This window comes from Trachurus trachurus (assembly GCF_905171665.1).
Source record: "Trachurus trachurus genome assembly, chromosome: 3".
NCBI classification, from domain to species: Eukaryota; Metazoa; Chordata; class Actinopteri; order Carangiformes; family Carangidae; genus Trachurus; species Trachurus trachurus.
Window position 1 is genome coordinate 908,588 of NC_139893.1, and position 63,578 is coordinate 972,165.

At 40.2% G+C, this 63,578-nt stretch overlaps 2 protein-coding genes across 2 annotated transcripts; one reads left to right on the top strand and one right to left on the bottom strand.

The window, feature by feature from the left end:
* Positions 1-4,955: 4,955 nt before the first annotated feature.
* On the bottom strand, positions 4,956-11,691 carry dut (deoxyuridine triphosphatase). Its single transcript, XM_083997409.1, has 6 exons — positions 11,434-11,691; positions 9,962-10,053; positions 9,797-9,841; positions 8,693-8,767; positions 6,364-6,434; positions 4,956-5,097 (listed from the first exon to the last, which is right to left on the bottom strand). The coding sequence occupies exons 1-6, from the start codon at positions 11,604-11,606 to the stop codon at positions 5,041-5,043; spliced, it is 513 nt and encodes a 170-aa protein (XP_083853535.1). The 5' UTR covers positions 11,607-11,691; the 3' UTR covers positions 4,956-5,040.
* A 15,153-nt stretch (positions 11,692-26,844) lies between these two features.
* Positions 26,845-60,266, top strand: slc12a1 (solute carrier family 12 member 1; the record flags this gene model as incomplete). Its single annotated transcript, XM_083996777.1, has 26 exons — positions 26,845-27,102; positions 28,545-28,685; positions 30,053-30,128; positions 30,790-30,885; positions 30,975-31,114; positions 31,804-31,914; positions 32,574-32,685; positions 33,115-33,242; positions 33,345-33,429; positions 34,106-34,266; positions 34,381-34,488; positions 35,566-35,689; positions 36,182-36,283; positions 37,604-37,759; positions 38,351-38,450; positions 39,360-39,471; positions 40,493-40,633; positions 48,655-48,761; positions 49,650-49,732; positions 51,470-51,589; positions 52,172-52,300; positions 54,068-54,179; positions 55,041-55,127; positions 55,882-56,017; positions 59,042-59,109; positions 60,015-60,266. The coding sequence occupies 26 exons, from the start codon at positions 26,845-26,847 to the stop codon at positions 60,148-60,150; spliced, it is 3,129 nt and encodes a 1,042-aa protein (XP_083852903.1). The 3' UTR covers positions 60,151-60,266.
* Positions 60,267-63,578: the final 3,312 nt, after the last annotated feature.

Sequence of the window (63,578 nt, forward strand, 5' to 3'; positions counted from 1 at the left end):
GACTGCCTTAAAGATATCCAAACTTGGATGGAAGTTAACTTTCTGTCTTTGAACAAAAACAAAACTGAAATAATTTTATTTGGTCAACAAAATGTGCTTGATGGATGTGACAGTGCTATTGGTTCCCTTAAGTCTTACTGTCATCCTTTTGCGAGGAACCTTGGTGTTATTTTAGAGAACGACTTTAGGTTTGACACGCAGATATCCTCCATAGTCAAGACAAGCTTCTTCCAACTAAGGCTCTTGGCAAAAGCAAAGGTTTATCTCCCAAGAAATGTATTTGAGAGATTAATTCACACCTTTATTACATCACGTTTAGATTATTGCAATTCATTGTTTGTTGGCCTTGACCAGAAAGCACTGCGCCGCTTGCAGGTCGTTCAAAACGCAGCTGCCCGCTTGCTGACTGGAAAGAAAAACCGCGAGCACATTACTCCTGTCCTTGCATCTTTGCACTGGCTGCCTAGTAATTTTAGGATTCAGTTTAAAATGTTATTAATTGCTTTTAAATGTATGAATGGTCTAGCACCACCTTATTTAGAATGCATCTTGCGGCAACCGGCAGCTGTTTTATTTCTCACTGTAGCGCCGTTATTACGTCTTTTTGTTAAGTTTTAATATTTTTTCATGTGAGAAAGTAGCTGTTTAGATCTAAATGTGCGGTCGGTTTATCCACATGAGGCTGTTTAGACGTTTGCTCTGATGTTTCTGGGAGAAGTGAAGCTCCACGGTGGAGCCTCCACCTGTGGAGCAGATCAACGGCTCGTCACGGAGACACCACCCGTCCAGAGAGCTGGTCAGCCGGCCAACCTCCGTCGTCATCCCGGGGGACAAAACCATCGCTAATTAACTTACCCACAGGTTTTTAAAGGTTTACCACCGGGTAGTTTCATTCTTTTTAGGAGATAAATGTTGGTCTCATTGATGAAATGTAACAATTGTCGCATTAATTTGTTTGAATTAAAAGTGAAGCTTCATGTGTTTTGGACACAGGAGCAGCACTGCCTGGGGGATCTGTAGCCTATACAGAAATCACCACATTTACATCAATAAATAAATGTTTTACAATGAACCGATCATTCTTCATTACATTTTATTTTATTTCATCAAGTTAACGTGGTTTTGAATACAGGATTTGTGGCAATAGCTCGTCACGTCTGCTTATGTGAAAGCCAGCAGAGACGACTGATGACGTATGTGATTGTTGAAGGGGTGACCCAGTTCGTAGGGGTTGACTTTCAACCTCTACCGCTTGTAGCTCCGTTTCAAGGGGCAAGGGTTAAGGGGTAGGGATGGAAAATAGAATTGGAATTGGGCACATGACTTTCTGCACTGCCCACGGAACCGAAGCGCAGCGCCCTGGAGCGGAGGCAGTTTCTGATCGGCGCCCATGTTAACCTATGTGACTGGACGCACATCCCACGTTGCGGGGCGGCTTGCCCGCGGAGGCTCGCGCGCTGCAGCGCTTCAGTTCGCCGTCTGTTCTATTTTTCACGTGAGCACCGTTGTCAAGCTGGATAGATAGATAGATAGATATTTTCAAAATAAAATAATTAAATGATGATTATTAAGTTGTTGCACGCTGCGCAGTAGCCTGTGTGTGTGTAGGTGTAGGTGTATGTGTGTGTGCGCGCGCGTGCTTAAAACAATTTTAGAAAAGTGAAAAGATTCTAGTAAAAAGTGGTAAAATGTCCAGATAAAGTAGTGGAGCCCCTTGAACCCTGTCAACCCTCCCACTTTGAGAACCATTGACATTTACTTTAGTTAGATAGTTTTGTTGTACTGGCTATACTGAAGTATGTACCGTAAAACACCAAATAAAGGCCCGGGCGTTTATTTGCTTAAATCGCTCAAATCAACCGGCGTTTATTAGGGACCTGCGTTTATTTGGGACCTGCGTTTATTAATAGTGTTCAACCTGGACCTCCTTCTGGGGAAAGAGGCTTCACTCCGTGGCGGCAGGCGGCGGTGGAATGATACGTGCGTTTCTCAAGGCATTACTGTAAATACGGCCGGGGCGGACTTGTTCTCTCTCTCGCTGACCTCCGCGGTCCTGGCCCGCACAGGTACCAGGAGACCCCCGTCATGTCGGTCCTCCGCCCTTCTTGATCCGCCGCAAGTTGCAAAAACCCTGCGGACGCCCAGTCTCTCCACTCCTCTCCCTCACTTCAGCACCTGTGTTGGCTCGCTCCACCGTCCTTTTTTTTATTATTATTATTTAAAACGAGGAGCGAGCCGAGCTGAGCCGAGCCGACACTGTGCAGCCCAGGACAGGTGCTGAAGTGCGGATGAGAGGAGTGGACAGACCGGGCAGGAGCAACCAGCTGACGTCTCGTCGGTCCTCGGCCGTCTTTAACGTCACGAGACACCCGCTATATTTGCATAGAATATTTTTTGACAACCAGAAAAACAATGTTTGACCCGGCGTTTATTTGGGATGGGCGTTTAATATAAAAAATATTTTGCTACACCCGGCGGTTAATTGGGACCGGCGGCAATTTGGGACTCGGCCCTTATTTGAAGTTTTACGGTATGTATTTTCAGTGAGTATACTGAGTAAACCTGAGTATCACATAGACTACACCACTGTATTTTATATATAGAGTATACTGTATATTATCGCTGCTGAGCTGAGCGGCTGCAGCAGGACAACAACAGGACAACATGAGCTGTGAGTGTTTTAGCTGCAGAGTTTCATGTTTCACCAGAGGAATTAGTTGTGGAGCTCCGTGTGTTCACAGCGTCTCTCTGGTCCTGCAGCGCCGCCCACTGGAGGAGAAAACTACTACAACAACTACAACTACAGCATCGTCATCATCGTCATCGTCAGGGCTCTGCAGTCTCGTACAGAAGGTTCAATTCTCATCAGGTTCTGGATCATGGATCAGATCAAATCTTGAAAACAGATTCCTAAATCACGTGATCCAGTTTTAGTTTTAATCCGGATCAAACCCTCAGTTTCTGTTGTTCAGAACTTTTTAGTAGAATCAGGAAAACTTTGGTCCAGAACATCTAAATGGGATTTAAATTCAATTAAAACTGGTCAAATAACCAACATTTATCACATTTATTATTTAATAGTTTGCACCTGATTTTTAAACCATTATAGTTATAAATTACATTAACTTTTGATCATTCAACAAATTAAGAACTCAGGAAAAACATGGGATTTAAATTAAAGTCAAACTGGTCAAATAAACAGTTATCACATTTATTTGATATATAATAGTATAGCATAATAGTTTGCACCTGATTTTTAAACCATTAGAGTTATAAATTACATTAACTCTTGATCATTCAACAAATTAAGAACTCTTTATGTGTTTTTTCTCCAACTACTGGACATTTAATGAAGTTTAATCCAATTTTGCTTTGAACAACGGTTGAAAAGGTTTAATTCTTATCAGGTCCTGGATAATGGATTGAAAACAGATTCTGAAATCGGATTAGATCACGTGATCCGAGTCTTAATTTTAATCTCCCTCAGTTTGTGTTTTTGAGTAGGATCAGGAAAACTCAACAAATTAAAAACCCTAAATGTGCACTACAATCCAGGATCATGTAAATCATCTTTACTTTTATCCAAGTTGTTCAATCAAAGTTGGATTGGACCAGTCTGATCCAGATACAAACATTTCAAGATTATCCAGTTTTAGTTTTAATCTGGATCAAACCCTCAGTTTGTGTTGTTCAGAACTTTTTAGTAGAATCAGGAAAACTTTGATCCAGAACATCTAAATGGAATTTAAATTCAATTAAAACTGGTCAAATAACCAACATTTATCACATTTATTTTTTAATAGTTTGCACCTGATTTTTAAACCATTAGAGTTAAAGTGACATTAACTGATCTTTCAACAAATTAAGAACTCTTAATGTGTTTTTTCCCAACTAATGGACATTTAAATTCAATTTAATCTAATTTTGCTTTGAACAAAGGTTGAAAAGGTTTAATTCTTATCAGGTTCTGGTTAATGGATTGAAAACAGATTCTGAAATCGGATCAGATCACGTGATCCGAGTCTTAATTTTAATCTCCCTCAGTTTGTGTTGTTCAGAACTTTTGAGTAGGATCAGGAAAACTCAACAAATTAAAAACCCTAAATGTGTTCCCCCCCCCCCCCCCCCCCCAACTACTAATGGACATTTAATCCAATTTTGCTTTGAACGGTTCAAAAGGTTTAATGGATCAAAATTAGATTTTGAAATCCCTTCTTCTACATCCAGGATCATGTAAATCATCTTTACTTTTATCCCATTAAATCAGTCTGATCCAGATACAAACTTTTCTAGATTATCAGATCTCGATCCTGAGTGTTTTATATGTGACTGTATCAGACTGAAAAACTGTAAAAACTGTAAACAACAGGTAGAACAGTCAGTCAGACCTGATCAAATTAACGAAAAAGCAAATAGTCAAATACATTTACAAGTGTTTCAAATTCAAAATTAGAATTTCAGATTTCATTTAAATGTCCGGTAGACAGGAAAAACATCTAGGGTTCTTAACTTTTTAAATGATCAAAAGTAATTTGATCATTGATAAATGTTATAATTTGTTAACTGTAATGATTTAAAAAAACAGGTGTAAAATATAAATCAATCAATAAATGATGATAAATGTTTATTTTTAATCTAAATCCCATGTTGTTCCTGAATTCACCAAACATCTGGGATCAGAATAATCCTGATGTTTTCCTGATCCGACTAAAAAGTTCTGAACAACACAAACTGAGGGTTTAATCCAGATTTAAACCAAGACTGGCCGATCTATTGTCCAAAATCCGATCAGATTAAACCTTTGAACGACTGTGGTCAAAGTCAAGATGGATTCCATGATCCTGGAGGGGAAAATAAGGGATTTTCCAAATTCCAGATCATTTTGATAAAGTTTAACATTAACATTTTCTCAGTCTCTTCCTGTAAATAAATAAATAAAAACCCAGACTCCAACGTACAAAACAATATTTTATTATTATTAGCACCTAATTTATGTAACATAACAACATTTACAGTTTATTTGGAGTTGTTGTTTTTATTCTAGTTGCGTCCGGTCGATCCGAAGCCTCCGGCGCCGCGCTCCGTCTCATCCAGAGTCTGAAACACAACGGGACAGAGGAGGAGGTTCAGGTTAACTGTGACATCATCACCGTGGTTACCAGGGTTAAGGGCCCATTCACATGGAGCGTCTTTTACACGCGCGTTTCCATTGTTTTCAATGTAACCGCGCAAAATCCGAAGCGACGCCAACGCGCCTTTTTTCCGTGCGCGTCCGAGGCGCACCGAGATGAAAATATCTAAACTTTTTTCGAATGCCGCACGCGCACCGCTTGTCCGCATTCAGCAGCTCAGTTCTCCCCCGGTCCAGCCCGGATCTCTACTCCATAGCGGCCGTAGCAGCAGTGTGATACCAGGACATTTAACCGCATTTTTAACTTTTATTAGACACGAGGTAGGGAGTTCACGCCTGGCCTGCCTCCCTCCTCTCCACACGGCCGTGAGTCCTCCGTTCAAACTGACAGACAGGTCGAGCAGTGAAGCTGCTGCAGGGTTCCTACAGCTTAAGCCAAGTTAAATTTAAGACTTTTTAAGATGTTTTTAAAGCCACTTGAAATAAAATTTAAGACCGGCTTCGAAATAAACACAAATGCAAAAAAAAAAAAAACCCGTCATCACATCTATTAGGCTACATAGGGTTAGGGACAGTTTTACACACTACTTATTCACTGCACTTTATTTAATGGAGAGGGAACAATACCTGATGTTCTCAGCTGTAAACGGTAGCTAAATAGAACCATAAAAGGCTGAAAACCACAGACCATTTGTCCTAAAGGTCAAGCATGTGGTAGCTTTCTTTCATACCTAATTGGTCTTAATTATAAGAATAAAAAGTCCAAGTCTACTTTATATAATTGTGGGTCATTTTTTTTTATAAGTGTGACATATCTGCAAGAAAGTAAGAAAACCCCCACTGCCACTAACTTCTCTATGTCGGAATGTTACCAATTATTTTGACATTTGAGACGAATTATAATCATAAAACCCCAAATAGACGTTAACATTATTGATTGAAGACATTTTAATGCCAATTAAGGCCTTGTTTTTAGATGAATGAATTCAATGCCTTTTAAGACTTTTTAAGGATCCGTAAGAACCCTGTGCTGAGAGGGATTCACGGTGCTTGAAATCTGACCAGCTCTGTGTTTCCTGGTTAAATGACAGAAGCGTCACCACTAAATGTAAGAATGTGACGGCGCTTTTGGTTGCTAAGTAACGGCAGACACAACCATGGACGCGAGCTCAGAAGCGCTTTGAAAAACGCGTGCAAAATGCTCTAGCTGGTTACTGTAGTAGGTCTCTCACCTCCTGCTCCACCAGGTCGGGGTAACAGATCCTCTCACACACCAGCTGAGCGATCCGGTCGCCCTTCTTCACTGGAGAGACGGAGAGAAAACAGAGAAACGAAGGAGTGAAACATCTGTGTACTGTAGTTGTTCTCTCTCTGTGTTTTGCTCTTTAGCGTGAACACAGATTAAACAGCCAGCCAAACTCCTTATTCAAGAGCCAGGAAGTGAGCGGCTTGCTCCTTTAATATCTTCTTACACAGCATTTCGTCAGCATTTCTGACTGAACTGAATTTGGTGTAAAACTAGAAAATAAAGATTAAAAAAAGTGTCTTAATAAACAGCCATGTAAGTATCAGTATCAGCGCATCAACTGCTTCATATTAACTCAACAGGTATTAGCTCAGCAGGCTAGAGAACAAGGCAAACTAGCAGGTAAGTAAACACACTGCTGTCACACAAGCTACGGCATTATACTGTTACTTTTATACACAAAATACCCATAAAGATATTAACACATCATATCAAACCTGTAAACTATGTGTAACATTTACAACCATCGCTTTCTTAGAGATAACTGCATTGAGTGTCTTTTAAACATATTAAACATATTCAGGGCAGAACAATCTGCAGCAACAGACTCAGGACGTGTTCAACTCTCTGGAGGTCGACTCCTTCATCTGTGACAATAAAAACCTTTAATAAACCGTTGTTATCGACAGCAGCGTCTGATGTGAGTTCACCCGCCTCAACACTGACCTGAGATCATTTACACTTAAACAGACTCCACAGTTCTCAGGTAAATACGACCAACGGGATTCCTCCTTTGTGTTTTGTGAAGATGTTAAATTGCTGATATGCAGCGCTGGAAATGATTAAGAGACCACTTCAAAAAGATCAGTTCCTCTGGTTTTACTATTATTCATAGCATCAGTTCATGAACACTTGTGTTTCATTCTATAACCTACTGATAACATTCCTCCCATATTGGAAATAAAAATATTGTCATTTATTTGCAGAAAATGGCAACAGGTCAAAATAACAAAAACATTCTGGTGTTTTCAGACCTTAGGCTACCGTATAATGCAAAGAAAACAAGCTCATATTCATTTTAAAACAACACAACACTACTTTTTAAACGTAGAAGAGTTTAGAAATCAACATTGGTGGAATAATCCCAATTTTTAATCGCAGCAGTGTTTTTTATTTATTTATTTATAATCTTTCTTCCTCATTAAATCTGATTTGGTTCAGTAGAGTGAGGTGCTGGTGTTGGAGTTCAACATACACTGGAATCAATGGCTGCCATCAATACATGTAGAGAAGCTGATTTATTAACAACATTATGGAGTAGTGGTCTCTTTATTTTTTCCAGAGCTGTATATTATTTCAAAGTCATTTACTTATCGTTCATCTACATGAAAACAAACAGAAAACTCTAACGCAGACGTGATGGTGAGCTGAAACAACCTGCTGAGTCGACCTCAGGTCTCAGAGACTCAGTGAAACACCGACGCCCCCTGGTGGGTGGAGGTGCAGGAATAACAATGAAACATGTGGAACTAGGGATGTCACAATGAATTGTGGTATTAAACACCACAATTAATTAATTAATCCTAAAGATTCCTAAATACCGTCACTTTCCAAAAAAAAAGATGAAACATGTGGTGAAGAGTGAAACATTGGGAGGTTTAGTCTCATAAAAAGGATTTTTTAAAGCAAAAAAAACAGTCAGCATGTGTCCCAGTGCAAAATCATTAACTTTGATTAAAGGACAAGGTTAATTTACCTCTTTATTTTGCTGTTCCCATATGTTACGGTAGGAAAAGATGTTTCAGTCGTGCATTTTATTTTGTTGTTAATCAATTAACACGTTTATTCTAACAGGATTATTGCTTATTTATCAACTTGCCATCATGTAGCCGTTGCGATTTATGCAGCTAAAGGCTACGACAGGCTAACAGTTAGTCTGCAGAGGCTTTATGAACATAACACACCTTGTCATTAATAACATGTAAAGACCTAATTTAATTCAGTTCTCAGATCAGATCTAAATCCTTCCAGCACATTTATTCTGTGTCTTCCTCCTCCTCCTTCAGCCTCTAGCAAACTATCAACCAGCTTCACATTAATAATATTACTTCTGGCTGCTTGCTAATGAAATTTAATCTTGTAGATTAGTTTTATTCTCTGCAATTATATGATTATTTCATGGGGTTATATTGGCAGGATTTGATGTGTGTGCACTGATGCAGGTGAAACTTGAGGCCACTGATGAGTTGAAGTGTAGAATAACGTCGGTCTTTAATGGTTTTAGTGTCTGTTACTGCAGATGATCATTCACTCACCATCAAACGTTTCTTTGCCAAAGTTGAACAGCACAACTCCCACATTTCCTCTGTAGTCTTCATCCACCACTCCGGCTGAGAGGAGGCAACATGGAGGACAAGAGAAGGAAACGATGAAGACGATGAAGACGAGGAGGAGGGGTTGAAGCCATAGATATAGAAACGTAGATGCTGCGTTCCATACTGCCGAACAGCGCCACCATGCGTCTGCTGGCCGCCATGTTGCGCAGGACTGAAATTCTAAAGGACTGCCGTTCTAAACGCTGTAACCATGGTTGTAACCCCAGATTCTGATTAAATCTATTCACAGGTGTCATTTACGTTGGGGACGTTAACTACATTATCCTAGAAGCAGCTGAAACAGCGAGCACGGCGCAGAGCTTCCTGTACGCCGGAGCCAACTCGCAACAATGTAGCTTCAATTAAGTAGTTCTGACTCTTTCTGTCATCTCCCGCTTTGGACAAAGAGGGATTTCAAGACGCACCCATAGACTGTATAAAAAAGACGCACCACGGTGATATGGGTGCAACAAAGTCCCTGTTAACAAAATCAACATCTAATCTGTCCCTTCAAATTAAAGTTAGTGACTGTTTGGAGCAGCAGCTGACAGATGTGCAGCTGCAGTGACAGTTTCCTCATCACTAAACCTGAGCCATCAGATCCACTGATCACTCGCTCACTCTTGATCCGCATAGAAATGAATATATATAAATATAAAAAAGGAAAACACACAGACGCGCAAATTGAAATGACCTAGTTTAGTTTGGAATCTAACAATTCAGTTACCTAGAGCTGTAGACCTGTAGATATCCCCAAAGAAATTTAAATCAAACGCAACTGGACTTAGTTATTTGTCTAGGAAGATGTTTTTCACCTCTCATCCAAGAGGCTTCATCAGTTCATGTAGCAGCTGATGAAGCCTCTTGGACCTGGACAAATGAGAATATTCACAGGCTTAGACGTTCTGTGTCCTGCACAATATGGCGACCCCGCTGACGTATCGACAGATATAGAACGCGGCATCTACGTTTCTATATCTTTGTTTGAAACTGTTCATGCACTTCACACTTTCATTTCCTGAAAACTAGAAATAACTCACTCACCTCCAACATCGATGAAGTTTTTAGCTGCCAGTCCAGACCTGGGAGCTGAGGAGGAGAAACAGAAACCAGTCAGATAAAAACATTAAACAACTTTATTAACAACAGACAAAGAAACAGAGGAGGAAGAGGAGGAGGAGGAAGTAAAGAGAGTTCATCATCACTCACCCACTCTCCCGTAGCAGCCGTGAGGAACCGCGATCTGGATGTCGGTCTTCACCACGGCCTTGTCCATGGGGGCGATGGAGTAATCATACGCACTGTTGGCAAGATAAGAAATTGAGAAATATCTTTGAAAAAATCTTTTAAAAGCATGCATCAGATCTGTTAAAATATACGTTTTGTATTCATGTTGGTTTTATGACATTTGAACCTTTTGTTTTTTTTAACATTAGTAAGAAAGCCCTGAAAATATCAAATGGTGTAACCACAAAAGAATGAGAAGTATTAATTATTTTATCCACCGACAGTGGATTTAAGTGTAGGTCTACTATTTAAAAAAAACTTTCTTCACCGAACTTTAAATTGAAGTAGATTTTTGCTGTATTCCTAATGTATTTGACAACACTGGAAGGAAAGCGATGTTTTTAGGTTTATGTCCTGCTCAAATAATGTGACAAATTATGTAGAAACTGTCAAGAAACATTGCAAAAATGAAATTACATTTATTCCACATTTGAGTCTAAATTTATTTTCCTGTATATAGTCAGATTCTTTCTTGAAAAAATACTGGTTAACTTAGACCACTTGACATTGGGTTGCATCCCGTCATCGACCCTAATATTAATCTAGGTCATTAAGGCGAGACACTACAGGCAAAAACACTGTTTTTTCATGCACTGATAGATTTTGAGCTAGAAATCTCCACTTCAGCAGCACTTCCAGACACCAAACCTTCCACTTTGATCCCTTTCTATATTCTGAAGGTTTTTACAGAGGGGATTGTTGATATATCATTCACAGCCTCATTTATACAACATTTTATTACTAAAAACATGGAGACATTAGATGTTTTAGGGCTGGTGACAGTATTTTCTCATTTACAGAGTGATAAAAAGAGATATCCACAATCCTCCTCTGGAAAAACTAAAGACTATAATATGTCAACAAAGTAAAACAAGAATCTTGAAAGCAGCTTTATCTATTGTTCAGATTTCTGTTCTGGAAATGTAGGCTATGCAAATTAGTGCATATTTCATTAGATATAGCCTCATTTACATAAAATTTGACAAAACTTGTAATACAAAACATATTTGTCTTAATGCGAGTGATAAACTTGGATAGTTTCATGATATCTGCTAATGTTTTACCCTATTCACCTGTAGTGTCTCCCCTTATGAGGAAGTGTAGAAGACAGGACTATAACACCTATTAGTGCATATTTAATCAGATATTGACTCATTTACATATTTAAACGTACAATTAGACAACTTGTAATATAGTTATAAGTTTCATGGTGATATCTGCTAAAAAATTTTACCCTATTCACCACCTGTAGTGTCTCCCCTTTCAATAATGAGGAAGTGTAGAAGACAGGACTATAACACCTTATATCGCCCGCTTTCATTGCAGTTTTGCATTTTATCTTTCGTTCCTTTATTAATCATATATATATATATGAATTAAATGCACAACAATACCTGTACAGGTCGTATCCTGCAGCTCTGGATGAACCTCTGGTCGGAGCAGTAGCGTGCTCAGACAGCTTAGCGAACCGCAGAACAGGCGTCTCCTCCGGGGCTTGGACCTGCTGCAGCCGCTGCCTCTTGGACGGAGACACCGCAGCGGCGTCGGTCACCTCTAGGACAGGCATGGTACAGTTAAAACACGGAGGAGAGGAAGGTAAAAAAGAGTCTGAAGGGAGAAAGAAGCGACGAGTTTCTTAGCAGTGAGTCTGGACCAGAGATTCTGCTGTTTTGCCGCGGACTATTCGCGCCTCTGTATTTAGAAGAACTGAAATTCCCGCGCTCGGTTAGCCCCTCCTCTCACAGATTTTAGATGCCGCCTTCTGCTTCTCAGCGTACGTCAACACGGCCGCCATCTTGGGTCGGGGTTTCTGACCATAGACAAGCAGTCAGACCCGGTCGGACCCTTGTAGAACACATTTCAGTGTATTTATGTATGTGGGTGTGTGTCTGAGTATGTAAGTGTAGGGTTTAATACATAAAATATATATATACACATTTTTCAAAAAACAGTTTTTGTTGCCGTATCATAAATATATGCCTGACATTTATAATAAACCAAACGGCTTGAAAATCAGTTGAATATTCAGCGAGTTATGGCGATTTTAGACACCTGCCTCTATTGACTAATGCAGTAAGTAGACACGGCTTACCCCGTACCAAGATGGCGGCCGCGTTGACGCATTCCACTCCCTCCTCTAATCATACGTTATCACAAAGGGGCCGTCTGTACCATATCTATGGTCTGTACTGTAGTTGTTTATTTCTGGTACATTAGCTGAGCCTGCGTGGCTAACAGCTAAGCTAACCGCTACATTAACATTACTAAAGTAATTTACAGAGAAGTGTTCAGCTTAATAAACTGTCAAGAAGGAGAAAAGTCAGTTAGTATGCACTGAAACTATGGCAACCGGTTCGTCGTCATTACGGTCTCGCGAGAGTTGCCGATGTAAACAGTAGCTTCCGCCTGATCATATAACGTTAGAAAATCATTTTTAAAGGAGGTTAAAGTCGCTCTTCGTTTCAATTTACACAGTATAGAATAAAACAGACGCAGAGGTGCAGTCGTTTCCCCACAAACATCGTCACAGCGGCCGGTAAACGTTACTGAACCCCTTAGCCTAGCCGAGCCTAGCCTAGCCCACGGCTAATGCTGCGTTCGAGAAAACTCGGAACTCTGAATCTCCCAGTTAGAACTCAGATTTCCGACTTTAACCATGATAATATAATACATCCATGACTTTAACGCGTTCGAGGCGTTACAGAGGGCACAAAAACTATTTAGAGACAACAATCATAATGAAAAAAGAACATTTTATGTATATATTTTTGGCATTTGGCATGTCTCTAACGCAGCATGAGGCTAAACTCAGATGTCAACAAGCAGCTGTGGTGTTTTCAGGTTGTCTGGTCTCTTACCTTTGTTCTGAATCTGGACGGTTCTTCTGACGGTTCTTCTCTGGTCCAGAGGTCCAGTTCTGTCCGAGCAGCTCAGCCTCAGAGCGGCCAGGGCGGAGTAGCACAGCGGCCGGAGGGGCAGCGGCCGAGCCAGCGGGCTGAGCATACTGGACCGGGTGCTAACTGCTAACTGCTAACTGCTGCTAACGGCTAACGGCTAACTCTGCAGCTGAGCGTGTGACGTCACCTGCGGCTCTGCACCTGCGGGTGTCAGCAGCGACTCAGGTGTGACTGTTGTATATTGTCTATGTATGGGACAGCAGCGACTCAGACAAAATCAACATTGAGGGGAAGAACATTATCACTTATTTTGATTTCAAAGAAAATAAACTACTAACTATACTAAACCTTTGGGGAAGTTTCATATCCATAAATGCAAATTTCAGAATTCTTCACCATCATTTAAGTTGTTTTTGATTGAAGTTGATTATTATTTTAAGTCTCTTGATGTATAGCCTATCAATAGTGAACATACATTCAGAAATATCGTCACGATTTGCCCAAGTTGGATTTACTAAGTTTCTTCGTTTTTCTTTGCTTCCCCACATTTTCTTTGCTCAAGACTATTCAATGTGGGTATATTTCTCCTTATTTGTTTGGTATGTCCTTATTGTCTATAAATATAGCCCTCTTTATTATTCGTTGATTATAGAATCTTTGATTTACATATATTCTTGATTATTATATTCTTTGGTTGATACGCACAATGTAATTGTTTACCTGTATTAATTTATCATCTATTGTTTTTTGATTAGCAGCCAGCCATTGGCCCACCCACAGAGTTTATTTAAGAGACTCCCACCTGTGACTCTGATCCTTGATCCACGCCCTGAAGAAGACCGTGTCGGTCGAAACCGGTCGGCGTTCTTTTGTATCCATGCCCTGATTAATTAAAGGCTTTTTACGCATCACCTTGTCTCCTGCGCGTGAGTGCCTGAAGTAAGCCTTGTGCTTTTTTCGTCTCTACAAATATTTTTAACTTCAAGAGCACCCCGCAACACCTGGAGTTACCTTTGTATCCACCACGAGCACTCGTATCCCTCCCCCCTCCCCCCGCCTTTGAATACATTCAGAAATGTTTAATGAATAATCTGTCACAATAACTATAATTATAATTTTCATGGGATACGAGGTCTGTCACCAAAATTTATTTTCCTTTATTGTTAACTTGATTGTTTTGTTTTTTTTTTGCTTAACCTTTGTTATACTGTCATAATTGTAACTTTATTGTTACTGTTGTAACGAATGTGAGCTGGAAAGACTGAAATGTTGTTGTTGCTACAACTTTAAATAAAGTTTGAAAACAAAATACACGCATCTACGTGTATATATCTATGCGGCTCTGCACAGCAGGTGTCAGCAGCGACTCAGGTGTGACTGTAGCATATATACTATGTCTATGGGACTGAACACACAGCTGATGATGATGATACACTTATTATATTTCAGACACACTGGGCTTTATGCACAGCTCCACTACTTAATGAAATAAGACAACTCCTTTATTTCCTTTCTTACTTTATCTTATTAATTTAAGACAGGAAATAAAGGAGCTGGTTTATTTCAGGAAGTAGTGGAGCTGTGCATAAAGACCATTAGGTCCATATAAAACTAAAATAATAATAATAAAACAGCTCAAACAGGCACTTCAATAGTATCAATAGTCTGTTTTAATTCTCCCACTGGCCGCAGAGTGTTTTCACCAATCAATAAGTGATACATGAGTGTTTATTTAATCAACAGTTTGAGGTTGTATTACTGTCACACACACACACACACACACAGCTGTCAGTATCTTCCGGGCAGCAGCCACAGTGCCGGGCTGTGAGTCTGTCTCATGTATTGATTAGAATCCAGAGCCAAGTTCATTCATCATGGCTGAAACTATTGATTGATGCTCTTTTACTTTACTGGAGGAATCATCTCATTTTCTTTAACACAATAAACTTTATTTACATTTCTATAGAGAATCTGCTCAGTGAGTCGGTGCAGACTGAACAAACAACTCATCTAACGTTGATTATAGAATCTAGTCGTTATATGTCTTTAAAACCCTCCTGTTCTCCTTCTGTTACCTTCCTCTATCCTTCCTTCTTTATTTCCTTTCTCTCTACCTTCTTTCCACAATCCCTTTTCCCCTTCCTTCCTTCCTTCCTTCCTTCCTTCCTTCCCTTCGTCCTTACTTCTTCTTCCTTCCTCTTTTGATCCAATTGACCCTCCATCTTTCTTTCCATCCTTTATCCCTTCCTTCTTCCTTCCTGAACAAATCTGTTCCCTCCCTCCATCTTTCTTTCCATAATCCTTTGTATATAGAAAACTTCCTTAATTCATAAGCTTCCATTTGAAACCAAGATGGCCTTTCTATCTCCAAAGCCCCACTTGCTGTGGCCAACGGTCTCCTCTATCTATCTGTTCACTTTGGGGAGACCAGAAATAGAATGTTTTCTGATACATGGAGTTTTTCACAATAGGTGTTGCATTGTTTGGAGACAGCCTGTAGCTTTCCAGTAGCTAGTAGAAAGGCTATCTGGGACTCAAATGGAAGCTTATGAATTAAGGACATCTTCTATATACATGTTAAGCATAGATATTCTCCATAAAGTGCTGAAAAATAATAATTTTCATGAGAATTTGTCAGGCGAACAGGACTTTTTTTTTGTCTTTTTGGGATGTTGAGGGTGATATCTTAAAACCGAGTTGCAACAAACCCCAGAATCTTTTTTTCCTGCCTCCCCCTATGTGTCAAGATACTCTCTGCCAAATGTTATAGTTGTATGACTATTTATGCCATTGTAGTACCTAAATATTTTCATTTACATCATTTCTCCAGCAGAATGACCCCAGAAAGGGGTTTTGGCCCCTGTAGCTTTCCAGCAGCTAGTTGACCGGGTTGTCCACCCAGGTTTTAATCCTTGAAGTTCCTAGAGATCATTTCTGCTGTCAAACCTTTTACAACGCTCCGTGTCCGTTTTTCAAAAAACTGGGATTTTGCCTCCTGGGTATAGGCTAAAAGTTTAAAACTGTTCCAAGCTTCACAAACAATTAGATCTCGTTTTTTTATTTGGATTTTGTCCTGTCAAAAAACCATAGTGTGGGTCCAGACTGTGCAGTTGCAATTTTACAGTCGACCACTAGGTGGCGTTAAGGGGTCTGTATACTGTTGCTCCAACCAGATGTAGTCTGAGTCTGTGATCCGGCTGCAGCTGGTTTCGGTTCAGACGCTGCAGCGGCTCCATCAGACGGAGAGAGATTGCAACAACTTTCAATTACCAGCAGCTGTCAGGTCGACCTGGAACATAGCAGGGAAGTTAACCTTTAACACGAACACGTATTCCTCTGTCAATGAAGAATCAGGTCAATAAACTGATAGATAGTACATTTCCTTCATGGACACTTGTTTTCCTGTGAGTTACATCCCACAGATAAAACGCTGCAGCTGCACACACACACAGGGAATACCTTTAAAGCAGAAGTAAGCGATATATTTGTGTTAATCTAAGTCTTAAATAGTTGTATCTTCCGACAGCAATCACTTCTATAGAGTGTTTGGTCTGAAACACGGGTCTGTCAGTCACTCTGCTCTGCTCTGAGCCCAGGAGAAAACTTTCCTTGTATCCTACAACCTTTATCCAATGAGGAGAGAGAACGGCATAAAGGGGCAGTCCTCTCTGTGTGTGCAGCCAAGGGATGCGCCTGAATGTGGTGACGTAGGGACGAGGACCAATAGATCCATGACGAGGGCGGGGGCTGCTAACTCCATCTGCTGACAAGACGTTATGGTGCGTTCAAGGCAACTCGTAACTCGTGTTTTTCCGACCTGTGAAGTGGTACCAGTTCGATCTGGTACGAGTTCACGGGTCAGAAGTTACGAGTGGCCGTTATAGTGACTTTCACAGGTAAAACAGGTCGGAGAAACACGAGTGGGTTGCCTGGAACGCTACAAAGTCGTAAGTTGTGACTTGAAGCTGTAATTTACGGTTTCAAAAGCCTGCCTGGAACGCAGCATTAGCCAAAACCACCGGATCGCTGACTTCTGCTTTAATAATAACCAATAATAACCAGTCAATGCAAGTCAGTATTGCAAATGCATCCTTTAACACAAATGTTATGTGTGCAGCTGCTCCAATGGATCAAAACTGTCAGTAAAAATGTGAAGTTTCTACATTTGTAGATTCAGATTTATCAGATAGATCTGATTTCAATATTTTATTATTATCAATATAATCAATACTGTCACTTTAACACTCGGTCATCTTTACAACAAACAGCTCGACCTCGGCCACGCCTCCTGACATTGTTACAGTCATTGTTAAAGTACACTGTAAAAAACAAAACAAAAAAACAACAACTTGGCCCTGAATCTGATATCTTTATCTTGATCTTTGATTCATCTGCAACCACAGCTTTATTTCTTTTATCGCCACCTTGGCATTAAGTCTTGATAACATAACAATCGTCATATATCCTTGATAACAACAGCACAGATTGGTGTATTTATTCTCTTTAGAGCAGAGGTGTCAAACTCATTTTAGTTCAAGGGCCAAATGAAGTGCAATGTGATCTCAAGTGGGCCAGACTGGTAAAATAACAGCATAATATCCTATAAATGATAAGAACTCTAAACTTTTCTCTTTGTTTTAGTGCAAAGAAGCGCATTATTAAGATGTTTACATTAAAGAACTATCCTATTACAAAACATATTATGACCAACCTGAAATTTCTTGAGAAAAATACATGCAATTTCAACAACGTAATGCCTCTTCTGTCTTCTATGTAATTTTAAAATCTGGTAAATTCATCCCGTGGGCCGGATTGGACCCTCTGGCGGGCCGGTTTTGGCCCGCGGGCCACATGTTTGAGACCCCTGCTTTAGAGGGAAACTGAAGGGAGTCTATGTGTATTTAATGAAGCCCTGAGCCCCAGAGAGTTGGTGATCGCTGCACTGAAGCTAATGGAGCTCTAATAACGTATTTAAAGTCCTACTGGTGATATCACTGCATCTGTCTTTGTCTCTACACTGCAAAAACTCAAAATCTTACCAAGAATATTTGTCTTATTTCTTGTCAAAATGTCTCATTTCTAGTCAAAACTAATCTCTTTCCACTTAAAATAAGACTCATTACCTAAAAATGAACTTGTTTTTAGATCATTTTCACTTGTTTCAAACTAATTTTCACTTGAAATAAGTAGAAAAATCTGCCAGTGACAGCAGGTTTTTTGTGCTTGTAATAAGAAAGAAAAACTTGCTCCACTATCAGATTATTTTAAGTGAAAATCTGCTTGAAAGAAGTAAAAAGTGTCTAAAAACAAGCTACTTTTTAATGTGATGAGTCTTAGTTTAATTAGAATGAGATTAGTTTAGACTAGAAATGACGTTTTGACAAAAAATAAGACAAATATTCTTGGTAAGATATTAGATTTTTTGCAGTGTGCCTGCTCTGGTCCAGATTGTATAATCAGAGCAGGGTGTGGTGCAGCAGAGGTCATTAACATTAAAGGGGGATACCGTAACGTAGCAGTACCGTAGTCCACAGAACCAGGTTTATAGTCCCAGTATCAGGTCTGTTCTGATAAAACTCTTGTCCCTTGGACACGGTGTCAGATTCTAATGATGTTAAATGTTAAATGAGCTTTATGCAACAGGTTTAAAACCCGTCCAAACCAGACGAGTCCACAGAGTCCACACACACACAGCAGCAGCTAACACCTCACTGGCTCATGATGGGATGGTTTCTGTTTCTGACAGGCAGGACTGGTGATGACGTACGATCTGACCCGACTCTCTCCTTCCTCACCTGGGTTAACCCTAGAACACAAACGTTAAAAATAGTAACATCATCACTAACGCCGGGTATTTTTTACCCGATATAATATACCCATAAAAAAATATTTCTCACCAAAGTATATTAAAATACAACAATACATGGCAAATTGAAGTACACTTCCTTCATTTTCCACTATACAATGTTTCACAAAATGAAAAAAAGGTGTCATGGTGACCCTATAAAAAAATGTCAAAAATTTGTGTTTTTTTTTTTTTTTTTTTAACAAAAACTTCCTTTAAAAAACAACTAATGGAGCTGGGACTTTGTCCTTCAGACCCATCTGTGGGACATTTGAGACGTATTTGGTGGAGTTAAAAGAAAAAAGAAAAATTTTCAGCATCACCAGAAATGGTCGCCAGATTTAGATACATAAACACTAACGTTGGGTGAAATCCCCCCGAACATGTGAATGCTGAAAACACTAGGGATGGGAGCAGGGTAACATGCCTATACCTTCAATGACGTCAGTGAGCAGTATGAAGCTACAGGGACCCATGAAACTCAGACAACAGCAACATCATGAAAATTATGAAACAATAATTTCATGGGTGAAAATCACCCGACGTTAGTGTTCTAGGGTTAAAGGGATAGTTCACCCAAAATTGATCCGTGGCTTCTCTGAGTTACAGGGGGTCTCGGCGTAGCAGTGCATGTCCATATGACGGTTGCAAATGGATACCAACTGTCTTCGTAACAAAAAGACACACCAAAAAACATCCAAATACCTCCATGCTGCTCGTATGTAATGTCCGTCTTGTATTGAAGCCCCGACATGAGAAATTGTTACGAAAAAAGTTAAATAAGTCTATATTTTAAGCTTGTTTTGTAGCGGAAGCTCCTCTTCCCAGTTCATCAAATTTGGACGAACCAGGAAGAGGAGCTTGGGTGCTTCAAGACAAGAGGGACATTACAGACGAGCAGCATGGAGGTATCTGGATGTTTTTTGGTGTGTCTTTTTGGATGAAGAAAAGTGAGCTCCGTTCTCAACCGTTATATGGACATGCAGTGCTGCACGGAGCCCCGCTGAAATTTCAATTTTGGGTGAACTATCCCTTTAAGTAGTGGACACTTTCCCTCACTCCCAAGCCGAACCACAGGACACGGGTTTAAAGGACCAATTCAGGGGTTTATTTACAAAAGAATGTGAGAGAATAATGTGCAGAAAGCAGGCGTAACTCAGCATGGACGTCAGACCAAACGGAAGGAAACCAGAACGCAGCGTCTGAGCTCAGAGAGGACGGAGAGAAGCTCAGCCGGCTGCGGCGTTCAGACTGAAAACAAACCGCGTTGGGAGTGGAGGAGGGTTGACACACAGTGGACCGCCCAGTGGACTGGCTGGTCCAATCCACAGCCGGTCCAATCAGACGCCTCACCTGCAAAACATCATCCACTCACACAAACACACACACACAGACCCAGACCCAGACCCCTCTGTGGGTCGGAGCTCCTGAACGGGTCTGAACTAAGGATGTCACGATTACTTGTTTTCACAATTAATTGCTGTATTAAACGCTACAATTATTTATGTAGCCCGGGAATTAGAAGCACACAGGACACACTTACTGGGGTTCTTGTAGCCTTCTTATTTATTTCACATCAGTTGCAAAAAGGCTTATTTGACTGAATTTCTAAACTCAAAGTCATTCGTTCTCATCTGAGACTTTAGAGAGAACCGAAACCAAAAGCATAAAAAGAAACAAAACAGCATAGGGGACAAAATACGGCAGTGGGCTATGAAGGTCTACAGAAACAACAAAATACACACGTCATTAAAATCATGACACGGTCATATTAACTCGGAAATGTGCATTCAAAATATTACCACAGTCACTTACACGCCACGCAGCGTGGAACACGGGAGCTGGAGCTTCCTGAAGCTAGTCGTTAGCCCCGGTCGACGGCTGGCATGCTACCCTCTGAAATAAATCACCAATATCTCTAAATGAGACTATATTGTCACATTCTGTTACGGCGTCTCTTACAATGTGTGCGTATTTTACCTACCAATTGAACAGAACAACAGTCTCCTCTGTTCGCCGAGACATTTCAGGCACTTGTGGCTCACATTCAGCAGAAAAGACAACAATAACCCACAATGCACCTGGCGGCTAAACCAAAATGCGCCCAACCGAACCCCAAAGTAGCTCAATGCTGCCACCTTGTGACCACTCATTTAACTCATTTACATTTTGTTTACATTTACATTTGAAATATGACATTTAAAAGAAAGAACAAAACAAAACAAAACACATTATAGTACATTAGAATACATTCACTCTTAAGTGGGAAATTACACTTATGATTAATTTACCACCCGGCTACATTTATTTAATCATTAAAGGACAATTCCAGGCAAATTCAATTGGGGGCTGTATGTTTCTATCATTTTAGGTCTAACAGAAGGAATCTGAAGATTTTCAGTTTAATGTCTCCTGTTTTGCGGTGGTTGTGTCTGCCCCCGCGTCGCCACGGCAGCGATGAATGGGAGCGGATGTAAGTTCTGCTGCTTAGGCTGTTTCCATCCCTCAAAGCCACAGACAGCATCAGATGGAGACTCAAACATGCACCCAGAAGTTTATTTACTTCAACAAGCCGACATGTTTGTAAAACTAGATCTAATTCAAAGTCTGGCGGAGTCGAGACCCAAGTTGACGCTCGGTGTGTTCAGGTGCAGTGGGAAGCTCCCGTTTGTGTCAGAAACACAGGAATATCAACTCTGGACTTGCTTCAAGTAAAAAAAACTTCTCGGCGCATGTTTGAGTCTCCATCTGACGCTGTCTGTGGAAAAAAATGTACACTTGAAGCAAGTAAAGAGTTGATATTCCTGTGTTTATGACACAAACGGGAGCTTCCCACTGCACCTGAACACACCGAGCGTCAACTTGGGTCTCGACTCCGCCAGACTTTGAATTAGATCTAGTTTTACAAACATGTCGGCTTGTTGAAGTAAATAAACTTCTGGGTGCATGTTTGAGTCTCCATCTGACGCTGTCTGTGGCTTTGACATAAATACGGTGTCTAGTATTTAAAGAGCAGGTTTATGAATGAGACGACAGTGGGCGGAGCCTCAACGCTTCATTAAAGCTGCGACAGCGACACATCATCAGGGTTTGTAGCAGCAGAAAGAGACACACTCAGGTTTCCTCTGACAGTCGGTGGAGATAAAGAAGATCCACACACACACACACACACACACACACACACACACACACACACACACACACACACACACACACCCCTCAACGCATCATTGGTCAGGAATGCAGATCATTACGGCTCCATTATCTCTGTCACCTGTGGGACTTCCTTATCGCACCTCTAGTTTCTCCTCTTCGGCCTAAAATCCCACTGACCTCAGATCAGACACACACACACACACACACACACACACACACACACACACACACACACACACACACACACACAGGCAGGAGGTGTGTGTGTGGTCCCACTTTCTCTTCGTCTTCATAATGAATAATGAGTTCCTCCAGTTGCAGCAACTCTGACTTCATGTTTCTAACGACGTTGAAAAAAGATAAGCAGTATAAATCACTGTCGGTAAGGTAACAAAGACTGGATGTTATTATGGGATGTACAGAACACACACTGCAAAAACTCAAACATCTTACCAAGAATATTTGTCTTATTTCTAGTCAAAACAAATCTAGAATCAGACTCATCACATTAAAAGCAGCTTGTTTTTAGACACTTTTTACTTCTTTCAAGCAGGCCTGTGGTTTTTAATCTGAATGGCCATGATGAAATAAAGGCTCAGTTCCTGCAACAACCTGACGTGACGACCAGAGAACTGTTGTTTTCTGTGTTGGATGATGATTTTGCACAGCAGCGTCCAATCAGACATTACACTGCAAAAACTCAAAATCTTACCAAGAATATTTGTCTTATTTCTAGTCAAAATAAATCTAATTATACTTAAAGGATCCATCACCTGAAAATCACTTTTTTTCAGGTTATTGCTGTATAACTCAATCTTCTCTGTCACTGACAATAGCTGACATGTTTTCCGGGCAAAGAACTTCACTCTCGCCTCCTCCCCCTTGAATTCACCAGGAGAGGAAAAAAAAACGCAACTTCTGATTGGTCTTCTCGTTGACGTCACCGAGAAGCCGAGGAGCAGGGGAGGGGGGGGACTACCCCCCCCGCACGCCGTACGCAGCAGCCTATGGCAGCAGCCGGCAGCGGTAGTGGTAGCTGTGAAACAGGCTAAAAGCTGTTTTATTTCCTGCTGTAGCGCTGTTATTACGTCACTTTATTAAGTTTTAATATTTTTTGATGCGAGAAAGTAACCGTTTAGATCCAGATAACGGCTGTTTAGAAGTTCGCTCTGATGTTTTTTGGAGAGAGTGAAGCTCCACCTGTGGAGCAACGACCGGGACATCACAGAGGCAGCAGCCGGTCTGCAGAGCTGCTCGGCCGGCCAGAACTACGTCGACACCGCGGCGGACAAAACGTTCGTTAATTAACTTACCCGCAGGCTTTTAGAGGTTTACCATCGGCTGGTTAACTTCTTTTAGGATGTAAATGCTTGTCTCATTGATGAAATCTAACAATTGTGGCAGTTTGTTTGAATGAAAAGTGGAGCTTCCTGTGTTTTGGACAGAGGAGTGGCGCTGCCTCGGGGCTCTGTACAGAAATCACCACATTTACATCAATAAATAGGCTACATGTTTTACAATGAACCGATCAGCCTGCATTACATTTTATTTATTTATATATCCACCTTTTTCTGAACGTCAAAAACATAAGCCGGTTTTGCTCTTCCGGTGGAATTTTATATTTACGTTTCTATGGTTTCAGTAGTCGCGGTAAATGCATGGAATTTTTTTTTTTTTCAATGACTGTAAAACAAGATCGCGTGTTCTTACCTAAAACCAATATAAATACCAGGTGATGGATCCTTTAAAATAAGACTCATCACATAAAAAGCAGTTTGTTTTTAGACACTTTTTACTTCTTTCAAGCAGATTTTCACTTGAAATAAGTAGAAAAATCTGATAGTGGAGCAAGTTTTTCTTTCTTATTACAAGCACAAAAAACTTGCTTTCACTGGCAGATTTTTCTACTTATTTCACATGAAAATTAGTTTGAAACAAGTGAAAATGATCTAAAAACAAGTTCATTTTTAGGTGAAGAGTCTTATTTCAAGTGGAAAGAGATTAGTTTGACTAGAAATGAGACATTTTGACAAGAAATAAGACAAATATTCTTGGAAAGATTTAGAGTTTTTGCAGCGGTGCAGTGAGTCAGCATGAACCTTAGCATCAGAGGATTATCAGTCATCAGGTTTATTAGCTCTGGTCTTCGGACCTCGCCGGCTCCCAGTGGCCTTGATTCACTGTGACCTGCAGATACAACAGCTGCTTTATTACTGAGCAGTGAGCTGGAGAACGGACTGGACACTGATATAGATTATTATTATTATTATTATTTAAAGACTTAATTTCAGAGTCTTTATGTCGCTTCATTCTCTCATGCAAATACAGTTTGTCAGTGCAGCAGCAGCACCCTCACACTGTAAAAACTCAAAATCTTTCCAAGAATATTTGTCTTATTTCTTGTAAAAATGTCTCATTTCTAGTCAAAACTCATCTCTTTCCTCTTAAAATAAGTTTAAGTTTTTACTTAAAGCAAGTTTTTGTGCTTATTAATGCGTAATAAGAAAGAAAAACTTGCTCCACTATCAGATTTTTCTACTTATTTCAAGTGAAAATCTGCTTGAAAGAAGTAAAAAGTGTCTAAAAACAAGCTGCTTTTAATGTGATGAGTCTTATTTTAAGTAGAATGAGATTTATTTTGACTAGAAATAAGACAAATATTCTTGGTAGGATTGTGAGTTTTTGCAGTGCAGCCCAGCTGGGCCGGGCTGCAGATAGATAATGTTATGAATGGATGAATGGATAATGGTTGAATGGATAATGATCGTCTGCTGTGACAGAAACTCGCTGCTCCTCCTATAAATTCCAGTGTTGGTGGATTTACATTAAGAACCAAGTCCCTGTGGTTGTAGACGCAGACTGAGCTGTGGAGCCGCGGAGCTCAGCCATCACCCGTCATGACGTGCATTAATGTTTTATTACAGTTATTTAATGATTAGAAAGCTATTACGTTTAATTATTGACTTTTACCATCCCCTCTTTACCTCTGCCGGTTATTTGCATGTAAATATGACTTCAGATCGTAGGATAAAGGATTTTACAATCAAACACTCTTAAAACATCAAATATTGAGATTGAAACTGAAGAGCACACACATTGAACGCATCGTGCAGGATTTGGAATGAGATCTTTGTGATTGGTGCATGAACACATGAGCATATAAAGGCTGTGACTGAGCTGCAGGATGAAGCCTCGATCCACCTGCTGCTGCGTTCAACAGAGCAGAGCTATGATAAGAAGCTGCAGAGGGATTTTTATTTATCTTTATTTTTTCAGCCTCTTGGAGCTCCTTTGGTTGGAGCAGCACATGCAGCTGATCTGAGAGCAGCTCAGAGGGAACCAGCTGGATTACACTGCAAAAACTCAAAATCTTACCAAGAATATTTGTCTTATCTCTAGTCAAAATGTCATTTCTAGTCAGTCTTTTTTTAAGTAGAAAAATCTGACAGTGGAGCAAGTTTTTCTTACAAGCGCAAAAAACTTACTTTCACTGGCAGATTTTTCTACTTATTTCAAGTGAAAATTAGTTTGAAACAAGTGAAAACTGTCTAAAAACAAGTTCATTTTTAGGTGATGAGTCTTATTTTAAGTGGAAAGAGATTAGTTTTGACTAGAAATGAGACATTTTGACAAGAAATAAGACAAATATTCTTGGAAAGATTTTGAGTTTTTGCAGTGTATCTCTGAGCATTAAAACCAACACGATCCGTCTAAACGAGTCTTTACAGTCGGATCGTGTTGCAACAGAGAGACGGATGCGAGTCATTACATCCCATTTGGAAAGTTTTCACTGTGTTCCATCCGTGTTGTTCTGGTAGAAATGAACTCATAAACATTGTGCAACTTTCAATCTGTACATTATAAACCCGTGCTGCAGTATTTATTTTCTCCTCTCAGGCTGCAAACACATCCAAGGTCAGAGCTGCAGTCATTAGCGGGCCGTTCAGCGAGCGCATAAATCACCGTGGTGTATCAGTAATAAGGAAGTTTACGTGTTAAGAGTCTTTTAAAGGCCCTTTAGAAGTCATGTGGCTGAGGAGAAGCGCCTGCGGCTGCTTCCTGTAATCCACGCTCTCATATTAACTCTCATTTTCCTCATGAACACGTCTGCTTCTCTTTCTGCACCGACCGGTGTTAGATAAAGTTTATCCAGTCATAGTTCAGCAGTCAGATCGCACTAATGGCTCCTTTATAAGACCGGTTTCCCTCCTTATCACAGGACTCCTATTAATTATATCCTATTGGTTATGAAACTCATATCATCTCATCTCATATTAACTGCATCTGTTTCTTGCTTCATCATAGAATCATAAAAATCTCTGCAACCTTGAAACTTTTCCTATACTGGGGTTTTATTTACCTGTATAGTGAGTGGAAGTTTCCCTGTGATTCATCCAAAGGCCCGTTGCATCGTCAGGTCTGAGGAAATACCAGCAGGGGCCCATAAAGTTCACCACACAGAACAACATGTGCTCTGGCCCTGCACTTCACACAATAATATTAGTAATCAATTCCTCTGAACTCCGGCAGCGAGCGGCCGTTATCTCTCCTCTGGCGTTTATGACTTGGTTAATCGTTAAGCAAGTGCCTTTGTGTCCTCTTGGGGATGGAGCAAGGACATATCTTGACACCCCGGCCTCCTCGTCCACCACCTCTCCTCCTCTCTCTGACTCTCTGAGGGTTGATCCAGACAAGCAGCCAATCGCTGACAGCTCGGCCTGCTGGGTATAAAGGTAGGTCCTCTGAGTCCAGCTGAGTTTACTTACCAGAAGCTCAGAGGAGATCTGAGGGTCTGAGGAGAAGCTGCTGCTGTGTTGAGCCACAGCTGGATAAGAGAGACAAACACAACAAACACAAATACAACAACCACAACCACTACAACTACAGCTACTGTTCTGTCTGAGAGGATGGAGAGGTTCAAGTCTAATGGAGGAGGAGGAGAACACATCAACAGCGCCTACGACCCCACGCTGGATGAACCTCCTCACTACCAGGAGCCCAACAACGGGGAGCGCCGCACCGTCCGGCCCTCGGTGGTCAGCGCCTTCGGCCACGACACCTTGGACCGAGTTCCCAACATCGACTTCTACCGCAACGCCGGCAGCGTGAGCGGCCACCGAGCCGTCCGGCCGTCGCTGCAGGAGCTGCACGACGTCTTCCAGAAGGTGAGAAGGACTTCAGGACTTCATCATCATCCGCTTCTTCTCCTGGTGGTGGTGGTGGTGGTTTCTGCTGCAGCTTCGTCCTTCACACGGCAAAAACTCAAGATCTTTCCAGGAATATTTGTCTTATTTCTTGTCAAAATGTCTCATTTCTAGTCAAAACTAAACTCTTTCCACTTAAAAATAAGACTCATCACCTAAAAATTAACTTGTTTTTAGATCATTTTCACTTGTTTCAAACTAATTTTCACTTGAAATAAGTAGAAAAATCTGCCAGTGAAAGCAAGTTTTTTTGTGCTTGTAATAAGAAAGAAAAACTTGCTCCACTTTCAGATTATTTCAAGTGAAAATCTGCTTGAAAGACAAAAAAAAGGGTCTAAAAACAAGCTGCTTTTTATGTCTTATTTTAAGTATAATGAGATTTGTTTTTGACTAGAAATAAGACACATATTCTTGGTAAGAGTTTGAGTTTTTGCAGTGCACTCTTGTGCAGGACGTCGCTCACTGACTCTGCACCTGAGTCTTTGTTCTGCTTCTGTCCAGCTCTCAGAAATAAGATGTTCTGCAGTTTTTTAGGTCACCCTTTAATTTACAGGACGTTAAGTAATATGTGATAATGTCAAGAAATAACAAATAGTTGTGTCATAATGTCTAGAAATAATTGATTGTAATTGACAATTTCACGGACTTGGTGGAGAAACATTCTGGCCTTTCCCCCAAAAAAGTTAAAACAAAAGCATTTGTAATCTTTTGCCTTTATGAAAAACATGACATTATTATGAAATGACTTGTTATTTCTTGACATTATCACGTAAGTGTAAATGAAAGGGTTAGTGTTTTTTAATGGTTCAGCAGTTCAGTGGTTTGTGACAGCGACTGTGATCAACAAACTTGACACACTTAGGAGTTTTAGTGCTTTTTATTGGACGGTCGTATACCCACGGCCCTGTGTTGCAAAAGAGTCGGGGTCAGAGGTCGTCTGGGTTTTATAGGCTGAAGTAGGTTGGGATTGTTTTCAACAGTCGACCGCAGCAGAAAGATGTGTCAGTCAAGAATAAATGTTTCACCATGAACCAGTGCCTATATAAAAACCCTCAGATTCATCAGAGAAAAGTGAATTTAGTCGACTCAAAGAATAAAATGAACTTCATGACTTGATTTAATCAACAGAAAATGACGGTGGTGCATTTAACACAGACACATTCAGTCATTTGTTATGAATGAAGCCTGAAAGACCCAATAACAACGGCTGTTTCTCTCAGTAGAAATGAAACTCACTGACTCAGACGTTTGGTTATTTAATATTTCTCTGTTCGTCTTCACACAGAAGTGGAAACAAAGTGTGTCTTCTTCTGTGTGTTTGATTCCCAGGGACTCACATTAAGCTCAATCATCCTTAACAAACAAACCGGCATGTTTCATGTTTGCTGTTCCTTCTCCAACAGAACGGAGCCATCTCGTCCCTGGACACGGTGGAGGACGATGGCGAGGGCAGCGACGGGACGCCGTCTGACGACCTGGAGTCCAACCCCGCCCCCGTCAAGAACCAAGGAGGCGTAAAGTTCGGCTGGATAAGAGGCGTCCTGGTGAGTTATAACGACTCCCTCGGCTTTATAGGAGCAGCTAGGGTCACTCACATAACTCACACTGGAGAGACAGAGGCCCCACCAGGACAACAGGGCCAACGGGGGCCAACGGGGGCCAATGGGGGCCAATGGAGGCCAATGGAGGCCAATGGGGCCCAATGGGGGCCAATGGAGGCCAACGGGGCTCATTGGAGGCCAAAGGGGCCAATTTTCTTTATTTATTTTATTAACCTTTACAAGAGAGACCTGTTCCGGGTCAGTAGCAGCAGCAAAACACAAAGTTACAGACTAACTGAACATACAGGAGACACAACACACAACACTAAAGTAGTTAGTGCAAACTACAAGGTGCAAGAAGGATAGGACTGGTTAAGTGCATGTGCAGACCTTCACAGACCGTCACATCAGTCAATGGGGGCCAATGGAGGCCAACGGGCACCAATGGGGTCCAATGGGGGCCAATGGAGGCCAATGGGGGCCAAAGGGGGCCAACGGGAGCCAATGGGGTCCAATGGGGGCCAATGGAGGCCAATGGGGGCCAATGGAGGCCAACGGGCGCCAATGGGGTCCAATGGGGACCAATGGAGGCCAATGGGGGCCAAAGGGGGCCAACGGGAGCCAATGTGTCCAATGGGCGCCAATGGAGGCCAATGGAGGCCAATGGGGGCCAATGGAGACCAACGGGGGCCAATGGAGACCAACAGGCACCAATGGGGGCCAATGGAGGCCAATGGGGGCCAATGGAGACCAACGGGGGCCAATGGAGACCAACAGGCACCAATGGAGGCCAATGGGGGCCAATGGGGGCCAACTGGGGCCAATGGGGGCCAATGGAGACCAACGGGGGCCAATGGAGACCAACAGGCGCCAATGGAGACCAACGGGGGCCAATGGGGGTCAACTGGGGCCAATGGTGGCCAACAGGGGCCAATGGGGGCCAACGGGAGCCAGTGGGGGCCAACGGGAGCCAATGGGGGCTAAGCTGTTGATGCTGCTGCGTTGATGATAATTAATGTTTCGTACTTTAACGTTCCAGTTTGCAGCGTTTGATGATATGGTGATGATTTTTTTTTTTCATGAGCACAAATGATATCTATATTTATAAATATGAATGAATAGATAAAAAGAGGAGAGGAGACAGGTAAATGAGTAGCAGCACAAATGAAATGAACCAAAGGACAGTCAGGCCTTCATCTTCCTGGGACAGATGTTACAGTTTCTGCAGCCGTTCCCAGATCCTCCAGAGTCTGTCCGGTTTGTGATTCAGGTTCATGAGTCGGCGTCTCAGGAGGAATAACAGCAGGAATCTGTGATGTGGACTGTAGAAAACCACGACGATGAACTCTAACGGTTCTTCTGCTCCACAGGTGAGATGCATGCTGAACATCTGGGGCGTCATGCTGTTCATCCGTCTGTCCTGGGTGTTCGGTCAGGCGGGCTGGGGTGAGTGCAGCACACAGACCTACAGGACCTGCATGAAACCGAAGGCCTGAGAGCTGAGGAGGGAGGGGCTGGAGCCTTGGTTCAGAGGTCCTAACTAAACGGGTTTAGAAGCAGAGCACTGCAAAAACTCAAAACCTTTCAGAGAATATTTGTCTCATTTCTTGTCAAAATGTCTAATTTCTAGTCAAAACGAATCTCTTTCCTCTTAAAATAAGACGCTTCACCTAAAAATTTACTTGTTTTTAGATCATTTTCACTTGTTTCAAACAAATATTCACGTGAAATAAGTAGAAAAATCTGCCAGTGAAAGCAAGTTTTTTGTCCACTATCAGACTTTTCTACTTATTTCAAGTGAACATTTGCTTGAAAGAAGTAAAAAGTGTCTAAAAGCTGCTTTTTAATGTGATGAGTCTTATTTTATGTATAATGAGATTGTTTTGACTAGAAATAAGACAAATTTATTTGAGTTTTTGCAGTGAGAAAACCACAGACCATTATGGACCTGGACCAGGACCTGGACTGTCTCTGTGTCTCAGTCATGATGTTTGGTGCCAGACACATTAACACCATCTCATTTTCCTTATTACCAACAAAAATACAAAAAAAAGACATGAGTGTAAAGTCCTGATGGTCTGTCGTGTCTCCGTGTCTTCGTCCTCAGGTCTGGGCATCGTGGTCATCGCTCTGAGCTGCGTGGTCACCACCATCACGGGTCTGTCCATGTCGGCCATCTGCACCAACGGCGTGGTCCGAGGAGGTGAGTTTACCATTACATCATCATTACATCATCGTGTGAAACCCCGATCTGACCCGGTCTGACCCGGTTCTCCTGCTGCGTCTCCTCAGGAGGAGCCTACTACCTCATATCTCGTAGTCTGGGTCCAGAGTTCGGTGGATCCATCGGCCTCATCTTCGCCTTCGCCAACGCCGTGGCCGTGGCCATGTACGTGGTGGGCTTCGCCGAGACGGTGGTGGAGCTGCTCGTGGTGCGTAACGTCCTAACGCTCTGATGATGCACTGCAAAAACTCCAAATCTTACCAAGAATATTTGTCTTATTTCTAGTCAAAATGTCATTTCTAGTCAAAACAAATCTCATTACACTTAAAAGGAGTATTTTTAGACAGTTTTCACTTGTTTCAAACTCATTTTCAATTGAAATAAAAATCTGCCAGTGAAAGCAAGTTTTTTGTGCTTGTAATAAGAAAGAAAAACTTGCTCCCCTATCAGATTTTTCTACTTATTTCAAGTGAAAATCTGCTTGAAAGAAGTAAAAAGTGTCTATGTGATGAGTCTTATTTTAAGTAGAATTAGATTTGTTTTGACTAGAATTTACATTTTATAAGTAAGCTGATAGTGAAGCAAGTTTTTCTTCCTTATTACAAGCACAAAAAACTTGCTTTCACTGGCAGATTTTTCTACTTATTTCAAGTGAAAATTTGTTTGAAACAAGTGAAAATGATCTAAAAACAGGTTAATTTTTAGGTGATGAGTCTTATTTTAAGTGGAAAGAGTCTTATTTTAAGTATAATTAGATACTTAATTAGTTTTGACTAGAAATGAGACATTTTGACAAGAAATAAGACAGATACTCTTGGGAAGGTTTAGAGTTTTTGCAGTGTGAGGTGTAGAGAGGTTCTGGTTCTGAGGTTCTGACCCGGCTCTGTTTACCTTCAGGATTACGATGTCCTCATGACGGACCCGATGAACGACATCCGGATCGTGGGCTGCATCACGGTGGTGCTGCTGCTGGGAATCTCGGTGGCCGGGATGGAGTGGGAGGCCAAGGTGAGACCCAACGAACCGGTCAGAACCGCTCCTCGGTCCAGTTCTGAAGACCGTCCGAGACTGAGACTTGAACGTCTTCTGGTGTCTCCGCAGGCGCTGCTGTAATAATAACGTAATAATGTCAAGAAATAGCCAAGAAATAACAATTAATTACGTAATAATGTCAAGAAATAGGCAAGAAATAACAATTAATTCCACAGTTATGTCCAGATTACACATGCTTCTCATGCCTCTGAAGACGGAGACTGAGACTTGACGGTGTTGACCCTCTGGTGTCTTGACGGTGTTGACCCTCTGGTGTCTTGACGGTGTTGACCCTCTGGTGACTTGACGGTCTTGACCCTCTGGAGACTTGACGGTCTTGACCCTCTGGAGACTTGACGGTCTTGACCCTCTGGAGACTTGACGGTCTTGACCCTCTGGAGACTTGATGGTCTTGACCCTCTGGTGACTTGACGGTCTTAACCCTCTGGAGACTTGATGGTCTTGACCCTCTGGTGACTTGACGGTCTTAACCCTCTGGTGACTTGACGGTCTTAACCCTCTGGAGACTTGACGGTGTTGACCCTCTGGAGACTTGACGGTGTTGACCCTCTGGTGACTTGACGGTGTTGACCCTCTGGTGACTTGATGGTCCTGACCCTCTGGTGTCTCCGTAGGCCCAGCTGGTCCTGCTGGTCATCCTGCTGGTCGCCATCGTCAACGTGTTCGTGGGACTCTTCATCCCCGCCACAGAGGACAAGAAATCTAAAGGCTTCTACAACTTCAACAGTAAGACGTCCTCATGTCTCCTGCTGTGAGCTGCTGCTTAGGAACTGGTGGAAAGAAACTGCACCAACACCACACGCTGTAGTTTTCTATGCAATAATGATTCTATTAGATTTGACTTTTGTTTTTTGTTAGAATTGTTTGTTTCTTTGTGTGTGTTTTTTGTGTATCTATCTATCTATCTATCTATCTATCTATCTATCTATCTATCTATCTATCTATCTATCTATCTATCTATCTATCTATCTATCTATCTATCTATCCATCCATCCATCCATCCATCCATCCATCCATCCATCCATCCATCCATCCATCCATCCATCCATCCATCCATCCATCCATCCATCCATCCATCCATCCATCCATCCATCCATCTTTCTACTCGTTAAGCTCCTCAACTCATCTCTCTCTCTCTTTTTTTTCTCTTCACAGCCAAGATCTTCATGAATAACTTTGCTCCGAACTTCCGAGGGACTGAAAACTTCTTCTCGGTGTTTTCCATCTTCTTCCCGGCGGCGACGGGGATCCTGGCTGGAGCCAACATCTCTGGAGACCTGAAGGTAGGAAGAGAAGAGAAGCTGTCGCCATGGTAACGAGGTTTCCTCCGCTGGGATGTCACCGTTCCCTCTAACAGAGCTGCTGCTTGTTGTGTTGTGTTACAGGATCCTTCGAAAGCCATTCCCAAAGGAACGTTACTGGCCATCCTCATCACCGGGGTCACCTACCTGGCCGTGGCGCTGTGTGTCTGTAAGTAGCCAACTATACCACCGTGTCTGTTGTTCATATATCAACTGATCATGTCAAGAAGTAGCCAAGAAATAACAATTAATTACGTAGTTATGTCAAGATTGCACATGCTTTTCATGCTTTGAATTTTTTTTTGGAAAAAACTGAATTTTTCTCCACCAAGTCTTTGAAATTGACTGTTATTTCTGGGTTGTTTCTTCGCAATCAATCATTATTTCTTGGCGATATTTCTCAACAACTATGAAATTGACTGTTTTTCTTGGCTATTTCTTGACATTATTATGTAATTGAATTTTTTTTCTTGGCTATTTCTTGACATTATCAAGTAATTAATAGTTTTTTCTTGGCTATTTCTTGACATTATCAAGTAATTAATAGTTTTTTCTTGGCTATTTCTTGACATTATCAAGTAATTAATTCCTTTTTTCTTGGCTCTCAAAGGGAATTTTAAATCGAAAGCAACTGGACTTTGTTATTTATTTCCGAGACAAATAACAAAGTCCAGTTGCTTTCGATTTAAAATTTCCTTTGAGATACTATGACCTGGACAAATGAGAATATGCACCGGCTTTTTCTTGGCTAATAATAATAACAACACATATTTGCATACACACACACACCCAAAAATTAAAACACAGAGGAGTTAGAAGTACTGTTCTTCTCTGTGATTGGTCAGCTGGCACCGTGGTCCACGACGCCACAGGAAACACCAACGACACGGTTCCCATAGGGACGGAGTGTGAGGGCCCGGCCGCTCTGGCCTGTGAGCTGGGATGGAACTTCACTTCCTGTTACGAGTCGACAACATGCAAGTTTGGCTCCATGAACAGCTTCCAGGTAAAACCACCTACAGTACATACACACACGTATATATATATCTATATATATATATATACATACACAGGTGTGTGTGAGCTCTGTTCTCTGACGCTGTCCTCTGATTGGCTGCAGCTGATGACCATGGTGTCCGGCTGGGGGCCGCTCATCATCGCCGGGACCTTCTCCGCCACGCTGTCCTCGGCTCTGGCTTCACTCGTCAGCGCTCCCAAAGTCTTCCAGGTCGGTTCTTCTCCTCCGAGACGCCACCTATTCATTCATTCATTCATTCATTCATTCATAGAAAAGCAGCCAAACTTCCACAAAGTATCAAAATACATGAAATGGCAAAACACAAAGTCCGCACACCAGAAGCAGCTCCAAAGTTATTCTTTATTATCAGATAGATTTCTATCTTATAATATTATATACATATATTATATCTTTGCTTTTTTTCATTCTTTTTTCAGAAATTTTACCACTTTTTCTAGAATTCTTTTTTGGCTTTTTCTAGAAGATTTTCTACTTTTTTTTTTTTAATCATACCACTTTTTTTCCCCCCAATTTTTTATTTATTTTTAATTTTTTGAAATTTTACCACTTTTTCTAGAAACATTTTTTTGAGAAAATTTTACGCACTTTTGCGAGAAATTTTTATTATTATTTTTTTTTAAATCTTACCACTTTAAAAAAAAAAAAAAAAAAAAAAAATTCTCTTTGAGAATTTTTACCACGTTTTTCTAGAAATGTTTAAACGTTTTTGGTGAAATTGTACCAGTTTTTTTCTAGAAATTTCTCTACAATATTTCCAAAAATGCACGCCATTGGCCCTAATTTGAATGTACTGTACATTGACTAAAAAAGTAACATTATTCAGTCTTCAAACTGTTGAACATGGAAGATGATCTCTAAAATTAAACCATCTCATTTACACTTTGGGAATTACTTTGTTTCAGCGTTAATCTCCTAATAGATAGATAGATATAACTTTATTCATGGCCGAATAATTTCCTTCGAGATGAATAAGGTTATGTCTGTCTATCTATCTATCTATCTATCTATCTATCTATCTATCTATCTATCTATCTATCTATCTATCTATCTATCTATCTATCTATCTATCTATCTATCTATCTATTAGGAGATTAACGCTGAAACAAAGTAATTCCCAAAGTGTAAATTTGCACAGCAACAATTGAATGTTCACACGTGACGTGGACTTTGACTGAGATATTCTATTCTAAAGTAATAATTGTGTCATAATGAAGGTTGCCCATGGCAGCAACAACGTGACATTACATCATCATTACATCTCCTCAGGCTCTGTGTAAAGACAACATCTACAAAGCTCTGCACTTCTTCGCCAAAGGACACGGCAAGAACGACGAGCCCCTCCGCGGCTACGTCCTCACCTTCATCATCTCTGTGGGCTTCATCCTCATCGGTCGGTTCAACGCTCCATCATCATCATCCTCTTCATCTTCATCATCATCCGCTTCTGCACTGCAAAAAACTCAAAATCTTACCAAGAATATTTGTCTTATTTCTTGTCAAAATGTCTAATTTCTAGTCAAAACTAATCTCTTTCCACATAAAATAAGACTCATCACCTAAAAATGATTTTCACTTGAAATAAGTAGAAAAATCTGCCAGTGAAAGCAAGTTTTTTGTGTGTTTGTAATAAAAAAGAAAAACTTGCTCCACTATCAGATTTTTCTACTTATTTCAAGTGAAAATCTGCTTGAAAGAAGTAAAAAGTGTCTAAAAACAAGCTGCTTTTTATGTGATGAGTCTTATTTTAAGTAGAATGAGATTTGTTTTGATTAGAAATAAGACAAATATTCTTGGTAAGATGTAGAGTTTTTACAGTGCAGCTGCTTCAGTTCTTCTCAGGTGTTAAATGAACGCGTCTTGTGGTTGTTGTGTTGTTTTGTAGGAGACCTCAACATCATCGCTCCCATCATCTCCAACTTCTTCTTGGCGTCTTACGCTCTCATCAACTTCTCCTGCTTCCACGCCTCCTGGGCCAAGTCTCCAGGTGAGTTTCAGCTTTCACTGTTTTATTGTTTCATTGTTTTATTTGGATCTCCATCAGCTGCAGCTTCTTCCTGAGGTCCAGTACATCACAGCGGAAAATTAAAAGCAAACTTAAAGAGTTAGCGTTGAGAATAGAGAAGCAAAAAACAAAAAAAAAGATGAAAATGAGATACAACAATGCTTCAAAATCTCACCAAATCACACATTCTACATTATTATATTTTATAATTTCATTCTATATCTTTATATTTAATATCCATTATTTTAAGATGGATATTCTATATATTCTAATAATCTATATCTATATTTATAGATATTATTCCTTACTTTTCTGGGCAAATTGAGTTGTAGGCAACTGGAACTGGAAAGTCTCACTAGTCCGCACTAGCTAGACGAGTATTCCTCACTGAATAATATTATTCTTTAATGTAATTCATTTATTAATAATAATTCCATAACTTCGGTAACACTAATAAGTACACACTATTACTATATTACACTATATTACTAAGCATTGGTTAAGCAAATACTGAATTCTTCATTTATAATGCATAATACTCATTAGTTTGTAGTTTATAAACACAGTTAGTGCTGATCAATGATGAGTAAAACATTTTTAACTGTGTTTATAAACTACAAACTAATGAGTATTCGTGTGTTATAAATAATGAACTCAGTATTTAATGCCTAACTAATGCTCACACTGCAAAAACTCAAAATCTTTCCAAGAATATTTGTCTCATTTCTAGTCAGAACAAATCTCATTCTACTTAAAATAAGACTCATCACATTAAAAAGCAGCTTGTTTTTAGACACTTTTTACTTCTTTCAAGCAGATTTTCACTTGAAATAAGTAGAAAAATCTGATAGTGGAGCAAGTTTTTCTTTCTTATTACAAGCACAAAAAACTTACTTTCACTGGCAGATTTTTCTACTTATTTCAAGTGAAAGTTTGTTTGAAACAAGTGAAAATGATCTAAAAACAAGTTCATTTTTAGGTGATGAGTCTTATTTTAAGTGGAAAGAGTTTAGTTTAGACTAGAAATGAGACAAATATTCTTGGAAAGATTTTGAGTTTTTGCAGTGTAATAGTGTGTACTTATTCTAAAGTGTATATGTATTCATTTAAGAGATGTTTTTTCACTAACAATTTGAATTTTCTGATGCTAATAGTTTGTTCAAAGCGTTTGGCGAGTAGCTTCCAGCAAACATGGACATCACTGCTCTTTTACTGTAGTTTGTCTGATGAAAGATTTAGACTTTCTTGTGTTTCCCGTCGTCCCTTCGTCCCCTTTAATCCCTCCTTCTTCTCTTCTCCCAGGTTGGAGACCGGCGTATAAATTCTACAACATGTGGCTGTCGCTGTTCGGAGCGATCATCTGCTGCGCCGTCATGTTCGTCATCAACTGGTGGGCGGCGCTGCTCACCTACGGCATCGAGATCCTCCTCTACATCTACGTCACCGTCAAGAAGCCAGGTGAGATAGATGGATGGATGGATGGATGGATGGATGGATGGATGGATGGATGGATGGATGGATGGATGGATGGATGGATGGATAGATAGATAGATAGATAGATAGATAGATAGATAGATAGATAGATAGATAGATAGATAGATAGATAGATAGATAGATAGATAGATTTTTTTTTATTATTAGAAATTTTACCACTTTTTCTAGATTTCTTTTTCTTTTTTTTAGGAAAATTTTCCAATTTTTTTTTTTTGAGAATATTTTTACCACTTTTTTCTAGAAATGTTTTTGTTCACCAGTTCACCTGTAAAATGGCAAACATGAGGTCCGCACACCAGAAGCAGTTCCAAAGTTATTCTCTATTATTTTATTATTATTATTTTCTTTTTTCTTTTTCTTTTTTTAGAAATTTTAGAATTTCTTTTTTTTTCTTTTAGAAATCTTACCACTTTTTCGATTTTTCTTTTTCAAATTTTTTTTTTGAGAATTTTTACCACTTTTTTCTAGAAATATTTAAACGTTTTTGTTCACCCGTTCACCTGTTCACCCGTTCACCCGTTCACCTGTCCTCCCTCCTCCCTGCTCCTCCCTCAGACGTGAACTGGGGTTCGTCCACTCAGGCCGTGACCTTCGTGAGCGCCGTCAGCAACGCTCTGTCTCTGTCCGGGGTCGAGGACCACGTCAAGAACTTCAGGTAAAGTCCTAAAACCTGAACTAGAGCTGCAACTAACGGTTACTTTCATTATCGATTTATCTGTCTATTAATCAAACCATTAATCTAATAGTTGGTTTGTAGCAACATTTGTAGCAGCCAATAACGTAATAATTTTGGCCATTTTAAATGTAATAACAGCCAATAATGTAATAACGTGCCAATAATGTAATAAAACTTTTGAGCCGATAATGTCATATCTATTTGGCTAAAGAGGAGAAAGACCACAAGATAGTACGTATCTTGGATGAATAAATATGACAACTATGTCATCCACTATTGATTAGCAAACTGCACAAAAACTGCAAAAAAGTATTTTATTTCCAAGAACTGCAGTCATATTTATGTATTATAACATTATTGGCACCAGTTATTACATTTTCAAAGGGTTTTAATACAGGCCAATAACGTAATAACGAGCCAATAATGTAATAACTTACAGTATTACATTATCCGCAAAAAGTTATTACGTTATTGGCTTTATAACATTTAAAATGGCCAAAATGATTACGTTATTTGCAGTTATTACGTTATTGGCCGTTATTACGTTTTTGGTTGCTACATGGTTTGGTTAATAAAATGTTAAAAAATGTTGAAAACATCAATCAGTGTTTCCCAAACCAGCAGACGACATCGTCCTCAAATGTCTTGTTTTGTCCACAAACCAAAGAGAGACTCAGTTTATTGTCATAAAGGAACAAAGAAACCAGAAATATTCACATTGAAGAAGCTGCAATCAGAGAATCTGGACTTTTTTTCTTTATAAAACGACTCAAACTGATTATTAGATTATCAGAATAGTTGACGATTCATTTTAAAATGGATTATTGTTGGATGAATTGATGAATTGTTGCAGCTCTAACCTAAACCTTGTTGCTGTCTGTGCCTCAGGCCTCAGATTCTGGCTCTAACCGGTTCGGCTCGCAGCCGCCCGGCGCTGCTGGACTTGGCCCACTCCTTCTCCAAGACCTACGGCCTCTGTCTCACCGCAGAAGTGTTCGTGGTGAGATCATTATCCTCTCAACTCATCGTCCTTAAATCTTTATTTATTAAATATCAACCATCCGCTCGTCACCTGGAAATAACAGAAACGAGGGAAATGTCGACGCCTGACACCTGAGACTAGAAGTTAATTGTGAAGTATCAGACAGACCAGTGGTGTAGTCTATGTGGTACTCAGGTATACTCAGTATACCACTGAAAATACATAAATACTTCAGTATACCCAGTACAACAAAACTATCTAACTAAAGTAAATGTCAATGGTTCTCAAAGTGGGAGGGTTGACAGGGTTCAAGGGTCCACTACTTTTTATTCACATTTTACCAATTTTTCTAGAATTGTTTTGAGAATTTTTTACCAGTTTCTTCTCAAATTTTCTGTTCTACTTTTTACTATTTTTTAAAGATTTTTTTTTTTTACCCCTTTTTGTATTATTATTTGCCCCCCCCCCCCCCTTTTTGAGAAATTTTACACAATTTTACCAAATTTTTTGAAAAATGTTGCCAATTTTTCTAGAATTCTTGAGTGATTTTACCAGTTTCTTCTCATTTAAAAAAAAAAAAAAAAACTTTGTAGGCTACTGTTTACTATATACTATTACTATTACTTTTACCACTTTTTTTTGTTATTATTGTTTGTCTTTTTTCTTTTGAAATGTTTTACCACTTTTCCTAGAATTTCTTTGAGCAATATTACCAGTTTCTTCTAAACTTTTTTTTATTTATTTTTTTAGAAATTTTACCACTTTTTCTGTGAAATTTAACCAGATTTTTCAAGAAAAACTTTTTTTTTTAAATGTAACCACTTTTCCTAGAATTTCTAAGTTTCTTCTAAAACTTTTTTTTTTCTTTTTAGGAATTTTACCACTTTTTCTGATAAATTTTACCAGATTTTTCCCCCCCCCCAAAAAAAGGGAAAATGTTACCACTTTTTTCTAAACAATGTGTAAACTTGTCATCACTGTGTGTGCGTGTGTGTGTGTGTGTGTGTGTGTGTGTGTGTGTGTGTGTGTGTGTGTGTAGGGCCCGCGGTCGGAGGCTCTGGAGCAGATGAACGCTGGGATGGAGAAGAACCAGCTGTGGCTCAGGAAGAACAAGCGCAAGGCGTTCTATGCCGCGGTGGCGTGTGACGAGTTCAGGGAAGGAGCCGAGACGCTGCTGCAGGTCGGTGGCAACGACATCTCTCACATTCTTTTCTTTTCTTTTTTTTTTTAAAATGGGAACAGTAGGCTACATATTGATGGACATTGACATGTAAATATGTGGGATTGTAGACATGTGGCTAATTTCCATCCCCAGTCCCACACTGCAAAAATTCAAAATATTTGTCTTATTTCTGGTCAAAATGTCATTTCTAGTCAAAATAAATCTAATTATACTTAAAATAAGACTCATCACATTAAAAAGCAGCTTGTTTTTAGACACTTTTTACTTTTTTCAAGCAAATTTTCCACTTTAAATAAGTAGAAAAATCTGATAGTGGAGCAAGTTTTTCTTCCTTATTACAAACACAAAAAACTTGCTTTCACTGGCAGATTTTTCTGTGAAAATTAGTTTGAAACAAGTGAAAATTATCTAAAAACAAGTTAATTTTTAGGTGATGAGTCTTATTTTAAGTTGAAAGAGATTAGTTTTGACTAGAAATGAGACATTTTGACAAGAAATAGGCTAAGACAAATATTCTTGGAAAGATGCTGAGTTTTTGCAGTGCATTGGCAGGTTGATGTTAGACATAAAAAACAATGACGATAAAAAGTCCAAGAGGCAGGACTAGGACAATAAAACACCTTGACATCTTACACAAAACATATATGAAGTACGTCGACATACATAAACCACCAGTTAACTGACCAAAGACGGTAAAAAGATGAGACTGACCCACATTAACACTGAGATTAATGTGTAACCGGGGAGTTCTGATCAGAAGCAGCTTTTATTGCCCCCCCCCCCCCACACACACACACACACACACACACACACACACACACACACACACACACACACACACACACACACACACACACACACACACAGAGTATCTATTGCTGTGTTATGACACTGACCTGGGAGCTGCTATAAGGATGCGGTTAATGAGGGAACAGTCTCATGGCGCCGGGTTTCTCTGCGTTTCTCTGCTGCAGATAAGAGCTGGACTCTCTTCAAACCGCCGCAGATTAAAAGCTATAACTGATTAACGCTGCGTTGGACGACGAGATTGAGTTTCTGTTCTTTTCTTCCTTTAGTTAATGAAGAGAGCAGCTTTTAGAACTCTGATTCTCATTCTGGGTTTTTATCTTCTTTTTTCCCCCCAACAATATCTTTATTTATTCCCAGACATAATAGTAACACATATAACCACTGGGACTCCAAACATCTGCCCCAAACCGTGCAGAACCTATGTCTTATGGCTACTTAGTTTAGTTTAGTTTATTTATTCGCACCAATACAGAATAACAAGAATAGGACACATTAAAATACATTGACAAAAAAAATAATAGGTGCAAGCCGAGACAAGAGACCCAAAGGGCCTATACAGATTAAAGGACCTCTGAATTTAATACTAAATAGTCGGGGAGCCACAGGCTCAAAAGCTCAAGGAAATGGGTTGAACCTGACATCGTCCGTTATACTTTTTATTTGTGTTTTTTCTGGTAACTTTGACACTAAGGAACAATAATTGAGGGGTCTGCTCTGCCGGAAATATCGCGAAAAAAAATTGTGGCCATTTCACTGTATGCACCCTTTATTTTTCGACAGGAAATTGTAAAAAAATATTTTTTTCTTCAAATCCTCAGTAGCCTGGGTAGGCTGTCAATAAATGCATTTCAGATACACAGAACACATGTGGTGACAACATCCACTGAAAAAATAACTCTTAAAACACATTTCTACATGATTTTGTATCAATTTTATGGAAAAAAATTAGGCGTTTTCTCACTTTTTCCCAATATTTTCATCTTTACTTCATTGGCAATCAACTATGGGTCCAGGTTATGACATCAGTCAATGTGTCATCATTTTCAGCAAACAGTATACTCATTCCAGTGAAAAAATTATAAAAATCCAACCAAAATCATTGGTTCTATGATAATTTCACTACTAGCTGGCGATCAACAGGCTCAGAGCCTCAATGGAATTTTAGGCTAGGCCTACTCTCGAAATTCCAAAAGACAAACTGGATGTTTAGCATCATGGTACACTCACAAACACCAGCTTAGTATTTGAATGAGTTTGAAACAACCAACAGTTACCAGTGTTTCTAGTTTAGCTGTTAGTTGAAATTCAACTCCCGTGGGAAACCCCCTAAAAAAAGTAGTTGGGGTACCTGTAACCAGACTTTCAAAAATTTCAAAATTTTTAATTGGGCCTTAAGTAACTTGTGAGGGGTCAAACTAGGGGTTTTTCACGATTCTGAGTTGATTGCAAGCATTAGCTTTTCATCAAAAACACTCCTTGGTGTAAAAAAAAAAACAGCCACACCCACTTTCCTGTTCATCGGAAAGGAACAACCCCCTCCCCCCACCAATAGAATGTATTAGAAGTTATTCCTTAGCATGGCACAGGTTGTCTTTAATGTCACATATCACTACTAAATACTCAATATAATATAACTTACATTCTACCCCTTTTTCTTGGTAGGACCCCCCAGGATTTTACAATGTTTTAATTGCAACTATTAATGCAAATTCAACCAGTCCTCATGTATTCTCATCCCCCACGCAATTTATCACCACAACCTCTCTGCAAATTTGCTAGACATAGTTTTTTTTTTAAATTAATAATAATTTTTAATTATTGTTTTCATATATTAAGCTATTATGCGGATTGGGAGTGTGAGAGAAAAAAAACACTGGGTGCACACCAGATTTCACATACCAGTAAAAGCTGAAATGCACACACACACACATACCCTTCTCACTGCTGGGTATACTGTACATGTAAATTAAAAAGTTGCTTTAATGGTTTCTTTTTTTTATTATTTGCCATGGTAAATAGGCCTAAATGTTGCTTAGTGGTAGTTAGTTGGTTGACAATATACAACTTTTTACATCTGATACATTAATATTATCTACATCTTTTTTGAAGAACTTGACGTTTTTCATGCCACTACATTGATAACATGCATAAGAAACCTATTGTCAACTTAGCTTAATTGTTAGTTGGCTAACAGTAAATATCATGGCTCATTAGCCAACTCTATGTATGTGGTACACCCCTCAAACTGCATCTGATGATCATTTCATTTTCTTAAATGCTCGCTGACTGCCCAATAAATATCTAGCTATGGCTAAGGCCTATGCATGGTCTTAGAGAGGATGTGTGCAAAACGTGTGCTTAAGTGCCCTCTTGGGAGCCAAAAACGCACACTTAAGTGCCCTCTAGGAGCCAAAACATGTGCTCAAGTACCCTCTAGGAGCCAAAACTTGTGCTTAAGTGACCTCATGGCAGCCAAAACATGTGCTAAAGTGCTCACTAGGAGCCAAAACGTGTGCTAAAGTGCCCTCTTGGGAGCCAAAAACGCACACTTAAGTGCCCACTAGGAGCCAAAACATGTGCTAAAGTACCCACTAGGAGCCAAAACGTGTGCTCAAGTACCCTCTAGGAGCCAAAACTCGTGCTTAAGTGCCCTCATGGCAGCCAAAACATGTGCTTAAGTGCCCTCTAGGAGCCAAAACATGTGCTAAAGTGCCCACTAGGAGCCAAAACGTGTGCTAAAGTGCCCTCTTGGGAGCCAAAAACGCACACTTAAGTGCCCTCTAGGAGCCAAAACGTGTGCTAAAGTGCTCTCTAGGAGCCAAAACGTGTGCTTAAGTGCCCTCATGGGAGCCAAAAACACATGCTTAAGTGCCCTCTAGGAGCCAAAATGCGTGCTTAAGTGCCCTCATGGCAGCCAAAACGCGTGCTAAAGTGCCCTTATGGCAGCCAAAACATGTGCTAAAGTGCCCACTAGGAGCCAAAACGTGTGCTAAAGTGCCCTCTAGAAGCCAAAACGTGTGCTGAAGTGTCCTCTTGGGAGCCAAAACGTGGGCTAAAGTGCCCTCATGGGGGCCAAAACGTGTGCTAAAGTGCCCTCATGGCAGCCAAAACATGTGCTTAAGTGCCCTCTAGGAGCCAAAACATGTGCTAAAGTGCCCACTAGGAGCCAAAACGTGTGCTAAAGTGCCCTCTAGGAGCCAAAACGTGTGCTGAAGTGTCCTCTTGGGAGCCAAAACGTGTGCTAAAGTGCCCTCATTGGGGCCAAAACGTGTGCTAAAGTGCCCTCATGGGGGCCAAAATGTGTGCTAAAGTGCCCTCATGGGGGGCAAAACGTGTGCTAAAATGCCCTCTAGGAGCCAAAACGTGTGCTAAAGTGCCCTCTAGGAGCCAAAATGTGTGCTAAAGTGCCCTCATGGGGGGCAAAACGTGTGCTAAAGTGCCCTCTAGGAGCCAAAACGTGTGCTAAAGTGCCCTCTAGGAGCCAAAACGTGTGCTAAAGTGCCCTCATGGCAGCCAAAACGTGTGCTAAAGTGCCTTCTTCAGTGGTGAGGATGCGCTATTATGTGCCCTTTTTTTTCCTTTTCGCCCCTGCCCTTCAAAAAGTCTGTGCACGCCACTGCTCCAGCAGCTCGGAGCCGAAACAGGAAGCTCTCAGCCGACTGTCCTGCCCAGTCTTCATCTCGAGCAACACCGTGTCCTCCCGCGGTAAAATGTGATGGTCTCTGGGCCAAAGCAGGCCGGCACCACCGACCCGTACCACAGAAGGACCGCGACCACCGGTGGGGCCGGTGTTCCTGACCTGCTTTGGCCGAGAGACCATCACATTCTGCGGCGAGAGGCTGTGACACGGCACGGTGCATCTGTGTTATTGTTGTTTATTTTTAACACCATTGTAACATCACCTTATTTTAATAATAATATCTTTTTCTGGAATCACAATAAGGTTTCACCAGCTTTATCATATCTGATATTCTCATTTTGCTTGAAGGCATCATTAATGAAAGAACGTAGTTAATATTATTTTCATTCATTATATTCATATTTTATTTTTATTGAGAAGATTGTATGCTAGCTGTTCAAAATCATATTCCTGTTCTGGACATGCGTGCTGCTCATATGTCAGGAGTCAATGTTGCTCTTTACTGGATTGCCAGCCCCAGGTGTTTTACAGTTGTTCTACCTGGCATGTCACTGTTTACATTACAAAATAAAGTTTGTGTAGTGCCTGCATGGAGCTGACCTGCTGACAGATGTGTAGCTGACAGTGACTTTCCTCATCACTAAATCTATTCCACTTTCTGATCCTCCCTTACTCACACCAATGGGACGGGACAAATTTTGGGTGAATTCCAATTCCTCTCTTTTTTAACCCTCAATCTTAACCCTCAATCTCAAAAATGTGCGCTCCTGCTAGTGCTAGTGCTGTCCTGATTCTCAGAAAAATTAAGTGCAAGTTTAAGGGCTGTATAGCCCTCAATATTGAGATTTTCCGACGCCACTCTTGGGAGCAAGGGCTACCCAGAATGCAGTATTTTCTTTGTTAATAGAGATATGAATTTTACGAAAACCATTGTATTATCTAAGTCTAGGGCCATTTTATGGAATATTTACCTCATTGTTACATAACATTTATTTTCTTATTTTAGGGGTATCGGCATTTAAGGGGTGTCCCATTTCTAAGTCACAAAATAGCCCTTAAAGCTGTACAGAAAAGAAAAATTAATTTGAGCCCACTGTGGGTCTTAACATTAGTGTAATAACTCATCTATCAGACGATGTAGGCCAAACTTTGTGCAAAATTCTATTTTTGAGTAAATCTGGGATTAAAGTGTGGTAGTTTTTTTTCCGCATTGGATAATGCAGACGCAAGGATTATGCGTCACGCTGCTCACAATTCATCAGCCACTGATATTGGATCCATTATCCGTCAATCAAACGTCTGAGACAACACACACACACCGAGCTCGGTCTCGCCCGAGCATGTCCAGTGTCTTTTCTCTTTCGTTCACTTTTGCTCCCGATCCATGTAATAAATTACATTTAGCCTATTGTAATTTTTTAATAAATTTTGCGACATTGCAAAATCCTGGAGGGTCTGTATAATGTCCTACAAAGAAGAAAGGGTAGAATATAAGTTATATTAGGCCTATATTGAGTATTTAGTAGTGATATGTGACAGACAACCTGTGCCATGCTAAGGAATAACTTCTAATACATTCTATTGGTGGGGGGAGGGGGTTGTTCCTTTCCGATGAACAGGAAAAGTGGGTGTGGCTGTTTTTTTTTTTACACCAAGGAGTGTTTTTGATGAAAAGCTAATGCTTGCAATCAACTCAGAATCGTGAAAAACCCCTAGTTTGACCCCTCACAAGTTACTTAAGGCCCAATTAAAAATTTTGAAATTTTTGAAAGTCTGGTTACAGGTACCCCAACTACTTTTTTTAGGGGGTTTCCCACGGGAGTTGAATTTCAACTAACAGCTAAACTAGAAACACTGGTAACTGTTGGTTGTTTCAAACTCATTCAAATACTAAGCTGGTGTTTGTGAGTGTACCATGATGCTAAACATCCAGTTTGTCTTTTGGAATTTCGAGAGTAGGCCTAGCCTAAAATTCCATTGAGGCTCTGAGCCTGTTGATCGCCAGCTAGTAGTGAAATTATCATAGAACCAATGATTTTGGTTGGATTTTTATAATTTTTTCACTGGAATGAGTATACTGTTTGCTGAAAATGATGACACATTGACTGATGTCATAACCTGGACCCATAGTTGATTGCCAATGAAGTAAAGATGAAAATATTGGGAAAAAGTGAGAAAACGCCTAATTTTTTTTCCATAAAATTGATACAAAATCATGTAGAAATGTGTTTTAAGAGTTATTTTTTCAGTGGATGTTGTCACCACATGTGTTCTGTGTATCTGAAATGCATTCATTGACAGCCTACCCAGGCTACTGAGGATTTGAAGAAAAAAATATTTTTTTACAATTTCCTGTCGAAAAATAAAGGGTGCATACAGTGAAATGGCCACAATTTTTTTTCGCGATATTTCCGGCAGAGCAGACCCCTCAATTATTGTTCCTTAGTGTCAAAGTTACCAGAAAAAACACAAATAAAAAGTATAACGGACGATGTCAGGTTCAACCCATTTTTGAGCCTGTGGCTCCCCGACTAAAACTGCCCTAATTTTGTACGAGAACATGTACGATACATATGATTAACTTGTCTGGTTGGGTATGAGTGAATAGTGGAATTTGCAACAAAAAAGTCATTGAAAACAATAGGAAAAGATGCAGCATTTGTAGTGCAATTAAACATAAAACAAATTTCTTTTGTAACAACAACAAATTGTGAAGAGATGTTGAATATATGCCGGCCCAAACAAGGTTGCAGTATGATAAATAAGGGTAAATCAAGCTATAGGGTTAGGGTTAGGTTACTTGTGGCTCCTCCACAGGTGTTTCCACCAAACCAGACAAGTCTTTATTCTCAAGAAACTTGATGTTATCAGAAATTACTGATTGCATATGTGGTCTTACGTGAAAGGCAGAGTTGCTGTTAATTCTAAAAGCCATTTACCTATCCTTGGTCCATCCACCTCTTTCCACGCTACTGCAATGAGTCTTTAGGCCAACAACAGTTACAGGCCTATACACTGCAAAAAACAAAGAATATTTGTCTTATTTCTTGTCAAAATGTCTCATTTCTAGACAAAAACTAAACTCTTTCCACTTAAACTAAGACTCATCACCTAAAAATTAACTTGTTTTTAGATCATTTCCATTTGTTTCAAACTAATTTTCAATTGAAATAAGTAGAAAAATCTGCCAGTGAAAGCAAGTTTTTTGTGTTTGTAATAAGAAAAAAAAACTTGCTCCACTATCAGATTCTTCTACTTATTTAAAGTGGAAAATTTGCTTGAAAAATCTTTTTAAAAAGTGTCTAAAAACAAGCTGCTTTTAATGTGATGAGTCTTATTTTAAGTAGAATGAGATTTGTTTTGACTAGAAATAAGACAAATATTCTTGGTAAGATTTTGCATTTTTGCAGTGTATCTATAAATACTCGATGCTTCTTTCTTATGTTACAATTAACTGGGTAGATACTAGATACCCAATAGAAATGTATTTTTGGCTCTAAATGTAGTTTTGTCTCTAATATTTCCTGACTACACTGCTGTGTTTTCATCTGTACTGTGATCTCTGCAGGCGTCCGGTCTGGGCCGGATGAGGCCAAACATCCTGATGATGGGATTCAAGAGGAACTGGAGAACGGCTGGAAGAGAGGCCGTGGAGAGCTACGTGGGAATACTGCAGTAAGTCACTAAAATACTGCAGTAAGTCACTAAAATACTGCAGTAAGTCACTAAAATACTGCAGTAAGTTACTAACACATTAAAACATACGGTCATTTAAAAAACTACTCAAGGAACATGGTAACATTTTTAACATAATAAGAGTAAACAGAAGTTACAGAGAAAGAAAGAAAAAGCTGCTGGTTTGCAAGCACATGTTACACATTACAAGATAACTCGGTAACACTATAATAAGAACACACTATTAAGCATTAGTTAAGCATTAATAAATACTGAATTCATCATTTATAACACATGAATACTCATTAGTGTGTAGTTTATAAACACAGTTGGTGCTTATCAGTGGTGAGTAAAACATTTTATAGCAACTGTGTTTATAAACTACATACTAATGAGTATTCATGTGTTATAAATGATGAATTCAGTATTTATTAATGCTTAACTAATGCTTAATAGTGTGTTCTTATTATAAAGTGTTACCGGTACAATGCAAAAAATCAAATCATTTCATCATCATCATCTCATTCTACTTAAAATAAGACTCATCACATTAAAAAGCAGCTTGTTTTTAGACACTTTTTCCTTTTTTCAAGCAGATTTTCACTTAAAATAATCTGATAGTGGGGCAAGTTTTTCTTTCTTATTACAAACACAAAAAACCTGCTTTCACTGGCAGATTTTTCTACTTATTTCAAGTGAAAATGTGTTTGAAACAAGTGAAAATGATCTAAAAACAAGTTCATTTTTAGGTGATGAGTCTTATAGAGATTAGTTTTGACTAGAAATGAGACATTTTGACAAGAAATAAGACAAATGTTCTTGGACAGATGTAGAGTTTTTACAGTGCAGAGCTGCAGTGTCGTGAACACGTCCTCCTCTGTCCCACAGCGACGCCTTCGACTTCGAGTACGGCACCTTGATCCTCCGGATGCAGCAGGGACTGGACGTGTCGCACCTGGTGGAGGCTGAAGGTCAGACACAGACTCACCACTACACAACACAACTACACAACACAACTACACAACTACACAACACGACTACACACTGATGATCAGAATCAGAATCAGAAGTGTTTTATTGGCCAGAGCAGTAAAGGTCAGTTTACAGCACGAGGAACTTGTCTTGGTGTCCGGTGCAAACATAAAAGTACAAAAAATAATAGAATAGAATAAGAATTTAGAGAATTAAGAATTTAAAGGTTGACTATGTAGAAATACAAGAACAACAACAGAAAAGAATTCCAGCAGTCGATTGCCAGACCGTTGCTAGGTAAAACGGGCCGTTGCTAGGGACTCCGCTCTGATCAGAGGACAGCAGAGGAGGAGAGCTAAGCAGGATATTTACCTTATGTTTCATTTTTACCGTCATTAACAGCATAATAAATGACTTGTAGCTTGTTACAGGGACAGTGGAGGCTCTCTGCCTTCCACACCGCTGCTGCTCAGAGCCTCCGCTGTCACTGCTCTCCTCAAGTTGAAGAAGAAAAAAAAGGAGCTCCGTGGCACCGAAAGTCCGCGACGATAAACGTGTTTATGACAGATAAGACTACACAAATACACCCATCCTAACAAGTAGCCTATATGATAATCCATTGATCCACCCATTGATCATTAAAAAGGCTTGGTTGGAAACAAACGCATAGGACGGGGAGGAGGCAGGAAAACAGCGGAGAACTGAGCCACGTGTCGGCTACAGGCAGGTACGAATGTAAACAGAACGTTGACAGAAAGTCAGTTGTCGACCCCGTCAAAAACATTAAAAATAATAATTCAGACTAAAAAAAAAAATTTGTGGAAAAGCAATACTTTCATTCTGTACCCCTCTAAAGGCCCCATGGATGTATTATTTTTGAAAAAATATAGCTTTTAATAAATATTCTACATATTCAACCTTTAAATAACATAAAAATAAAAATAAAAATAAAATAGAATGAATTTAAATATTCTAGTGCAAAAGATACGCATAAACTATACATACACTGCAAAAACTCAAAATCTTACAAAGAATATTTGTCTTATTTCTAGTCCAAACAAATCTAATTAAAATTAAAATAAGACTCATCACATACAAAGCAGCTTGTTTTTAGACACTTTTCTACCTTTTTCAAGCTGATTTTCACTTGAAATAAGTAGAAAAATCTGATAGTGGAGCAAGTTTTTCTTTCTTATTACAAGCACAAAAAACTTGCTTTCACAGGCAGATTTTTCTACTTATTTCAATTGAAAAAAAAGTGTGTTTGAAACATGTAAAAAATGATCTAAAAACAAGTTAATTTTTAGTTATTGAGTCTTATTTTAAGTGGAAAGAGATTAGTTTTGACTAGAAATTAGACATTTTGACAAGAAATAAGACAAATATTCTTGGAAAGATTTTGAGTTTTTGCAGTGCAGTTTAAGGGTTACAGCTGTTGTTTCTATATAATCAATAAAAGGTTGCCAGATCTTTAAAAAGGTGTCGTATCTATTTCTCATGACATATGTGATCTTCTCTAAGGGTAAACAGGTCATCATTTCTGATATAGAGAGAGGGAGGAATCAGATTTACATTTTCTAGAAACAGTAAAAGCTTTGTCGATGAGTTTCCTGCAGCTCTGACTTCATTTCAAGTTTGTTGCATTTCCTAAAAGACTGGAAGAGTCCTGGATCTAGTGGGATTGGTGTATCCGATGGCACATTGATGCAGACCATAATATCTCTGTGTGTGTGTAGAGGACATGCTGAAGGCAGCGAGGGAGCAGGAGGCTCTAGACGGGGACATGATGCCCACCAAGGGAAGAGGATTGTTCAGGAAGTCCAGGAATTCTTCTCAGCAGGTGCTCACCACCCGAGGTAAACACACACTACACACTAGTAACTACACAACTACACACTGCTAACTACACACACTGGTAACTACACACTGGTAACTACACACTACACACTATACTGGTTGATGTGTGTTGTTGCGTCTTCAACCCTCCTCTATAACTCCCTGTCAAATGTTTTTATGGTTTTCTGCCTCAGAATAACACGAATGCTTCCTAAACCACACTGATCACTAGTTTAAAGGGATAGTTAAACATTTAGTCAAATTGGCCCATTGCCATAATCCCTATAGTCATAGCAGTAGGTTCGTTACCTTTAATTGTCGGTGCAAGCTGTTTTTAGAACGGCGGAGCAGAGCCGTGAGCTGCTCAGAGTTTTCACTGGCAGATACTTATTTCAATTGAAAATTAGTTTGAAACAAGTGAAAATGATCTAAAAACAAGTTAATTTTTAGGTGATGAGTCTTATTTTAAGTGGAAATAGATTAGTTTTGACTAGAAATAAGACAAATATTCTTGGAAAGATTTAGAGTTTTTGCAGTGTGTGTTTCTGCAGCTGAACTCTGCTCTCTTCCCTCTCCCCCCCCCCCCCCCCCCCCCCCAACAGTGTCGGTGTGTGGCCCCCCTCCCCCCCAGGTGATGAAGATGAACGAGCGGCTGGTCGAGGCCGGAGCTCAGTTCAAGAAGAAGCAGCCTAAAGGAACCATCGACGTGTGGTGGCTGTTTGACGACGGAGGTAAGAGTTGGTTCATCCTTATTCATTTATTTATTCTAAAGGGACAATACACATTAATGAACATCCACAGTCCCTTGGCAGGTAATAGACAAACAGACAGAGGAATAAGAGGTAGAAAATAAAAAATACACAAAGAGTCAAACAGTGATTCACATCATATAAACATTCATACGTAGACACATTTATTGTTTGTTAAGTGGATGTTTGTGTTTTTATTGCGTGGCAAAGCAGTTTCCCCTTGGGGCTCAATAAAGTTTTCTAATCTAATCTAATCTAAAGTGCAGTGATGTCAGCATGAGTTCTATAAAGGGCCGGTTTTTAAAGTGCGAGTGCAAGTTTAAATAGATGAAGTGCATGAATAGATGGATGGATCTAGATGTGATGGACTGAGACATTGGAGACTTAGCAGTGAGTGTATAAGTCCCATTCTCACACACACACACACACACACACACACACACACACACACACACACACACACACACACACACACACACACACACACACACACACACACACCTGCAGTAGCATCAATACATCAACACAGAAAACAGGAGGTTTGATTTCATGAGAATCTTTGGTAACTCTTTAATTTACAGGCCGTTAACTACGTGATAATGCCAAGAAATAAAAATCAATTTCCCAGTAATGTCATGGTTTTCATAAAGGAAAAAGATTACACATGCTTTTCATACTTTTCATTTTTGGGGGAAGAAAATTTTCCCCACCTACAGTAGTCCTTAAAATTGACCGTTATTTCTGGGCTATTTCTAGGAAAGGCATCTTTATTTACAGTATATAGCGCATTTCATACCAAGGAAATTCAATGTGCTTTACATAAAGACAAAACTTTTTTTTTTTTTAAACAGCATTAAACAGCATAAAAACAAAAACACAGAGTTAAAAGCAGGAGCAAAGAAGAATAAAAAAGTAAAATAAAATCAAATAGATCAAGTTTAAAGTTCTTAAAAAGAGCTCAGATAGACATTATGACGCAATTATTTGTTATTTCTTGGCTGTTTCTTGACATTAAGACATTAAGAACTGTGAAGCAGTGTGTAAGAGGGGACATCAGCGTTTGCTCAGGCTATTTTATCCAGCTTTTATCGAGTCTGTGTTATCTTTTGCCCTGGTGTCCTGGTTTGGTAATCTGTCACTACAGGACAAAAGTTCCATGAATCAGATTATCAAATGGGCTGGTAGGATAATTGGTGAGCCTCAACTCACCATGGCAGCCCTCTATGACACACAGCTGCAGTGTAAAGCCAGCGCTGTTCGTAATGACTGCTCACATCCTTTGCATGGCGAGTTCCAGCTCCTTCGCTCTGGCTGTGGTTTTGTGGCCCCTAAGGGCAGGACAGAACGGTACAGAAGCAGCTTCATACCCACAGCAGTTGTAATGCTGAATAGTAAAACCACAAGGTGATCTTGTTCATATTGAACCTAGCTGACCCTAGGGACATGTAGAAGCACTTTTCTATGTAGAAGCACTTTTCTATTTCTATTCCTATGACTTTGACCATGTATTTTGATTATATTGTCTTTTTCTATTTGTGATTTGTGTGTCATGATGTCTGTGTGTGGCTGTTTTTTTACACTGGGATTGCTGAGTGCCTGTCTGCACAACACATTTACCAGCTGGTATTACGTAATAAAGAAACCTTGACCTTGACCTTGATTATCACGTAATTAACGGCCTGTAAATTAAAGGGTGACTAATCTTTAAAATCAAAGCTACAGAAACTAAACTGTGTTGTGGTCCCTCAGGTCTGACGCTGCTGCTGCCCTACATCCTCACCACCAGGAAGAAGTGGAAGGACAGTAAACTGAGGATCTTCATCGCGGGGCAGCCGGACCGCAGCGAGCTGGACAAGCAGGAGTGAGTCCAATAAATACACATCTCAACAACACGAGTTAGAGCTTCACGTGTCCAAGAGCAGGAGGCTCAGCAACAAGTGACCGATAAGAAGCGGTGTTCTTATCGCTCATAAACACAGCGAGCTAATGATAAGATGATGATAAACTAATGATAAGCTGATGTCACATAATTAATCAATAATCCTTTGTTTCTGAAGTTAAACATTAATCACAGAGCTGCTGTAAAGTGTCGGTGAATTATTAGATTTAATAACAGATTCATTTTTGGGATAGATGATAACTAAAGCATGAATAACCAGCCTCTACATGGAGGTTAAAGGGATAGTCCAACATTTTGAACACAAATTGGCCCATTGCCATAATCCCTATCGTCATAGCAGTAGGTTCGTTACCTTTAATTGTCGGTGCAAGCTGTTTTTAGAACGGCGGAGCAGAGCCGTGAGCTGCTCAGAGCTACGCTACGGAGGCTCATTATGGGATTTCTTGGTTTCCCTCATCAAACTCATCAAATACACAATCCAACAACTCCACAACGCTCTGGTGGACAAGTTGTGAGCTGCACATTCACCACGCTATGAGATAATAACACAACGTTACCACACAGAGTTGTTTTAGAGGGAAATACAGAGACTGTTGATGAAAAACTGCCCCTGAAGGCAACGCGCATCAGTGGTTTTGCATGAATTTCCCTCTAAAACAACTCTGTGTGGTAACGTTGTGTTATTATCTCATAGCGTGGTGAATGTGCAGCTCACAACTTGTCCACCAGAGCGTTTTGACTACAGGGATTATGGCAATGAGCCAATTTGACAAGATGTTGAACTGTCCCTTTAACCACTGTCTGTGCTGTGCTGTGCTGCAGGATGAAGTCTCTGTTGGAGAAATTCAGAATTAAATGTTCCGACATCACGGTGATCGACGACATCCACCTCAGTCCCAACGCTCACAGGTAACGACAGTCTGACACGTTCACAGCTACACACGACCTGAGGATGTAAATATATGTAGGCCTATATGTATATAGTCTACTTGCCAACAATTAGTACCGGAAATGTTGAGTACCCCAAAGTTTTATGTTAGAAATATATAGTATGGGTCCCCAGTATTCAGAAACTGCCGGATGCTAACTTATATATATTGGGCAATTAGCATAACTGATAATTAGCATACTTAGCATAAATGAGCATAATCGCCTATATGGGCAATATTTCAACAAAATTGACTTGGCTGATGCTGATGCTGAATCCATTTCTGACATTTTCAAAATCCAAAATGGCTGTCTAAACCGATGACCAGATTTTGAAATCCATCAAAATCAGCCCACTGGCGGTTAAAATCTGGTCACTTCCGGTTTAGACAGCCATTTTGAATTTTGAAAATGTCAGAAATGGATTCAGCATCATCAATAACCCCTAAAACCACTCCAATATTGCCCAGATCAGCCAAGTCAATTTTGTTGAAATATTGCCCATATAGGAAATTATGCTAATTTATGCTAATTATGTCTATTATGCTAATTGCCCTATATATATAAGTTAGCATCCGGCAGTTTCTGAATACTGGGGACCCATACTATCTATTTCTAACATAAAACTTTGGGGTACTCAACATTTCCGGGTTCACAATGGGGCCCTATGGGCTGGCAAGTAGACTAATATGTAAATGTGTAAATATATATTATGGTCTTCTCTGCCGTGCTGCAGCCTTCAGGACTTAGAGGACATGATCGAGCCGTTCCGTCTGCACGAGAGCTCCAAGGACCCGGCTCAGGCCGAGGCCATGCAGAAGGAGCAGCCGTGGAAGATCACCGACCAGGAGCTCAGCAGCTTCGAGGAGAAGGTAGGACAGCAGCGTCGCCACGGTGACGCAGCAACATCAACACACACTGACTGCGTTTACATGCACTTCAGTACCCCGGTTCCAATCGGGTTTTTTAAGTACCCCGATTATTGATCAAATTGGGGGTTTGGTGTTTACATGAAGTTAGAGAACCCCGGTTATTCAGTATCCCTGTTTACATGATAAATACAGTATCCCGGTTTCTGATTACTGCGTCTTACGTGCGTATGTGTGTTTCATTCATGTTTATTATTTACAACAGGAAGCGCAACTACTAGGAAATATGTCAGAAAATTTACAAATTAAAAATGCTGCCATGTTATAGGCCTATAACTTAACTAGGGATGGGTATCGAAAACCGGTTCCTCTTCGGAACCGGTTCCAACTTGGATCAATTCTTGGAATCGTGTGCGTGTCTCCTCTAACGATTCCCTTATCGATTCCGTTTGGTTCAGCAACTCGCGCATTAATTGATTAATGACGTTACGTTACGTTACAATCAATCTTAATTATAAATGGGGGTGCTTAGTGTTTATATCCACATGTCACCGTTTGTTCTCACAAAATAAAGTTAGTGGCGTGTCTGCATGGAGCAGCTGCTGACAGATGCAGCTGACAGCGACGTTTCCTCATCACTAACCTGTGAGCCACCCTCCGGTCCTCCCTCCCTCACGTCGTGAGGACAGGACAACGTCTCCTGAACAGGCTACATGTCTATTCTTTGTGTTTTTCTCTCTTTATTATAACCTCTTCCTTTCAGGTTTTGCTCGTAGCCAGGTGAAACGGTAGCTGCCCTGTGTCTTTTCTCTGGCGCGCTCTCTCTCTTTCGCTCGCTCACTCGCTCACTCCGCATAAAAACGAACGTTATGAAAACAATAACTAGTGAGAAGATACAGATGCATAAAAACCATGTAATGGAAACATTGTTAAATTCCTCCTGTGAGCACAGCTGCCCCACAGCCACAGTGGTCTAGTGTTAACCTGTCCAGGCAGGTCGGTCCTGTCTACTTTTTTAATGTTAGAGTCATTAATACAGTGTTTTCAACCTTGGGGTTGGGACCCCATGTGGGGTCGCCTGGAATTCAAATGGGATCGCCTTAAATGTCTAGTAATTGATTAAAAAAAAAAATTAAATAAACGAATTATTTTTCTTTTTAAAATTATGATTAAAAACACCACAGACAATCTTAAACAACTATATTCTTTATACATTCACTTTCTTGAATATAAATCAAGATCAAATAAAATGCAGCATATACAAATATCTGAGCTTGCTCATCTTGAATGAGGGTCACCAGAAATTTGTGATGTCAAAAGGGGTCATAAGCCAAAAAAGGTTGGGAACCACTGCATTAATGCAAACAAACCCATTTCTCTTTTATTCCCTCACCCAATGAGAATCGATAAGAGAATCGATAAGGAATCGAATCGATAAGCAATATCGATAATGGAATCGGAATCGCTAAATTCTTATCAATACCCATCCCTAAACTTAATAAAAGAAAGGTAAATTCAATGCAGACTGATCGGTTCATTGTAAAACATGCATTTATTGATGTAAAAGTGGTGATTTCTGTCCACACGTTAGGCGACAGAGCCTCCAGGCAGCGCTGCTCCTCCAATACACACATGAAGCTTCACTTTTCATTCAAACAAACTAAGGCAACTGCCACAATTGTTAGATTTCATCAATGAGACCAGCATTTATCTCCTAAAAATAATATAACCAGCCGGCAGTAAACATCTAAAAACCTACGGGTAAGTTAATTAACGACCGTCTTCTCCCCCGAGGTGACGGAGTAGTCTGGCCGGCCGAGCACGTCAGGAGACGGGGCTGCTGTCTCTGTGATGTCCCGGTCACAGCTCACACACGGGGAGCTTCACTCCTCCGAAAAACCTCGTAGCAAACTTGTAAACAGCCGTCATTTGGATAAACCGACCGCACATCGGGGATCTAAACAGTTACTTTCTCGCATGAAAAAAACAAACAAAAAAACTTAATAGTCTCCTCGTCGCTCCAGAATGCGCTCTTGTTGTCGCCGCCATTTTGTTACGTAACGTATCTATGGTAACGGTTACGTCAGCTGGCTGAGCAGCTTTCAGATATCGGGGTACGGTGTTTACATGCTCCAGTATCCTGGTTTCTTTCGGAGTTCTCCGGGCAGCAAAATCGGGATATGAGCTTATCCCGATTTCTGGAATCGGGAAATGGTGTTTACATGCGCAAACACAAATTCGGGTTAGGCTACTTAAAAAACCTGATTGAAATCGAGGTACTGAAGTGCATGTAAACGCAGTCACACACAGACAGACATGACATCCCAGAATGAGTCGGGGTGCTTTTTTTTGTGAAACATGGATTTCCTCAGTTCATTTACTGTAACTAAACCCTTCTGTTGTCCTCCTGGGTCAAGGAGGGAAGGGCGGAGGGAAGGAAGGAAGGAAGGAAGGAAGGAAGGAAGGAAGGAAGGAAGGAAGGAAGGAAGGAAGGAAGGAAGGAAGGAAGGGAAAAAGGATTGTGGAAAGAAAGAAGGGAGAAAGGAAGGAAAGAAAGATGGAGGGGGGAACAGATTGGTTCAAGGAAGAAAGGAAGAACAAGTTGTGAGCTGCACATTCACCACGCTAAGAGATAATCACGTATCAATCAACTGCTGTGGATTATAGGGGTTATGGTGAGAGGAGGATCTGACTAAATGTTGAACTGTCCCTTTAAGTAAGGTTCTGTGTAGTGATCCTCTTTAAATTGAACATAGCTTCTGAGTTTGGGCTAAGTCTAAATCTCCTCTTTAATACGCTTCCTCCAAGTCAAACTGAGATGGTTTTTCATGTCGTAGCCAGATTTATTAAAAACACATAGATGGACTCACAGAAAGTTTAGTTGCATGAGTCTATGGACACACACTGTATTAATGAGTAAACTTGTTTGAATGTCTGTGTTTGTGTTGTCTAGTGTCACAATAATGTGCATGATACTTAAATGAACAAATCAATTAATTAATCAATCTCATCGCTGCTGTTCCACAGACCAACCTGCAGGTCCGACTGAACGAGCTGCTCAAGAAGAACTCCAGATCGGCCAATCTGATCATTGTGTAAGTAAAACATCTGAGTCAAAGCAGTGTGTAACAGTGGTGTAGTCTAATGTTACTGCTGTTACCTAGCAACCAGTGGTGTAGTCTAATGTGTTGTAGTGGGTAAACTGCTGTTACCTAGCAACCAGTGGTGTAGTCTGTAGTTAGTGGGTAAACTGCTTTCTAGGTGGTAAACTGTTCATACTTGTATCACATAGACGCTGCTTCTCTAACTGTTTTATATCAAGGACCCAAAACTGACACAAACTAGACCACGGACCCCCACTGGACAACACACCAGAAATACACAAACAATCAATGTATTAAATTAAATTAGGGGTACATTTTTGAAAGATTATAGAGAAATCTCTGGAAAAAACTGGTACAATTTGTCCAAAAAAGTTAAAACATTTCTAGAAAAAAAGTAGTAAAAATTCTTACAAAAAAAATATACAAAAAAGTAAAAAAAAAAAATTTTAAAAAGTGGACAAATTTTGCTTTTTTTTTTATATAGAAAAATCTGGTGAAATTTCTCAGAAAAAGTGGTAAAATTTCTAAAAAAAAAAAAAAAAAAAAAAGTTATATATCAAAAAAAATGAAATTCTAGGAAAAGTGGTAAAATTTCAAAAGAAAAAAAAGGCAAAAAATAATAATAAAAAAAAGTGGTAAAAGTAAAAATTGTAGCCTATGTCGTAAATAGTAAAAAGTGTTTTGTTTTTTTTAATTGAGAAGAAACTGGTAAAATTACTCAAGAATTCTATAAAAAGTGGTACATTTTTTTTTAATATTAGGCTATAGAAAAATGTGGTAAAATTTCTCAAAAAAGGGGGGCAAACAACAATACGAAAAGGTAAAATTTCTTTAAAAAATAGTAAAAAGTAGAACAGAATGTGTACAGATGTGTAACAGTGTGTAACTCTCTGCAGGAGCATGCCCATCGCCCGTAAAGGCTCGGTGTCCGACTTCCTCTACATGGCCTGGCTGGACGCGCTGACCAAGGACCTGCCGCCCACGCTGCTCATCAGAGGAAACCACAAGAGCGTGCTGACCTTCTACTCCTGAGCAACGACAGAAAGATGAACGTTGATGTGTTCACAAAACGCACAAAAGAAGCCTGGATAAGACCGACAGCAGCACAGCGTGAAGCTCCAAATAATCAAACCAGAACTATTTATAACACGTCGTCTACACATGCAAACACACACATGATAGATAGTGCAGTAATAAGAGAAACCAGCTCAGATAAAGATGAAATAAAAACTCGTCCTCGTCCGGTCCGAGCTGAGCTGCTTCATGAAGACATTTCACTGACACGACACCAAACGTTTAAACTAAAGGGAAGAGAAAGAGAAAATCCGTCTCTACATGTGAGTCCGGTGGATTCTGGTTGGAACAAAGTTAAATCTCGTCCGTCCGGTGGTGAACGAGCTGCTGCTGCTGCGATTGTAAAATAAATGTATGTATGGTAGCCTAGATGTCTGAATTCACTGGTGCATTTTTTCTTAGCAATAATGAATAAAAAAAAAAACCTTTTATAAATGATTAACAGTTTGACATTTTTCCACTTTTTTGATATTCACTCTGTGTAAAATACACTGACTGCTCTGAAGCTGTTTACCTGTTCCACATTACACTGGTTCAATATGTATTATGTTACTATATTATCACACCACACGTTCTGTTTTGGAGGAAAAATTAGTGAAACCAACGATTGTAACCCCCCAACGCTTCTGTATATTTTAGCTTTTTGTCATTTTTCCTATTTAAATATAAATAATTGTGATTTCCTGAAATAAAGAATGAATAAAACTTTGTGCTGTTCTTCTTATTCTCGTCTCTGTCGTTTATTAGGAGATTAGATAAGTTAACCGCTAGCTTCTCCAGTTGTAGCAACGTTAGCAATGACCGCACCATAACAAACAGCGCAGTATACGGATCCACTATCCACCGATCAAAAAGCCACTTACAGCCACAAATAATGCTCAGAACAGCACCAAACGTCATCAACAGTACAAACAGGGTCCCATCCCATAATACGAGGCATCAAACATCTGTTAGCTTAGCCTGGTTTCTATTGAAAAGAGACGAAAACAACTCACCCACTCTGCTCCAGTTATACGCTATGCAGCAACTTTCTGTGTCCAGGCACTGACACACCGAGGCCGACTGGCAGCACAAACATCTGGTTTCAGCACAAACATCTGGTTTCAGCACCGACGTCTGGTTTCAGCACAAACATCTGGTTTCAGCACAAACATCTGGTTTCAGCACAGACATCTGGTTTCAGCACAAACATCTGGTTTCAGCGGCCACCGACAGGCAGTGACCACCACACCCAACCCTAACCCATCGGAATGAAACCAGTCGTTGTTGTTCTCAAACTCCATAAACTCTCCGTTCATTTCCCTGTGAACACTCGATAATAACTCTTATAAACTGAGAGACAAGATACATAGGAACTTTGGCTGCATTATATGGAGTAATACACACACATTCATCCTTGAGCTGCGGGACTCTACTTCACTCGGTAATCACCTCCACGCCAGCTGACTACCTGTACAAGCAGACATCACAGATAAGATATGGGGGAATCAAGTGGTCAGTCTGGTGGTCAATGCCTGTCGGTGGCTGCTGAAACCAGATGTTTATGCTGAAAGCAGATGTTTGTGCTGAAAGCAGATGTCTGTGTTGAAACCAGATGTTTATGCTGAAACCAGATGTTTATGCTGAAACCAGATGTTTGTGCTGAAAGCAGATGTCTGTGTTGAAACCAGATGTTTATGCTGAAACCAGATGTTTGTGCTGAAACCAGATGTCTGTGCTGAAACCAGATGTTTGTGCTGCCAGTCGGCCTCGGACGTGTGTTGTCAGTGCCTGGTAGGGATGGGTACCGAAATTCTGTACTTTTTTGGTACTGACCGAATTCCCACCAAAGTACCGAGTATCGATTCACATAAAGTCAATCGGTACCACATTTCGGTACCTGAACGCACCTTCGTCGTGCGTCAGCGAGAGAGAGTGCAGTCTGCATGAGTCTCTCTCTTGAGACGCGCAGAAGCGGTAGCACCAGCCCGTCGTTTTAAATCACTACCTGAAAAACAGCCGTCCGTCATTTAACATGAAGAACGGACTGTTGTGACAATCCGTACCGAAGCGGTCCGGTCCCGAGTCCCGAGTCCCGCTTCTCATCACAGCGGCGCCGTTCAAGTCCTCGTCATGTAATGAGAGCACATCTAAACGAGGACGAAGTCTCCCACTCAAGTTTCAAGTTTCAAGTTTCAATACTTTATTGCCATGTCAACAACTTGTTGATTGGAATTTGTTTCAGTGGGCTTCACACACTGACTCCTCTCGTCAAAACGTAAAGTCCACATGTTGCAGAGTTTGCACTGCAGTTTCAGTTGTTTTTTTTATTTGACAAAGTTTCACACAGAGCTTTCTGATGGCTGTAGGAGTCTCTCCATGTTTCTCCTTTTCCCACAGTAAAAACGGACATTTTTTCAGACAAGACGATAGTCTCATAAACTTTTATTTTTTCATTGAATTAATGAATTATATGAAAATCATTGCCCATCCCTAAAAAATAAAATACTCTTAATTTACTTAATACTTTTTTTAAATTACCACACACAAAAAGTACCGAAAACAGGTACCGATTGGTACCGGTATCGGTTCCCAGGTACCGAGTATCGATACCGTATCGATTCAAATGCGAAAGGTACCCATCCCTAGTGCCTGGACTCTATGCTGGACACGGAAAGTTGCTGCATAGCGTATAACTGGAGCAGAGTGGGTGAGTTGTTTTCATCTCTTTTCAATAGAAACCAGACTAAGCTAACAGATGTTTGATGCCTCGTATTATGGGCTGGGACTTGGTTTGTACTGTTGATGGCGTTTGGTGCTGTTCTGAGCATTATTTGTGGCTGTAAGTGGCTTTTTGGTCGGTGGATAGTGGATCCGTATACTGCGCTGTTTGTTATGGTGCGGTCATTGCTAAAGTTGCTACAACTGGAGAAGCTAGCGGTTAGCAGACTTCATCACTCGAGGGGGGGTCTAACTCGGTGTTACGGTGCGTTGGACCATGGATTAAACTTACGCTGGAATATCCCTTTAAGGACAAACAGGAGGTATTTCAAAATATATGGGGTTGTTTCATCAATTATATGAAGGACAATGATCTGTCGCATCTGGAAGCACAACCCAGTCTCTTCTTCTCCTGTTGTCTGGACTATATGATAATGTATTCATACAGTTGTATGGAAGTGTGTATAGTAGGCTGTGAAAACTTTGATCTGACGGTGTATGTTTGTACACTTCTGTTTCATTGTACCATTTTACACACTTCTCTGTTGTTATTTGTTCTTGTATGTCCTTTTTTAAAAATGAAAATCCAATAAAGATATTGTTTAAAAAAACAAAAAACAAATGGTGTTTAAAACCAAACCAATGTGTTTGTATTCCTCTGCAAACTGAAGAAATATGTGACACGA

Coding starts and splice junctions, on each gene's coding strand:
- dut (XM_083997409.1), bottom strand. CDS start 11,606: ATGCCTGTCCTAGAGGTGACCGACGCCGCTGCGGTGTCTCCGTCCAAG. Junction 8,768..9,796: donor AAACTTCATCGATGTTGGAG/GTGAGTGAGTTA, acceptor GCCTCCTCTCAG/CCGGAGTGGTGGATGAAGAC. Junction 5,098..6,363: donor CCGACCTGGTGGAGCAGGAG/GTGAGAGACCTA, acceptor GTTGTGTTTCAG/ACTCTGGATGAGACGGAGCG.